This window comes from Sturnira hondurensis, unplaced genomic scaffold (assembly GCF_014824575.4).
Source record: "Sturnira hondurensis isolate 20B ecotype Veracruz unplaced genomic scaffold, ASM1482457v3 Scaffold0020903, whole genome shotgun sequence".
NCBI lineage: Eukaryota > Metazoa > Chordata > Mammalia > Chiroptera > Phyllostomidae > Sturnira > Sturnira hondurensis.
This window is the reverse complement of record NW_028093534.1, coordinates 3,099,247-3,150,629: the sequence shown is the minus strand read 5'-3', so window position 1 is coordinate 3,150,629 and position 51,383 is coordinate 3,099,247. Positions and strand designations below refer to the sequence as shown.

Here is a 51,383-nt window from a genome sequence, read left to right as displayed (position 1 = left end):
CTTTCTGCCTCTCGCTCACTCTTACTTTTGTCTGTACACAAAGTGTAATCCGACCTATCTGACCACTACCAAATATTCCTCTGCATTCTGGGAGAGCCCTGTCTTGGTATTGTGAGACCCGACTTCTCCTTTGTTCCCATCCCAAAATATTCCAGGGAAGACTCACAGCTCCATAATAACTTAGAAAGAAATAAAATGAGTGTGTCTCCTCATGTCTTTGTTCTTTTTTTTTTCGGCTAGATGTACTTTAATTTTTTTGTTTTTAAAATATTTTATTGATTATACCATTACAGTTGTTCTATTCTCCCCCCTTCATTCCCCTCCACCCACACATTCCCTCCCCCACCATTCTCCTCCCCTTAGTTTCTAACCACATGTCTCGAGTTCTTTAGATTCTATATTTCCCCAACTATTCTTGCCCTCCCCTCTATTTTCTACCTACCTTCTATGCTTTTTTCTCTACCTTCTCCCCGCTTCTCCTCCTCACACTCGCCTGTTGCTAACCCTCCATGTCTGCTTCATTTCTATGGTTCCACTCCTGATCTAGCTGTCCTCTTGGTTTGCTTTTGTTTTAGGTGTGGTTGTTAATAATTGTGAGTTTGCTGTCCTTTCACTGTTCATATTTTTCATCTTCTTTTTCTTAGATAAGTCCCTTTAACATTTCATATAATAAGGGCTTGGTGGTGATGAACTCCTTGAATTTGACCTTATCTGAGAAGCACTTTATCTGTCCTTCCAGTCTAAATGAGAGCTTTGCTGGATAAAGGAATCTTGGCTGTAGGTCTTTGGGTTTCATGACGTGGAATACTTCTTTCCAGCCCCTTCTTGCCTGTAAGATCTCTTTTGAGAAATCCACTGACAGTCTGATGGGTACTCCTTTGTAGGTGACTGTCCCCCTATCTCTTGCTGCTTCTATGATTCTCTCCTTCATTTTAATCTTGGCTAGTGTAATTATGATGTGTCTTGGTGTGTTCCTTCATGGGTACAACTTCTTTGCACTCTCTGAGTTTCCTGGATTTCCTGGAAGTCTATTACCTTTGCCAGACTGGGGACTTTCTCCTTTATTATTTGTTCAAATACGTTTTCCACTGGTGGCTGTTTCTTTCCCCCTTCTGGTACCCCTATAATCCGGATGTTGGAACGTTTAAAGATGTCCTGGAGGTTCCTAAGCCTCTCCTCATTGTTTTGAATTCTCATTTCTTCATTGCTTTCTGGTCAGATGTTTCCTTCTTCCTTCTGGTCCATTCCATTGATTTGAGTCCCAGTTTCCTTTCCATCACTATTGGTTTCCTGTGCATCTCCCTTCATTTCAATTAGTTTAGCCTTCATATGTTCCTCTAATTTATGACTATAATCAACCAGTTCTGTGAGCATCCTACTAAACAGTGTATTGAACTGTTCTTCTGAGAGGCCCGCAATGTCTTGGTTGCTTAGAGTTATCAGCTCTGGGACTTTGAGTTCTTCTTGCACCAACTTTTGGGCTGTTCATGCCTGTTACATAGCAGGATCGGAGCCCTAGGTGTTCACGAGAGCAGGGCAACTCAGTCGCTGGTTTGTGATACTGTATATAGGGGCCGGGTCAAAGAGGAGCAATGGTGTCCCGTCTACCGCCTCCTGCCCCCGCCGCCCCCGCCGCCGCCAAAGGTGCCGCAGCTGCCACTGTAACCGGGCCCACACATTTTGTACCACTACACGAGAGTGTGCCACCGCCATCAGTCCTCCACCACTGGGTTTGCCCTCTGGGGCCTACAGGGTACATCTCACTGTGCGCGAATGTGGGACCACGGTCAGTCTGCCCCAAACCATGACTGGGTCTGGGCTACTTGCACACTTAGGTCTGGGGATCTTTCCTGCCTGACCCTGCTCCAATGCTAGCTCCGCCCCTCTTACTGTCCCCGGTTGAACGGTTCCTTTTCGGACTTCCGTATAATTCAATTTTCTGTTCTTTGGCTGTGTGTTTCTCCTCCAAACCTTTGTTGTATTCAAACTTGGTTGTGGGAGAAGGCACAGTGTTTCCACCCATGCCTCCATCTTGGGGGAAGTCCTCATGTCTTTGTTCTTGACAACCAACATAAAGTAAAGCCTAGGAACTTCTTCTTAAAGGGCCTGTGCACATAATAAACCGAACTCACTCCCTCTGAGCTCCAGCACAGGAGCAGCAGATGGAAAGGCATCAAAGGCACACAGGGAGAAACTGAAGTGTCCAGCATCATGACAAGAGCTGTGGAGCAGCTTTCTCCCAGAAAGAAATGCTGGCAGAGGCCAACATTCCTTTTCTGAAAACTCCCACACTCCCTCACACCCACCCACAGAGCCACGAAGTAGGCAGGAAGGTGCCCTATCTGAGATTCCATCAGCCTGGTTCACACTGTTTACCTTACCCTGGTATATTAATGAGACTCTGCCCAACCCAACTCTCAGGCCCAGCCAAGCTGTTCCCATAAAGTTGCTTTTCTTGGCCCATGCTTCAGATTTTCCTCAATTCTCTCACATGAACAGCATCTGGCCTCAGCATGCCCTATGCCTATTGCTAAGTGGCCCCAGGCCCACCATTAATAGCAGCCGGCCTTGGTTCATATCATGGACTCACTTGGACATCTCCAAACACACCACAGGTAGCAGCCAACTGCAGATCACTTTGTAGCTTATGCCAGGTGGCCCCAGTCAGAACACAGATGGTGGCTGACCTTTGGCTGCACCTCTCAGGAGACCCCAGAGCCTGCACACCCAGTGGACAACTACAGTCCAGAGTGGAACATTACTACAGAACCACCTCCATAAGTAACACACAAGGGGCAGACCCAGTAGGCACACTCAAGGGCTGAATCAGCGAGTGGATCTCTGTACAGCTGATCCTCCACAGTGGTCAGAGATTGGTGTCAGTGGTCACAGCCAATTCTTGTAGCTGGCTGGCCTGGGTAAATCCCTCCCATTGACCTGCCAATGTCAATTAAAGCTTAACTACAAGAGGAAGGTATATCTACACAGTGGGTAAGCCTTCACCCACTGGACCCTATGGGGTGATGGGGTAGATTATACCACTGGGCCCTATAGGACATTTACTACATTAGGCTATTCTATCAAGGCATGGCATCATAGCAGCTCTATGTAATACATAGAAACAAATACAGGGAAGTGGCCAAAATCAGGAGTCACGGACACCTGGCCCAAATGAAAAAACACATCAAAACTCCAGAAAAAGACCTAAACAAAATGGAGACAAGTAATCTACTAGAGGCAAGGTTCAAAACACTGATTATAAGGATGCTCAATGAACATAGGGGAAGAGTAGGTGAAATTAGAACTTCAACAGCATAAAACAGGGCATGCAAACCACAAAAGAAGCACCGGGCAGAAACGCAGGATACACTAACTGATAGAAAGGACAATTTAGAGGGAATCAAGAGTAGAGTACATAAAGTTGAAAACCAAATCAGTGATTTAGAATATAAGGAGGCAAAAAACACCCAATTAGAACAACAACAAGAAGAAAATGAGGATAGTGTAAGGAGCCTCTGGGACTACTTCAAGTAGACCAACATTTGCATCATGAGAGTGCCCAAAGGAGATGAGAGGGAACAAGAAACTAGAAACCTATTTGAAAAAATAATAACAGAAAACTTGCCTACCTTGGTGAAGGAAACAGACATCCAAGTCCAGGAAGTGCAGAGAGTCTCAAACAAGATGAAACAAAAAGAGGCCCACACCAAGACACAACATAATGAAAGCAAAGGTAAAAGACAAAGAGAGAATCTTAAAAGCAGCAAGAGAAAACACCATGAGTTACCTACAAGGGAGCTCCCATAAGACTGTCAGCTGATTTCTCAAAAGAAACTTTGCAAGCTAGAAGGGACTGGCAAGAAATATTCAAGATGATGAAAGGCAAGGACCTACAGCCAAGATTACTATACCCAGCAAAGCTGTCATTAGAGTCAAAGGACAGATCCAAAAGCTCCCCAGACAAGAAAAATTAAGAACATTATCATCACTAAGCCAGTATTACATGAAATGTTAAAGGGTCTCCTTTAAGATGAAAATATGAGCAATAATATTGCAATACATATATATCTATCAATAATGGAATCTTAAAAAAAACACAAAATAAATGAACAAGCTGAACAGAAACAGAGTCACAGATACAGAGAATGTTTGACAGTTGGCAGATGGAGGTGGCATCAAGGTGATGGGAGAAAAAGGTAAAGGGATTAAGAAGTAGAAATTGAGACTTCCGGTCAATGGAGGCATAGGTAGTTACAGTTGGCCTCCTCACACAACCAATAGAAGGACCACACCAAATTTAAAAACAATAGATAACCAGGACCGCCAGAAAATCGAACTGTATGAAAGGCTGACAGCTAAGGAGTTAAAGAAGAAACATTCATCCAGACTTGTAGCAGGGGCGGAGACAGGCATCCGGGAGATGGAGAGGACTGGCACCAAGACAGCAGCTGGCAGACCAGGCACCGCAGTGGTTGGTGAAGTGGTAGTCCCACATTTGCATGCAGAGAAACTGGTAGAAACAACTGGGGAGTGAGACAAACCACATGACCCAGGGTTCCAGCATGGGAAATAAAGCCTCAAAACCTCTCACTAAAAAAATTTGTGGGGGGTTGAGGTAGCAAGAGAAACCCCCAGCCTCACAGGACAGTTCATTGCAGAGAACCACAGAACCCTACAACATACACAAAACCACCCACCCTGCAATCAGCAGTAGAAGAGCCCAATGTGCTTTTGGATAGTGGAGGAAGTGATTGAAAGCCGGTGGAGAGCTGAGCAAGTGGCATTGATCCCTCTCGAACCCCTCCCCCACTACAGCACTATAGCCAAACAACCTGTGTGCCCCACCCTGGCGAATACTTAAGGCTCCGCCTCTTACTATGTAACAGGCATGCCAAGACAAAAAAATATGGCCCAAAAAAAAACAGATCAAAGCTCCAGAAAAAAATACAACTAAGCAATGAAGAGATAGTCAACCTATCAGATGCACATTTCAAAACACTGGTAATCAGAATGCTCACAGAAATGATTGAGTATGGTCTCAAAATAGAGAAAAAATTGAAGGCTATGAAAAGTGAATTAAAGGAAAATGTACAGGGAACCAACAGTAAAGGGAAGGAAACCAGGAGTCAAATCAATGTTTTGGAGCAGAGGGAAGAAATAAACATTCAACTGGAACCGGATGATAAAACTAGAATTCAAAAAAATGAGGAAAGGCTGAGGAATGTCCAGGACAACTTTAAATGTTTCAACATCCAAATCATAGAGGTGCTAGAAAGAGAAGAGGAAGAGAAAAAAAAATGAAACTTACTTGAAAGAATAAAGAAGGAGAACTTCCCAAATCTGGAAAAGCAAATAGATTTGTAAGAAATCCAGTAAGCAAAGACAGTCCCAAAGAAGTTGGACCCAAGGAAGTACACATCAAGGCACATCATAATTACATTACCCAAGATTAGCGAAGGAGAGAGTCTTAAAAGCAGCAAGAGAAAAGGAGACAGTTACCTACAAAGGAGTTCCCATAAGACCATCAGCTGATTTTCCAAAAGAAACCTTGCAGGCAAGCAGGGGTTGGAAAGAAGTATTTGAATTCATGAAAAGCAAGGACCTACATCCAAGGTTGCTCTATCCAACAAAGCTATCATTTAGAATGGAAGGGCAGATAAAGTGCTTCCCAGATAAGGTCAAGTTAAAGGAGTTCATCATCACCAAGCCCTTATTATATGAAATGTTAAAGGGACTTATCTAAGAAAAAGAAGATCAAAACTATGAATGGTAAAATGACAACAAACTCACAACTATCAACAACTGAACCTAAAAAAACAAAAACAAAAACGAACTAAGGGAACAAGTAGAACAGGAACAGAATCACAGAAATGGAGATCACATAGAAGGTTATTATGGGGAAGTGGAGGGAGAGAATAGGGGAAAAGGTACAGGGAATAAAAAAATATAAAGGGTAGGTACAAAATAGACAGGGGGAGGCTAAGATTAGTATGTGAAATGGAAAAGCCAAAGAACTTATATGTATGACCCATGGACATGAACTAAGGTGGGGAAATATGGTTGGAAGGGGGGGTACAGGTCAGACAGGAATAAAAGGGAGGAAAAAATGGGACAACTGTAATAGCATAATCAATAAAATACATTTTTAAAAAAAGAATTACAAATTGGCTATTACAGAAATAATCATGAGGATGCAAAGTACAGCATAGGGAATATAGTAGTCAAAGAATATACATGCATGGCCCATGGATATGGACAACTGGGTGGTGATTGCCTGAAGTAATGAGGGATCTGGTTGGAGAGGGGCAAAGGGGGGAAAATTGGGACAACTTAAACAGCATAAACAATAAAATATAATTTCAGTAATAATAGGTGCAGAAAGTAAATTAAAAAATAATAAAGTAAAGCCTAGTATATGACAAATCCTCAATAACTATTTGTTAACAAATTAAGGAATGAATGATGAGTCTGTCTGAAGAGTCCTTTTTCTTAGATGATCCTAGAAAATGGGACATGTTTAGAAATACCCTTTCCTAACATGTAACTCTTGAAAGCAAAGCCCCTATCTAATAGCTTTTGTATCCTCAGTGTCTAGAATAGTCCTGTCACTTAATTGGTTTTTAATTAGTGTTAGATGAGTGAAAAGAATGAATGAATGAGAGAGGAGGGGGAGTGAGAGAAAAAGCTTATTAAAAGGAACATTTTTAATTTAATCTAGTTAAATTTCTGTATTCACAACAATACAAATGTCAGAGGAAAGAGGCAGGAAAGAAAAACTGGGGTAGAAAGAGAGAAATAGAATCCATGTTTTAGGACACTGTCCAGAGCCCTCACGCAGAGCTCTGTAGACAGTGCACGCTGTGCTGGGCCCTGCCCTGAGCCTCCCCACAGCCCACCTCAGCCTGGACCTCTGCAGCTCCCTGCCTGGTTCAAGACACTTCAGGTTCATAGGAATGAGAAGGAGTTGGAGAGAGCAGAACCTCAGCCACCATCGCACCTCCCATTCAGCTCCCAAGAAACTTAGGAAGAAAACAATAGCAGCTAGTCTCACAGAGAGTGAGCAGGATCACAGCTATGGTTGGGGGGCAGTTAGTGGGTAGAAGGATGGAGCAAAAAGGAAAAAGGACTCATGGACATGGACAACAGTGTGATGACTGTCAGGGGAACCAGGTAATAGTAGTGAAAAAAAGACAATAAAAAATTAAAATAAAATAAACAATGGCAGCTTCCTTCTGTTTCTACCCAAAGGCCAAGACCTCCACATCAGTCAAAACTCCCTACTTGCCAGCTCTCTGGCTTATCTCTGTCCTTGATCCTCCGACCCTCAGGCTATAGCCCTCTGCACAAATTTGTTTTCAGTTTCTTTCCGCAAAGGCCTCTGAAGATTATGGCCTGGTAAAAGGTACACCCACAGGTGAAATTTCCTGATCCTCTCTATAGGATGAAGGCCAGGGCTATCAGGCTGAGCCCCAAACAGTCTCAACTGCATTTCTGCTCTGGCCACTTAAGGTAGCTGATCCTTTTTATTTTCCAGAGAATATGGCTCCCTGGGCGTATAACCAAGGCAGGATAATAAGTTAAGAAGTAGATGTGTGAGCTCAATGTGGGGAATGGATATCCAATCCTGACCATATACCCATACACAAGGGTTACTCCTAAAACACTGAAGACTTGGGGGAAAGCTTTTTGTCCTATAATTAAGAGGAGAATAGCATGCAATACCCCTGGGAGATGCATCATATTATGTTTAAATTCACACTAAAATTATATAATGAATACAAGTTATTTCCTGAGGGATGGTCTCTCTACCCTTTGACTGGCCCTATAGGTCCCTAGACAGGCCAGGGGCCTCATTTGGGAGCTGCTGGTCTCTGAGACCAGAGGAGTAAGGTCAGATTGCCTAAAGCCCCAGCAGGTGTACTGGGTGGGAGCAGCATAATTAGCTATATTAGATATTTTAGGAAAACAGGAAGAAGACAGAAATTAGAAGATAACTCAGCTAATTCAGAAATGTGGTAAATTAAATTGGAGCTTTTGAGTACTGGATTCTCAAAGCAGGAAGAGATCTCAAAAAAAAACCCCATCCAGACTAAAACATTCATTTGAAGAAGATAAAAACATTAATTTTAAGAAGAGAAAATTGAGGTACAGAGAATGGAGATGACCTACCCAGATTTGACCCATCAATGAGTATCAGAAACCGACGTTAAGAATTGATCCAGAGAGATCTGATCAGATCACTGGGAAGAGGTAGGGAGGGGCCATAGGTGGAGGCAATCATAAACTGTCTAGGATGGGATTGTTTGAGAAGCTGAATGCCTCCAGAGTGCATAGAATTATGGGCTAGATTTTAAATAAAAGAAGGGCTCTCAGTCTCCTGGATGGGTTAGCTCTGGGGCTCTCTCTCAGGCTGTATTTCTCAAGGAGGCCTGTATGATCATGCTGCAACTGCCTGCGTTTCCCAACAGATGGCATTTTGGATGGATTTTGGATGAGAATAAAGTCTGCATGCAGCCTTGGGGTGCGCTGGCTTGACAGAGGGTGGCAGGGTTATTCTTTGGGTGTTCCATAGGGGACAACCTCTGAGGCCCGCCATTCTTCCAAAATTGTGTAGTTTTTGTATCTTCTATTGTTTTAGTTTGTAAACTAACCTTATAGAAATAAGATAATTAAAACTAACAGGGGAAAATGATAGGAGACCTAAGGTGTTAGAGTTTAGACTTAATTGCTAGGTTTAAGTGACTAATGCATGTGGAAAGCTGTTATTCCACAATTGTGAAGCCTTTGAATAAAGACTTCTTTCCTTTATCACCAAAACTTTGCCTCTGAAATTTTGCCTAGAGGGTGGCAGCAGGCAGCAGGACCCTGATTGCTGTTCAGTAACAGACTCAAATCTCCAGATTTTCCTTCTTTCACATTCCTCATAATCATTGAAATAAAGTTCTGTGAAAATCTTCCTTCAAAACAAGTGAAGCAGCAAGGAGGAGTAACAGAGCAGGGCCCAAACAAGAAGGCCGCAGGTGTCCAGATTCTTCCATTACTAAGCTGACTGTAAGGGTCTTCTGTTCTTATCTCTGGTCTTCTTTCTTTCTTTCTTTCTTTTTTTTTTTTTAAGGGGAAGACTTATTTATTTATTTATTTATTTATTTTACATTTAAGATTTTATGTATTTATTTATCTTTAGAGGGGAAGGAGATGGAGAGACATCAATGTATGGTTGCCTTTCATTCAATGTATGGTTGCCTTTCATGGGTCCCCTGCTGGGAGTTGGCCTGCAGGGAACCTGCCTGCAACCCAGGCATGTGCCCTGACTGGGAATCGAACCGCGATCCTCTGGTTCGCAGGCCCGCGCTCATTCCACTGAGCTACGCCAGCCAGGGCTCTGGTCTTATTTCTTATCTCCAGAAAGAGTTTTTCTCACAGCTCTTTGTGAAGAATATTTCCTTATCTCACAGATAAAGAAATCCCTCAAACCCTCAAGTCAGCCATTTGAGATTCCTGGAGGCCCTACCCTTGCTGTCTTTTCCCACCCCACATCTCCACCTGTCCAAACCCCACCCACCACTCAAAGCCAACTCAAATGCCGCTCCCATCATGAATCCTTCTTTGACCCCTTGTCCCACACATGCCCAAATATAATTGCCCCTCCTCCTGTGAGTACTCAGGGCATGTTTCTAACCTCTCCCACGATGTTTATAATACTATTCCTTGTATGTAAGTATTTACTAATGTTTATCTCCTCTCTCTTACTAGTCCTTTTACCCAATTTTGGATCCCCTCTATAGTTTCTTGAATATGCTAGGTGATCCATAAAAGTTCATTGAATGAATTGGTGCAGAGAATAAATCCATCTGTCTGTTATAAGTTCAACCTATTTCTTCTTCAGTAGAGATGGAAGGTGGCTATGACCTATGGCTTCGGTGTCTACCCACTCACCCTATTTCCTCCCTCTCCCTCCAGGAAGAAAATACAGCCAGTTACTCAAAATCAGGCCCTTTATTTAGGACAGAGGTAGAATCCATTGTTGTAGTGAAAATGCCATCAGGGGCACTGAGCATGGGACAAAAGTTCAGTGCACCAGTCAATGGTGTTACTACCACAGGGCCCAGGCCTCAAAGGCAAAATAGCTTCAAGAGAGTAGAAAGGCGCAGACTGAGGTGTCTATGGGGAAGTGAAGTTCCAGGGGCACATAAAGGGCCAAAGCAACAAGGACAGCCAGCAGGCACTCACAACTCCTCGCAGAGCCACTGTTCCAGCTTGTCAGAGCAGAGTGGTTTGTGGGCCAACCTGATCATGAAAAAGAGACAGGGCAAGTTGGCTGACTGGATCTTAGCTCAAATTTTCATTTAACTTTATCCCCAGGGGGCTGAGGTGGAACAGTATGGATGAAAATTACAGAAAGACATTCCTAGACTGATGAGCCACTAGTGGAGTAGGGTCCATTTTTAAAACTAAAAAAAAAAAAAAAATTGTAGGGCTAGAAAAGGTGTACAGTGGTACTAATGGTTCACTTTAAAGTCTAGGACCATACAAGTAGAATCAGATGTCTAGTCTAGGTGAAAAGAAGCTGAGTCTCAGCCTTATTAGGACAATTGCCAAACAGGAGTGAAGTGAGGGAGGCTTAAAACTTGGAAACCTGAGTCTGCTCGATGAGTGTTGATTTGGAGACTATGTTCTAGATTAAATGACCAGAAGATAGAGAGGAGGGGAGTGAGGCTGGATCTAAAGCGATGAGAAGAAGGAAGGGAAAGAAAATGTAGAAAATGGGATGAGAATTCACCAGTAGTCAATTCCTTCACTATCCAGGATCTTCTTGGCACACATCATGTCATCAGTAAGGTCATCATCCAAAAACTCTGGAAGGGAACAAAATGAGAGAGCTAAGTATTACCCAGAAATGTAATGACTTTTCCTCTTTCCAGGATCTAGTAGGTCTGGTCCTTCTCTGAACTGTTGCCTTCCTCTACAAGAAAGCGAACACAGTAATGCCTCCTCCCCCTAGGTGAAGGGCATCGCTGGAGGAATTATCAACTTCATCAACAGACTTACTCTGAAAATGCAGGGTATCAGACTTCAAGACTCCCAGACAGCTCAGATTATCTACCCATGAACTTCAGGGGACTGTTTAGGGATTTGGTGATCATAATAAACTCTAGTAGCCTCTTACTCAGTGCTCTCAATTCAAGTCCCACAGTTAATGTGGAGTCCAAGGCAATGAATCCAGAGATTACCCCAGGGGTGGGTTTTAGAAAAACAGAGAAAGAGGGTACAAAAGGCTACTCACTCTCACAAGAGATGTTACAGATGTTCCTTGACTGATGTATATGTTTGTCCCTGCACCAAAGTTTATTATTGATCTGGAACAGTCCATATTCTGTTCTGCCATTGTTATGGAGTATGGTCTGTGTGTCATAAGCAGTCATATGAAATATGGTGCAGATCCCTGGAGAAGGAGGAGAAAGGTGTCACAGAGACAGTCTGGTGCAGCATAAATGAGCACCTGTGTTCCTAGAAAGCAAAAGGCTCTCCAGAAAATCCCCAAATATGGCAAAGCACAGAGTATTTTGATGAGATAAAAAAAGTTCCAAAAAGATATGACATTGGAAAAAAAGATAGAATAATAAATGTATTAAAAGAGTAAAGAGATTTCCTATCAAGATGGAAGCATAGGTAAACACACCTTGCCTCCACACACAGCTATAGGAAAAAATACAACCAGGCTACAAAACAAATTTCATCCAGAATTGTCAGAAAATCGAGCTGTGTGGAAGTCTGAAAATCAAGGATTTAAAGAAGCCACATTCATCCAGATAGGAAGGAGGGATGGAGACATGAAAAGGCATGGAGATGGAATGGGCAGTCCCACATCCACACACGGTAGATAAAAAATGGAAGGGACACCTCGGAATTGAGAGATCCAAGCCCCAGTCCAGACCACTCAACCCAGGATCCAGGTGCCAGGCAGATAAGTCCCCATAACTTCTGGTTGTAAAAACCCGTAGGGATTGGGGTGGCAGAAGAAACTGTGTCCTCTTAAAGGGCCCACAATGAACTTAGGACACATGCAGACCCACTCTCTCTGATATCCAGCACCAGAGCAACAGCTGGAGGGGTACCAGTGGCATATGGGGAGAAAGTGAAGTGTGAGTGGGGAGACAGCTTCCTCCTGGGCAAAACTCCAGAGGCCAGGCAGCAGCATTGTCCCTTCTGCGAGCCCTTCCCCACACAGAGCAACAGAGTGGTGACACAGGTTGCCCCACCCTGGCGATTACCTAAGGCTCTGCTATAAAACTTAACAGATATGCTAAGGCAGGGAGTCAAAGCAGCTCTACTAATACACAGAAACAAACACAGAGAAGTTGCCAAAATGAAGAAATAAAGAAATATGGCCCATATGAAAGAACAGAACAAAACTCCAAATAAAAGAACTAAATGAAATGAAGAGAAGCAACTTCCTGCATCCTATCAGATGCACAGTTCAAAGCACTGGTCATCAGGAGGCTCTGGGATCTCATTGGGTACTTTATCGGCATAAAAAACCCAGGCAGAAATGAAGGTTACATTAAGTGAAATGAAGAAAAATCTACAGGGAACCAACAGTGGAGAGGATGAACCAGAGAATCAAATCAACAATTTGGAACACAAGGAAGGAAAAATCGTTCAATCAGAACAGCAGGACGAAAAAAATTTCAAAAAAATGAGGATAAGGTTAAGAATATCTGGGACAAATTTAAATGTACCTACACCCCACTCATAGGGGTGTCAGAAGGAGAAGCAGAACAGCAAGAAATTGAAAACTTATTTGAAAAAAAAAATGAAAAAATTTTTCCCTAATTTGGTGAAGGAAATAGATGTACAAATTCAGGAAGCACAGAGAGTCCCAAACAAGATGGACCCAAAGAGGAACACACCAAGACATATAATAATTAAAATACCAAAGGTTAAAGACAAGAGAAAATCTTAAAAGCATCAAGAGAAAAGCAGAGAGTTACCTACAGAGGGGTTCCCATAAGACTGTCAGCTGATTTCTCAAAAGAAACTCTGCAGGCTAGAAGATACTGGCAAGAAGTGCTCAAAGTAATGAAAAGCAAGGACCTACAATCTAGATTATTCTATCCAGCAAAGCTAGCATTGAGAATTGAGAAGCAAATAAAGTGCTTCCCAGACAAGGTAAAACTAAAGGAGTTCATCACCAAGCCATTATTATAGGAAATGCTAAAGGGAATTATATAGGAAAAAAAGAAGATCAAAACAATGAACATTAAAATGGCAGTAAATTCACAACTATCAATAATTTAATCCAAATAACAAACTAAGCAAATGAGCAGAACAGGAACAGAATCATAGATATGAAAATCATTAGGAGGGTTATCAATTGGGAGGGATAACAGGAAAAATAGGGGTAAATTTGCAGGGATTAAGAAGCACAAATTGATGGGAAGCACTGAGGGTGGTGGGCTGGGATAGGACTAGAAGACAGAAAACTGTCCTTGAACAACAATTAAATTTAAAAAAAATTTTAAAGAAGCACAAATTGGTAGGTACAAAATAGACAGGGGGATGGTAAGAACAGTATAGATAATGGGGTAGCCAAAGAACCTATATGCATGACCCATGGACAGGAATTGTAGAGGGGATTGCTGGAGGGAATGGGGTACCAGGTAGAGGGGGGCAAAGGGAAAATAACTGGGACAACTACAATAGCATAATCAATAAAATATATTGAAAAAAGTAAACAGATAAACAGAGAAAGTAAGAGGATTATTAGATAATCCAATGAAAGTGGAGACAAAAGCAGGAGGAAAAGGAGGGTGCAGGAGAGAAGCAGATGGAGAATGGGATGAAGCAGCAAGGCAGCAGAAAACTCACATTCAGGTAAAGTGATGCCTCCATAGCCATCCATGTCTTTCAGCACCTGGGACAGCTCACATTTTGTAAATTGCTTGGCCTGTAGGGCAGGGAATAGAGTGCTCACCAGGAACAGAGACACGAAAAACATCATGTCGGCTTCACCTAAAAATCTGAAATGGGGGCACCACACAGCTTCACCTTCTTTTATCTGTGAAGAATGCCACAGGAGCCCTGGCACCAAGCCCTACTTCTGGGAAAAGGATGAAGAGAAACTGGCCATGCCACACAGAAGCACAGAGCCTGCCAACTTCCTTCCCTAATTTCACCCCACTCTTCCTTCCCCTTTCCTAATCTCTAGTCCATACAGGTATTATTTGTTCTCCATCCAGAGAGCGTTCCAAGCATGGTCCTGTTTCCTATTTGGCTTTATTTATACCTTTGTTTCTTATTAGGCTGGTTCTAGGAAGGAGGATGTTATGGCAGTAGACTGCTTGCTTATAACTTGGTTGTATCTCTTCCCTTCCCTGTAAGCAATAAAAAGCTGTATTCATGTCAGAAATCATGGCTAAATGAAGAAAAGAAAAGAAATGTGCCTCAAACAATAAGAACCATTATTTTCGTAGAAATGTTTGTAAAATACTGTAACTGAGATCATCAGAAAAAAAAGATAGATGTCCAATGGGAACAGTTACAAGCATTCAGAGAAAGATGCAGATTCTTGGAAAAAGACCAAACAAGAACAGCAATGATCACAGCATGGGAAGAGGGAGTGTGTGGAAAGACAGGCACACAGCTAATGGAGAAAAGCTCCTGCTAAAATCTCCCTTTCCATAGAGGCTTAGTTAGGGTGCTCTGCTCGCAGGCTGAGATGTGAATCTAGGCAGTGAAGAGGCATTTACAACACACTGGATTTTTCAGAAATATACTAGGAAGTTATGTTCATTGTCTCAGATGTTATGGTAAAAATCAAGGTTTCTCAAACCACTACCTTTTTTGGAGGGCTGCTAGAGATTAAGAAATCAGAAGCATCTGCTTCAAAACACATTTGGCAATAGCCAGCCAAAACTATAGTTTGTACATACCGTTTATAGATATAGTCAAGGGCAACCACTTGGAAGAACACCCTAAGGGCTAAAATAATATTGATCATTAGCCCTGGTTGGTGTAGCTCAGTGGATTGAGTGCTGGCCTGCGAACCACATGATCGAGGTTCGATTCCCAGTCAGGGCACATGCCTGGGTTGCAGGCCAGTTCCCAGCAGGGGACTCATAAGAGGCAACCATACATTGATATTTCTCTCCTTCTCTCCTTCCCTTCCCCTCTAAATATAAATAAATAAAATCTTTATAAAAATATTGATCATTACTTCTTATAGTTAATATCCTCCCCTTGTTCTACTTCCTCCCATAATTCAGGTAAATTATCACTAGATGAATAAAGCTAGATCTTGAACTTGAAACCCAAATGTCAGACAAATTCATAACTAAATTATAGAGTTATTTAAAGGAAATAAAATTTGAAGAGGGGGTGTTCTGTATTGGCAGTTTCCATTTTAGTTGCGTATACAAACATCCTTGCACAATTGACTTAGTACAATTGATTCACATCCTATAACCACACCAAAGGACTCTTAATTTGTATAGAATTATTTTAAATTGTTGCATGGCATTACTACTCCTATAACTGCTTTTATGCTTATATAAACCATAGATTTACTTTTGAGTTGAGAATAGTATTGGGGGGGAGGCTGGAATGAGAGTAAAAGACAGAAAATTGTACTTGAACAACAATTAAAATAAATAAATCTTTTTAAAAAAGAGAATAGTATCAATAAAAAATGAAAATACACAAATTTCAATCAAAACACACAAATTATTTTGGCCTGACAGCTGTGGTTCAGTTGCTTGGGCATTGCCCCACAAAGTGAAAGGTCACAGGCTCAACTCCTCATCAGGGCATGTGCCTGTGTTGCAGGTTCAGTCCCCAGTTGGGAAGCATGGAGAGGCAACCCATCAATGTATCTCTCACACATTGATGTTTCTCTCCCTTTCTTTCTCCCTTCTCCTCTCTCTAAAAATAAATAAAAAAAATATTTTTAAAAACAACACACAAATTATTTTACAATATACTAAAATGAACTTTACATTTTAATATTAGTGAAAACAAATTGATATGCGTGAAATTACTAAAAGGCAATAAAATTATATGCAAATCTTACTAGATTTTTCATTCTCAATTTATAAAATGTCTATTTTTATTTCTCAAATCCTCACCCTTCTCCTTCACCCTCTCCTTCTCCTCCTTTTCTTCTTTTATTTAGAGAAAGAAACATCAATGTGAGAGAACCGACTGGTTGTCTCCTGTAGGTACCCAGACTGTGGATCCTACAGACCCTAATCAGGGATAAAAAACACAGCCTAGGTATGTGCTCAGGCTGGAAATAAAATCCACAACCCTTTGGTTATAGGATGGCGCTCCAACCAACTGAGCCACAGCAGCCAGGGCCTCTTCAGTCAATCTTGATACTTATAGCAGTAAGTTGATACGAGGATACAAGAAGCAGTTCTATGAAGGTGAATATTTCCCCAGGCAGGATTTTTGCATTCAAGGAAGCAAATTATTTAAAATTATCTCAGTGACTTCCTGGAGAACCACTTCCTGGATGAAGAGGCAAAACTCATCAAGAAGGTGAGTGACCATCTGGCTACCTTCTGCAAGCTGGCAGGCCCCCAGGCTGGGTTAGGAGAGTGTTTCTTTGAAAGGTTCACCCTCAAGCACAACTAGGAGCCTTTGGAGACCAGAGAATTTTGAGAGGCCCCTCTGCCTCCCTGTGGTGTCTGGCTTCTGTCTGAGCCTCTCCCTGAAACCACTAAGCATCTTTTTAACCACCCTGGAGCCCTGTCCCCTGCTTGGGACCCAATAGAATCAACAGAGCATTTTGCAGAAAACAAACAAACAATAAACACCTTGAATGAAAAATGCTTCAAGGTGCAGAATAATACACATACTACTAGGCCATTTGTTTGAAACTTAAAACCACACATAACAGGACATCCTGCCTCCAAGATGGAGGCAAGTAGATATACTTTGCCTCCTCACACAACCAAAAGAAGTACATCAACAATTTTAAAAGCAAAAAATAAACAACTGCCAGAAAACAAAACTGTATGGAAGTCTGACAACTGAGGAGTTAAAGAAGAAACATTCATTCAGGCTAGTAGGAGAGGCAGAGAAGGGCAGGTGGGCTGGAGAGGACGTGCGGCAAGGTGGTGGCTAGAGGATCGGGTAGGAAAGGTAGCTGCTGGCTGACCAGGCAGTCTCACATCTGCATGCGGATAAACTGAGAGGAACAACTGGGGAGCGAGACAGACCACTCAACCCAGAGTTCCAGCATGGGAAACTAAAGCCTTGAAACCTCTGCTACAATAACCTATAGAGGTTGCAGCAGCAAGAGAAACTCCCAACTTCACAGGAGAGCCCATTGGAGAGACCCACAGGGTCCTAGAATGTAACCCATCCACACACAAAGCCACCCACCCAGATATCAGCACTAGAATGATCCAATTTGCTCATGGGTAGGTAGCAGGGGAAGTGACTGAAAACCAGATGAGAGCTGACAAGCAGCATTGTTCTCTCTTCAACCCCTCCCACACACATAGCACCACTATATTTAGCCCCTTATTAAATAGTAGATGCAGAGAGATGAAAAATGTGACCCAAATGACAGAACAGATGAAAGCTCCAAAAATAGAACTAAGCAATGAAGAGATACCCAAACTATCAGATGCATAGTTCAAAACACTGGTGATCAAGATACTCACAGAAATGATTGAGTATGGTCACAAAATACAGGAAAAAGTGAAGGCTATAAAAAGTGAATTAACAGAAAATATACAGGAACCAACAGTGAAGGGAAGGAAACCAGGACTCAAATCAATGTTTTGGAGCAGAAGGAAGAAACAAACATTCAACTGAAACAGAATGAAAAAAACTAGAATTCAAAAAAATGAGGAGGCTGAGGTACACCCAGAACAACTTTAAATGTTCCAACATCCAAATCATAGAGGTGTCAGAAGGAGAAGAGAATGAACAAGAAACTGAAAACTTATCTGAATAAATAAGGAAGGAGAACTTCCCCAATCTAGCAAAATAAACAGACTTGTAGGAAGTTCAGGAAGCTCAGAGAGTCCCAAAGAAGTTGGACCCAATGAAGCACACAGCAAGGTACATCATAATTACATTACCCATGATTAAAGAGAAGGAGAGAATCTTAAAAACAGCAAGAGAAAAGGAGACAGTTACCTACAAAGGAGTTCCCATAGACCATCAGCTGATTCCTCAAAAGAAACCTTATAGGCAAGAAAGGGCTGGAAAGAAGTATTTGAAGCCATTATCTGGAGGGCAATGATCTACATTTAAGATTACTCTATCCAGAAAATCTATCATTAGAATGGAAGGGTAAATAAAGTGCTTCCCAGATAAGGTTAAGTTAAAGGAGTTCATCATCACCAAGCCCTGATTATATGAAATATTAAACGGACTTACCTAAGAAAATGAAGATCAAAACTATGAACAGTAAACTGACAACAAACTCACAACTATCAACAACTGAACCTGAAAATATAACAAAAACAAACTGGAACAGAAACAGAATCAAAGAAATGGAGATCACATGAAGGGTTATCAGTGGGGAGGGGAAGGGGTAAGAATCGGGGGAAAGGTACAGGGAACAAGAAGCACAATTGCTAGGTACAAAATAGACAGGGGAGGTTAAGAGTAATATAAGAAATGTAAAAGCCAAAGAACTTATATGTACCACCCATGGACATGAACTAAGGTAGGGGAATGCAGATGGGGAGGTGTGTGCAGGGCAGAGGGAATAAAGCAGGGGACTGAGGCAACTGTAATAGCATAATCAATAAAATATATTTAAGCCCTGGCTGATGTAGCTCAGTGAACTGAGTGCGGGCCTGTGAAGCAAAGGGTCGCTGGTTTGATTCCCAGTCAGGCCACATGCCTGGGTTACAGGCCAGGTCCCCAGTAGGGGACACATGAGAGGCAATCACACATTGATGTTTCTCTCCCTCTCTTTCTCCTTCCTGTCCCCTCTCTCTAAAAATAAATAAATATTATATATATAATATTAAAAAGGACAATATATATATATTTTTTTAAAGGACAATAGAAGAGAACAACCAAACTAAGAGCTGGGAGGTTAAAGATAAAATTGACAAACCATTAGCTACAAAAGAGAGAGAAAACTAAAATAAATAAAATTATAAATGAAAAAGATATTAAATTGATACCACAAAAATAAAGGGTTGTGAGAAGCTACTATGAATAATTATACAGAGCAATTGGACAACCTAGAAGAAACAGATAAATTTCTAGAAACACATAACTGCCAAATCTGAGTGGTGAAAAAAGAAAATCTGAACACACCAATAACAGGCAAAAAAATTGCATCATTAACCAAAAACCTCCCAAGAAAGAAAAGCCCAGGACCAGATGTATTTAAGGAAAATTCTACCAATCATTCAAAGAAGAGTGCATGCCAGTTCTTTGCAAACTCTTCCTAAACTGAAAAGGAAGGAACCCTCCCAAACTCTTTTTATAAGGCCAGCATTACCCTGAGAGCAGAGCCAGATAAGAATACTACAAGGAAAGAAAACTATAGGCCAATACGCCTAATAGATATAGATGTAAAAATGTTCAACAAAGCACTAGTAAAACAGACAGTACATTAAAACGATCATACATCATGATCAAGTGGAAATTAATTATCCCTGGGATAAAAGGATGGTTCAAGCAACTAAAAGCCATCTACTTATAAATACGAATTGTGTGATTTCTCTTTTTGGTCATGTATCTTCACCCTCCCAGAGTCATTTCAGATCTTCCTAAAATTTCTTTTGCATTGGATGAATTTATTTCACTTTCTCCCCAAAAGCTCCAAATTATCAGGAATCATAGAGATTTTGATGTATTTTTCATTTAGCTCCAGACCCTACATTTAAGAATATTGGTAACCTAGACTGGAAATAAGCAAAAGATGAAGAAACTTTAGTCAAACAAGCAATGGTGGCTAGAAATCAATACTTAGGGTGGGAGCATGGTGGTAATCTTTAGGGACATGGAGAAGGACATTGGAAGTACTCTGGGTAGTGACCAAAAGAGTGATCTCTAGACTCAGCCAGCCAATCTGTTGAGGATCTAAATAGAATAAAAGGCTGAGATGTTGGTCTTTCCTGGCCTTCAGACTCCATCTGAGACTGGAAATTACACCATCAGCTCTCCTAGTTCCTCCATAATCTTATGAACAAATTACTGATAATAAGTGAATACACACATATAATTTTAATAATATATACACATATATAAGTGAATACAGATGTTAAAGAGCATTCAAGTATATTTGGGTGTTTAAATCTAATGACTTCTTTCAGGTATAGCGATATAATGAACTTAATCTGTAGTGGTCTTCTGTTCAGCCAATGGTTTACTGACTGCAGATGCCAAGAGCCTCAATCCCTCCAAACTCAGTGATGGCCATCATGGGTCTCCCACCAGATGAAGTGGGAAAATACCTTTATCTAAACACAGATAAAGAGCTTAAGTTCAGCAGAGCATACAAGGACAACCCCCTCTGGGGACATTCCAACAAAGAACAAGCCTTGAAAATCACACCTCTTTCTCCTACCAACTCCCTTCTTTTGCCACCTCCCACTTTTCCAAATCTAGGATTGCTCCCCCCACCCACACATTATTCCTGGTACCATTCTTGGTTACATCCCCTTCCCTGAAATTCACACTGGCAGTTTGGGGAATTAGCCTTGGCCAGCCAAGTCCTTCTTCCTGGCACAGATGCCAACATGACTGCCCACGCAGAGACACTTTGTGCCCAAGGAGTATAAGAGACAACAGCGTCCTGGACATACCAGTCTGTGGGTTCCACTAGCTGCAAAAAATGAGGTCAGTTCTGATCATCTCCCTCCTCAGCTGCTTCTTTGCAGCTTACAATGCCAAAATCTTCTCCAAGTGTGAGCTGGCCCGCAAGCTGAAGGCCCATGGAATGGATGGCTTCCATGGCTACACCCTGGCGAACTGTGAGTATGAACTACTCCTCTGTCCTTTCTGTCCCTGCCCAAAAAGTCTCTCTTCCCCAACCCAGCAAGCTCTCCCCAACTCAGCTTTCTCCCACTCCCCTGCCTGTTCTTCTTGTCTCCTTCCCTTCTGCCTTATAATTCCTACCTTGTTTTCCTTCTCTCTCTTTCCACCTATTACCTTACCTATAATAGATTTTTTCTTTTGCTTCTTCCCCAAATCATCTTCCCACCAATGGCCTGGAATTCTTCCTTGGACATACCCAGGGACTAAACGACGTACTTCTGGTTTTACTGCCATCACCTTGGCTTTCGTCTGCGTTCTTTCTAGTCCAGGTCTCTGGAGCACAAGAGGTGCTTCCCCCTACCCTCTCCGCTGCTCTTTTGTCTGCCAAAGACTAACCCACATCTGCTAAGTTTGTCTAAGGTTGTTCTACTACTGTCACAAGGGAGTTAGATGGGGGTCGTGACAACAAAAGGTGAGGCAGTGACAAGGGTGCAAGAACTGAGAGCCATCCATCCCATTGGTAGGCACAAGTGAAACTATTTTAGCTTCTCTGAATACCTTAATTGTTCTCCATGCCAAACCTTCTCTTTTATATTGCCCCCAAGGATAGTTTTTTCTGAAATTCCTTCCTGGGATTCTCCCACCACTCCACCTCTTTCCTTGCACATACCTTGGAGTATAGAGCAAAACTGCATATCCATGGCAAAAACTGGATGTTTGGCTGAAAGGTGAGACTAGAAAGGTTACAGTGAGGAACAGACTGGTTGATGATTGGCATTCCAAATGCACACATTTCACACGAGCTAATTATTGCTTAAGCCTGAGAATATGCCTGGATTATAAATGACCTCTAACACTGAGGATCTCGTGGTGTTTGCATTTCAGTCTTGATGGGCTTTCATTTCTGGTAGTTCTAATACAGCACAAATTGAACCTCATTATGGAGCATGCTCCCTTTTTTATCCACACTTTTTGCTCTCTTGGACACAGGGGTCTGCGTGGCTGAGCATGAGAGCAACTTCAACACCCGGGCCTTTAATAGAAAAAATGCCAATGGCAGTAGTGACTATGGGATCTTCCAGCTGAACAACAAGTTGTGGTGCAAAGACAACAAGTATCCCTCAGCAAATGCCTGCAACAAAATGTGCAGCAGTAAGAACTCTATCCCCTCTGGGGCCCAGGTGGAGTGGGGGCAGGTGGAGCAGGTGCCACACTGAACGCACCACTCCCTAACACCTGCCCGTTGGCCTGTGCTGCGTGGGCTGACTATACAGAAGAAAAGGGCCCTAAGCAGTTGTCACACTAAAACAAGTTTCCACAGAGATCCTCCCACCAAGAAGGAGAGAGGGAAGTACACTGACCCATGACTAAGCCTCACTGTCATGGGTCCCCATCTCTCCAGACATGTTATCCTGTTCCTCACACAGACACCACTGCATCACCATTCGACAAACTCATGCATGCTACTCAGGACACACTAAGCAGTCACCTGAAACGAAGGCTCTCCCCAGCCCTTCGAGTGCTGGACGCCTTTTGGAGGGAAGAGGGCTCAAGGACAGATTCTTGGCAAAAACACAAAACCCAGCAAATGAAAGGCAAACCCACTGAAGGGCTCCAGAGACAAAGGGTTTCTGAATCTCAAGGCTGTTTCCTCTGGAAACTCCTCTCCAGAAATGATTATTAAAACAGGAAAAGGGATTTTTTTCCCTCCCCACTCATCCACTTTTCCTTTCAGAATTTCTGGATGACAACATCAGTGATGACATTGCCTGTGCCAAGAGAGTTGTGCGAGACCCTAATGGGATGTCTGCTTGGTAAGGAGAACGTGGTAGGCAGAGACCAGCCACTCTGCCAGAGATGGGCCCAGACTGTCTGGGATGCTCATGGAAGCAGCATCTGCGCTGTAGGATTTTGCCAGGACTCTGTAAGGAGACTGTCCTCCTGGTGTGAGATGAGGCAGAATACTATTGTGACATTTTCACCCCAGGCATGACCGCAGCACCCACCCACGTGTCTTGGGTGGGCAAGCCTCCCCTATTGGGGACTCTCCCACAGCATGAATGGACCCCAACCCACAGGCCCTGCATTCCATCTCAACCCAGCCTTTACAGACTTCTGACCGTGCCTCTGATCTGTGTTTTCTCTCTCCTTAGGATGGCCTGGGCAAATCACTGCAAAAACAATGATTTGTCCAAATACCTGGCCAGCTGTGACCTGTGAGACTGTCCTTGAACATGGTTCCTGAAGAAGGTGGCCCAGAAGGCGGGGCAATTCTTTAAGGTCTTTGAAAGCTCTGAATGTTCCCCCATCTCCGCCTCCAATAAAAATTACTCAAATCCAGCTGTCTCAAGGAGCATGTTTAAGGGCTGGGGTCGATAGAGACTTGCTGCAGAACATAGACAGCTGGAAGTCCTGTTCTCTCCAAGCCTACCACTGGTTTCCTGTATCTCCTCTGGAAAGACACTTTAAAGAGAATCCTTTCTTGAGAACTTCTTATGGGTTACCCAGTCTAAGCAAAAATTGACAGCTAAATATAGCATTCTAGATACCAACTCTTATGAAACTAATTTAGTATCAGTGCCTAATATTATTTTCCATCACCATAAAAGAAAATTCAAGATAAAACAGAAGAAAAATGTGGAAGAGATTTGGTTTAGACATGGGGAAGAATTGGCAGAATATCAGGATGATTGTGTTGCCTACAATGACTAAGCTGCCCAACAGAGCCCCCAAGATACGGTACTCTCACAAAGCAGTCCAAGATGGGTAGAGACGCCCCCTTGCCCCACATATCCAGAAACCCAGATTTGTTTCACCTTGCACCTCCACCGTCCTCTACAGCAGTGCTACTCAATGTGTGGTCCATGGGCCAGCAGCATCAGCATCACTTGGGAGCAGGTTATATTCCTCTCTGTAGGCTCTAGGGCAGTCTGTTTCCTACCCATTCAGGTGTTGGCAAAATTCAGTCTCCCACAGTATAGGACCAAGGTCTGATTCTTTGCAGAGGGCCCTATTTACCAACTAGAAACCTCTCCTTCGTCCCCATACATAGTTCCCCCCACATCTCAGAACCACCATCAAATCCTTCTCACAGTTTTTCTGATCACAGCTGAGAAGGGTTCTCCACTTTAAAGGGCTCAGGATTAGATTGGGCCCTGGAATAATTCAGGATACTTTACCCATCCAAAGCCCTTAACCGCAATCATGTCTATACAGTTCCTTTTGCCAAGTAAGGTAACATTCACAGGACCCAGGGATTAGTATACGCACATCTTGGGAGACACCCATTCTGTTTACCACAGGTGCTACAGAATGGGACTACATTGCCCAGCTGTAACTGGGCACATGCAGCAACGGTGTGATTACCAAAAGCACAGGACTCTTCAGGAATGAGTTAGGATCGCACCGCCAAGTAAGCTCCCAAGACCTACCAACATGACAACCAAAGATGAAGGGAATTTAGAACATTTAGTGAAGGGAGGTGACTGTAAGTCGTGGCCCCAAGATAAACTGCAGCAATGGAAGTTGTAACTCATTTTCCCTCTAAGAGGCCCCTTAGGAATTGTGAACATGCACGGAAATTAATGTCTGGCACAAGGTAGAATGTAGTGGGCATTGGAGTATGCCACCCAAATCTCAAGGGTACATACAGCAAGCAGTAGCTTCAAGCTCCATCCCCTTTCTACATACAAGGTTTTCAGTCATGGTAGCAGCCTGAAGCCACACTTTCCTCAAGTGGCAACAGTGACTGAAAACATAAGTACTAGGCCATTTCTTCTAAAAGGAACACTTCTAGGGACTCCAGTAAGCAGACTTTCTCAGATACGATGCAGCCTGAGGTTTTTTACCAAATTATGTTTTCCTTGTGCCCAACAAAAGCCAAGACCTTGGAGGACTGGCGGCTACACGTGGCCTTCTCAAAACTCACCACTGCTACTGGGTTTTCAACAGTAACCATCAAAACATCTGGGCGGCTGCCCTGACCAGGTGGCTTAGTTGGATGGAGACTCACCCTGTACACCAAAAGGCCGTGGGTCTGGTCCCCAGTTGGGCCACATTTGGGAGGCAACAGATCCACATTCCTCTCACAGTATTTCGTTTTCCCTTCCTCTAGAAATTCATGAACATATGCTCAGATGAAGTTTTTTTTTAATTTAAAAAATTTTATTTCTGGGGTGCTAATTTCCTGGCCTCCACTTCCCCTCCCCTATCCCAGAAGTGTTCATGGGCCTGTTCACAAAACAGTCATGAGTAATGGGTCGCTGCTAGTGGTTTGTAGATCACTCACAGTTGCACAAGTCATGTTTCTCCAGTGTATAAAATATTGAAAGTACTAAACAGGTAAGCAGTAGAAATCACAAACAAAGAGTATATTGCAAGACCTATGCAAGATCCCAGGAATTCACCCCGTGGGCCTTCTAAGTTACTTTCAACCATTCTGTGAATGTACGTATTTAAACTAAAGCCAAAGTGATGGTGTGTAAATGAGCCATTTTCAACTGGCATGTTGTAAGAATTCTCAAAATGTCCAATACCTATTTAGTCAGGGGCAATGACCTTGCCCTTAGATTGTTAAAAAAATGGCAACAGCCAACAAACACAATAGCCTAGGATCAATGACTCAAAATTATACTTTTTTTTGGACTAGCAAGATTGTATTTCCTACAATACTGCAGAATTTGTCATTAATGTGTCGTGATGAAAAAGGTTGAAAATCATTGGTTTAACTATATATAAACTTCTGTATCTCAGGTTGGCTCTTTTTGGAGGTAATCTTTTGGCCTCCTTGTTATAATGCATCATGACAGACAGCTTCTGGCACAGGTAACTTAACCGTGACTGAATTTAACCCCACCCCTTGATTCATCAACCTTCTTGACAACCTACACCTATCTCTGTGATGCAGCATCAGACTCAACTTCTCTGGGAGTTTTATTTCTTTTAAAGGTTTTATTTATTTTTAGAGAGAGGAAGGGAGGGGGGATAGAGAGGGAAACACCGATGTGTGGTTGCTTCTCACATGACCCCTACCAGGGACCTGGCCCACAACCCAGGCATGCATCCCAACTGGGAATCGAACTTACAACCCTTTCGTTCGCAGGCTGGTGCTCAATCCACTGAGCCACACCAGCCAGGGCTGGGAGTTTTATTTTTGTTTATGTACATACATTCCCAGCCCTAGAGAATTTTTTAATGATAATCAGACATGGCAAGACGAACATGGGAGTGGGAGCAGGAGTAGGGAGCACCGAGGAGAGGCAGGCTTTAATAAGGTCCCACCCCTTTCCATTTACTTCTAACAAGTCTTTATCTTACCCTGCAAACTGAACCCCAAGTTAGTTACTGAAAATGTATTTACTTCTTGAGATCAAAATATATCTTGCCCCATTTTCTTTCCCATCAGAAACAGCTCCCTAAGGACCCCCCAAATACAAACCAAACATTCAATTGATTACTTTATATTTTCATATTTTAATATTTAATAGAAACTATATACATTAACTTCTTATGGTATTTTACATGAGATAGTCAACACAGAAATGTACATAGGTTAGAAGCAAAATGGACAGTTAAGGAGAGCCCAGTCCTATGAGCTATTTTCCGTGGGGGGAGGGGGATCAGATTACCCAATTAAGTTCGAGGTGAGAAAAGGCTAAACACAGGCTGTTAGATAGCAACAACCAGACATCAGGCCCATCAACATCCCAAGAGTACACAGCTCCCACCTAAACACCGATGGGGTTTATTCCAAGACTGGGAAAATCCCCTCACAAAGATGGCTTTCCCTGTAGACAGAGTCCCAAATATTCACTCAATCCCAGCAGCTCGGACAGGGTTCTCCTGTCTCAGACACCCACAACTTCTAGACACTACTGGTCCCTTCCCCCAAAACATGGTGATGTTTGACTATAGCACGAAATAGCCCAGAAGAAAAACAGTCTGGGTTGTCCTTCAGAGAGAGAGCTGGTCAGAAATACTTATTTAAAGAATGGGAAATTCAAATCCTCCAAAGTCAAATGGTTCCCAAAACAAACTATCAGCTGACAGAAGTGTGCTCTGGCTTCCCATTGGCAGTAGCCACTCCACTTTGAGGCAATGGTGCAGAGGCTTGCTCACAACTTCGAGATCCCTGCAATCTGCACCCGTCTCCAGCCATCTGCATGTGGCCCTGTTAAAAGAAAGTCACTTTGGTTACAACTGCATTTGTCATGGTCTGAGCATGAATCTGACTTAATAATGTCCATGTATTGGAGCGAAAAGAACAAGAGTAGAAATAAAATAACTCTGGGCAGTTGTTCTTCCCCACACTTAACTGTCCCTAACTCTTAAAGTCAGAAGCCATTACTTGAAGCATTCCTAAGGCTCTCCCAGTGGGAGGGAGAGCTGTGGGTTGTCTCTTCCCAATGAAAACAGCCATTCTGTGCTCATTTTCTAGAACCACCAACGGATCACAGGAAGACAGTCCTCTGGGCCTCTGCTTGAAACCAGCAGTTATAGTGTAACTGCTGGTCTTCAGTCAGGGCCATTCAAATCCCTCCCATGGCTCAGAGAAAGAAACCAAATCACATTACCTACCCTTACCCTATGATGAAAATAATTCCGGTGCTAACCTCTCCCTTAAAACGAACAATTTACCTAGATTTCTTTGTCTAGTAACTAAATAAATTTGTGTCCTGCTCCCCAAGATATGAGAAGCAGGGTTTCTCTCTGGTGATCTGCCATCTGGGGCACCTTCACAGTCTCTGTGCGTGACAACCGCACTCACTGCCTGGAGTACACACTGCTGGCTGCGTGACTACATGAGGGAGGCCTGGCTGGGCTTGTTCTTCACTTGCCAAAATATCCATGGGAACTTCAGCAGTGTCTTTGATGGAATGATCTTCAAGGGTTAATGAAGGATCAAAAAGCAAGGGCGAAGGAGGACACTGCATACTGTCACCCACAACATCCAAGTCCTAGGAAAAGAAAGAGGAAAGCCTATCAGCAATACCAAAGGCACCAATCAGCTAAAGTTGGCATGTGTGTCAGCAAACCACAAAGCAGTTTCCCCATCTTCCCTTACCCCTTGCCTACCCTAAATAACTTCCTTAATGTCCAGAAAACTAGGTAAGACCCAAAAGCACTAAGCCTTTTTTCTTGCTGCCACATATAAAGCACAGACCACCATAGTAGCTTTTAAAAGCATTTTTTTAAAAGAGCATTTTTTTAATCAGCAAAACTGCAAATTAAAGTGAACTATTGACTTAAATATTAGACAATATGAGATTTCTTGATTAAACTCTTACAAGCCACAAAGCAAGCCAGTAAGCAAAAGTGGGAAAGGGAGAGAAAAAAGAAATGAAGGACAAAAAAACTCAAGTCCCTATTAATGGCTACAAAATAGTGTTTTGGTTAAGTCCCTATACCCACAGAGCAAGTTCCCGATTCTTAAACTTAACATTGTCCAATTACTGCTTAAAAAAAAAAAAAAAAAAACAAACCATGATATTCTATAGGCTGTTTCCTCTATCTGAATTGGTCATTCCCACTGGGGCCCTGAATGGCCAGCAGACAACAGGAAGACGCTGCTCTTGGCTCCTGTTTGAAACCAGCAGCTACGATAAACCACTGGTCTTGATTCAGGGCCTAAAGCAATGCAAAGGCTCAGACGACATGTAGGAGACTTTCATGGCACCACTTTCTAAGAGGCTTCTCTGAAACTCTCTTGCCTAAAAGTGAAAATTACCCAAGGGCTTATACCCCCCCCAGGTACAATCCGTTTTATAGAGGCTCTGCTCCCAGTAATCTAACTTCACAAGAGGCTCCCCCAGCTTACTTAGTTTATGCTTTAAAGTAAGTCTTAGAATTTCAAATCCTTTCCCTTTCTTTGGTGCGAATCACCAGAAGCAGATGCGAATCACCAGATGCGAATCACCAGAAGCAGGAATCGCATCTTCAAAATAATTAAGGTTTAAAAAAAAAAAGAATGTAAGTAAAGAATATTGGACTTAAATCTGTTCAATTTAAGCAGAAACACAGGGAAAGGGATACAGTCAGCTACGTAACTACCTAACATTCATCTCAGGTGTGTACTGTTCAGAAACTTCTGTAATAACCACAGAAACCAATGTTTTCACATGGCAAGACAGTTAACTATTTCCTTCAATTTTTTACTACACACAATCATGACAGAAGTAACTTGGAATTTAAAAGAACCTATTTAAGTGGTGAGGCAAAAGGTTTTGAAATCTCAAGATGACAATGGCCTGGAAATGTTTTCAAAGACAGATACTGGAAAGGCTTTTCTCACATATTCAGTGTTGTCTATTACAAGAATTAAAATTGGGGAAAAGATCCTAAAATAAAAGAGGAAAACACAATCAGCAGAAATGCTTACCATAACAGGAATGTTAAGAGACACAAACATCAAAACATTTTAAGAGAATCCATTTTTCTTCCACTCTCAAAACCTCCTTCACACACAAATAAAGCAAAAGCTCAAAGTAACAGGGTTAAGTCAGTAAGTTGTTACTTGCCAAACATCCTTGAATCAAAGCATAGAAAACAGATGAATGTAATATCCAGAAGGAAAGGTTGAATTTTTACCCATATTAATAGCTCATAATTGGCCCTCCCATGAAAAAAGTTATTAACAAGTTATAGAAATGATATCTAAGAACACACACAACAAAATTGCTTGGTGAAATTCATATAATTAAGAAATTGTTTCTTCCCACCAAAATTTTATACTAATATATAAAGAATCTGTGGGAAGAAAAAAATCCTTTTCTAAAACTGAATTTTGCCTCAACATTTTCTTGAGAACTTTTTTTTAAAGATTTTATTTATTTATCTTTAGAAGGGAAGGGAAGTGGAGAGGGAGAGAAATATCAATGTATGGTTGCCTCTTGTGCGTCCCCTGCTGGGAACTGGCCTGCAACCCAGGCATGTGCCCTGACTGGGAATCGAACCACAATCCTTTGATTCGCAGGTCCGCGCTCAATCCACTGAGCTACACCAGCCAGGGCTCTTGAGAACTTTTACCTTCGAAGATTTAAGAATAAAACTACTTTTTAATAAGCTTTGTGGTTTATCAAAAGTACATTAACACGAAGATTACCGATTACAAATAGCTCATTGATTATCACTTTTACCTCTAACCAAGGTTCACCTTAAAAACCCATTGGATTTTCAAAAGTAAGGTTTTTTTCCTCAACATTCTTTTAGAAATAAATCCATGCCCAAAATAAATATTAAAAAGCTTGACAACATATATTTTTAAGTATTTTTTAAAATTAGGAGTACTAAAATGTCAGGTTTTGCCTATAGTCACAACTTACAATCACTAACATTTTGTGTAAATATTCTCCAAAAAGCAAATGATACAATCTTCAAACATTGGAACAGTCGTATTTTCTTAACTCTAGATTATCAAAGGTCTGAGAAAGAAAACATCACTTAAAACATGGGGAAAAAAGGTGAAAAGAGGGTTAGGGTCCAAATGGTCCAAAAGAAATGGCTCTGGGAATGACCAGATGACATAAACACTAATAATCTAGTAGATCTATATAAAACACATGCTAGTTCTACAGATGTACATTAATATTTGAAGATAATTTGGTGATGTACTGGTTATTTTTTAGACCCTATAAAGCTTCTTGTGTTACTAAATTTTAAAAATAAAGGTGCCCCTCTGGGTTTCCTTCACATGTAAAACAAAGGAAGTGGACTAGACTATGTCTCCCTCAATTGAGGTGACCTGTTCACTCACTCTCTACAACATAATCTCAGTGGAAGTTTGGAAAACACTTGAGTATATAACCTCTTTTTCTAGTTCTTACATTCTATGAATCTGTGTGAAAGAAACTTTGTAAACAGTTACTATAATCAGGATTATAAAAATTTTGTTATCAATGAATACAAATCACAAGTTTATTATACTTGTACACTGCATATAACCCCCAAAAGGGAGGGGAAAATCATAAAAAAATTACCATCAGTTTATTCTTAATGCCGTTTTTCAGTTATTACCCTAACCTAGTTTTTAGTATCTCTTGAGGCCACCCTATATACTAACCTTGCCTCTATCCTTGGCAAACAATCTTGCAACCTATATGGAATTTTCCATTTAGATGTGTCCCTTTAAACATATTATATAAGATACCTTTATTATGAAATGCAAAAGACTCATCTTCAGAATAATGAAGACCTTTATCTAGAAGATTAAGCAAAGTGCCAAGACAAAGATGCAATGTCAATTGATCCTTAGTCAAGTAGTAAGGTAGTGCCAACTAGGGAAACAAAATCTGAGCTGGTTTATGGGCTGGTGCCAATGGAAGAACAAGCTGAGAAAAGCAGAGTAGTGCACATACTTAGAAGGCTATAAAAGTAAATACTCAGGGAGATAAATGCTGTTCTAGTCCACTCACAACAGAATATGTAATAACATCAAAACAAAATAAGTAACCAGGGCTGGTGTTGCTCAGTGGAATGAGTACAGGTCTGCGAACCAAAGGGCTGCCAGTTCGATTCCCAGTCAGGGCACATGCCTGGGTTGCGGGCAAGGTCTCCAACAGGGGGTATGCATGAGACAACTGCACACTGATGTTTCTCTCCCTCTCTCCCTCCTTTTCTCTCCTCTAAAATAAATAAAATCTTAGAAAAACAAAAACAGTAACCAGAGGTAAGTTTAGAGTAATTTATTGGGACACACATTAATCTGAAAATGAAACCGCTTACTATACAGCCAAAACACAAGTTCACACTGTCGAGAGTAGAGATGTCAGAATGTGTTGGTTTTATTAGTAAGATTCTGGTGAACCACTCACCTTGTGGATGGGTACTGAATTTCTTGGCTATACCAAATCCAACCATAATCTTGACTTTCCAACTTCCTTTAGTTTACAGTTTCCCTTATCATTTTCTCAGAAAAACTTCTGCCAATTTAAACTGTCTCTAAATGAACAGGCTAACATACACATACAACCATATACATATCATTTCAAAAACTTTATCAACCCTCCTAACCACAAAAGACTAACCTATTCTTACCATTAATAAATAAGGCCTTGCCTCAAGGGCCAACCAGAGCAGAGCTTCTCTAACTTACATCACTGAACTCCAGAGGTAAACTCTCAGTGGGCTGAAGCTCAGCAGCACTCAAGTACAGATCCATGGGGCCGGCTTCCAGATCGTCTGGCACAGACAGTACCTGCTCGGGCTTATACATCTGAGGAGGCAACTGGAAATGCAGTGGGCAGCAGGGATCCTCAGAGAGGCTTACAGGAACTGGTTTGTTGCAGGGTACCTCTTCAGACCCCTGGCAGCATTTGAAGAGAACCTGATTCATGTCCTGACAAATATCTGTAGAAAAATGGTCAAGGGAAATAAAATAGATCTATGGGAGGTATAAAATAGAAGAGGTGTCTGCCATAAAAACTCAAGGTCTGGACTACACAAAATAACAGGTTACACTGCATAGTCATTAAACTGGAGACATTAATCTTGTTCTCTTTATAAGGTCAAACAAAAACATTTGAAAATATAGTGCGAAGCAAAGAACAACAATCCTAGGAATCTACACTTACTCAGAAGAAACATGTCAAGAAAAATGCAAATAGCTTACAGAGTCCTCTACAAACGCCTTCCAAGAGTCAAGAGATATACAAAGTTGTCTGTGCTCCATTAAGCAGACTGGCAAAAAGTTTGCAAAATCTCTTTGAACCTTGCTTAAAGCAGTAGAGGACTGGGGAAAATGAAAGCTCTACTAATAGTGACTGAAAGGAAGTAAAAATGTATTTCTATACCTTTTTGGGGGGAGGGAGGGGTGTTAGTGCGGGGGAGTCTCCTGTTACTATTCCACAGAGAAAGGGAAGAAGGTAACTTTGCTTATGAAAGCCCATGGAAAGAAAGTACTCCAGGAATGCTCCAGCTCTAACATGACAGCCTAAGGCTAGAAGCAGAACAGGGCTGTTATTTCCAAGTTGACAAGAAGCTCTGAAAGATGAATCAAAACTGAAATCATGATTAGATAAAATAACAAAACTCCATTTCAAGTTACTCTACAAAACACATTTTACTGAAGTGTTATCATTTCTAAAACTCCTGACTGCACAGTTATTTTCCTATTATTTCAAATTTAGGCTTATTTTTAAGTAAGAAAGCACAATTGCCTATAAACTGATTGTATCCAGGATTATTGAATGTCACCTGGAATTGAAAAATAAATTTTTAAAAATAAAATTATCCAGTCAAGATGGAGACGTAGGTAGAAACCCTTTGCTTCTTCACACAACCAAGAGGAAGATAACGACCAATCTAAAAACAATAAACAACCAGAAACGCCAGAAAATCAAACTGCATGGAACTCCAACAACAAAAGAATTAAAGAAAACATTCACCCAGACCTGTTGGAAGGAGACAGGCAGCCCAGTGGGGGAGAAGACCCTTGGAAAGGCAGAGGACAGTGCAGGCCTGCGGGCAAGACTGACTGCAAGGTCCTCCGGCACGGCAGTGGACTGAATGGGAAACTACGACTCACAAGCTAACTATAAACTACAGTGGGTGGTTGCCATGGTGGGAGAAAATCCCAGTCTCACAGGAACTTTGGTGGAAAGTGGGGCTAGAGCTGAGCAAGTGAGCACCTTTGTTCCCTCTCTGGCCCCTCCCCCACAGGCAGTGGCACAAGGCAGCAAGGAGGGTTGCCCCGCCCTGGAGAACACCGAAGGCCCCCCCCCCATAATATAACAGGGCATCAAAACAAAGAAATATGGACTTCTGGCCAAGACGGAGGAATAGGTAGACACACTATACCTCCTCATACAACCAAAATAAGGACAACAATTTAGAAACAGAGTAACAACCAGAACTGACAGAGAATTGAACTGTATGTAAGATGGGACAGCCAAGGAGCTGAAACAGACACATTCACCCAGATCACTAGGTGGGGCGGAGTCAGGCGACTGTGTGGAGAGGGGTCACAGTACAAGAAGCGGTGACACCAGGCATGCAAGGCACCCTGGGTGCACAAGACGGCAGCGGGCAGACCTTGGGTGCACAGGCAGAGGTTGGAAGACTCCCAGTGTGGGGTGGCAGTGGGCAGACCCAGCGAGGGGGTGTGTGAAGCGAGGTACTACAGGCAAGGCTGGCTGACTGGGAGGTTCCACATTCACATTCATATAACTGGGGAGCGAGAGAGACCACGTAATCCAGGGTCCCAGGGCCAGGAAATAACGCCTCAAAACACTGATTGAAAACACCTGTGGGGGTTGATGCACAGAAAGAAACAGCCAACCTCACTGTAAAGTTCGCCGGAGAAACCCACAGGGTCCTAGAACGCACACAAGCCCACCCACCTGGGAACCAGCACCAGAAGGACGCAGTTTGCTTGGAGGAAGTGGCGGAAGGAACTCAGGTCCAACAGAGAGCAAAGTAAGTGCCACTGTTCCCCCTCTGACCCCGCCCCACATATAGCACCACAACCCTGCTACTGAGTTGCCCCACCCTGGTGAGCATCTAAGGCTCAGCCATTCAATATGTAACAGGCGTGACAAGATTAAAAAATGGCCGAAACAGAACAGATCAAAGCTCCAGAAATAACACAACTAAGCCACCAAGAGATAGCCAACTTATCAGATGCAGTTCAAAGCACTGGTGATCAGGATGCTCACAGAATTGAATTTAGTCACAAATTAGATGAACAAATGAAGGCTAAAGTGAGTGAAATGAAGGGAAATGCACAGGGAACCAATAGTGATGGAAGTAAAACTGAGACTCATATCAATAGAGTAGACCAGAAGGAAGAAAGAAACAAAATTCAAACAGAAAAGAAACAAGAATTCAAAAAAAAATGAGGAGAGGCTTAGGAACCTCCAGGACCTCTTGAAACGTTCCAACATCCGAATTATAGGAGTATCAGAAGGGGAAGAGGAAGAGCAACAAGTGGAAAACCTTTTTGAACAAATAATAAAGGAGAACTTCCCCAATCTGGCAAAGACTTTCAGGAAGACCAGGAAGCTCAGAGAATCCGAAAGAAGTTGGACCCAAGAAGGAACACACCAAGGCACATCATAATTACACTGCCCAAGATTAAAGTGAAGGAGAGAATTCTAGAAACAGCAAGAGATAAGGAGACAGTCACCTACAAAGGACTTCCCATCAGACTGTCAGCTGATTTCTCAAAAGAGATCTTACATGCAAGAAGGAGCTGGAAAGAAGTACTCCAGCTCCTTGGAATGAAATCCAAGACCTACAGCCAAGATTGCTCTATCCAACAAAGCTTTCATTTAGAATGGAAGGGCAGATAACAGTGCTTCTCAGATAAGGTTAAGTTAAAGGAATTCATCATCACCAAACCCCTATTATATGGAATATTAAAGGGACTTATCTAAGAAAAAGATAAAAAACATGTACAGTAAAATGATAGCACACTCAATTATTAACAACCATACCTAAGACAAGAAGAAAAACAAACTAAGCAAACAACTACAACAGGAACAGAACCACAGAAATGGAAATCACATGGAGGGTTAGCAACAGGGGAGTGGGAAGAGGAGAGGGGGAAAAGGTACAGAGAATAAGTAGCATAGATGGTAGGTAGAAAATAGACAGGGGGGAGGGCAAGAATAGTATGGGAAATGTAAAAGCTAAAGAACTCAAGACACATGGACATGAACTAAAGTGGAAGAATGTGGGTAGGAGGGGATGTGCAGGGTGAAAGAGAATGAAGGGAGGAAATGGGACAACTGTAATAGCATAATCAATAAAATATATTTTAAAAAGAAAAGTCAAAGAAATATGACCCAAATGAAAGAACAGATCAAAACTCCAGAAAGAGCTAAACGACAAGGAGATAGCCAATCTACCTGACGCAGAATTCAAAACACTGGCAATTAAGATGCTCACAGGATTGAGCTTGGTTAAAAAATGAAGGAACCAATGAAGGCTACCCAAACTGAAATAAAGGTAAATATCCAGGAAACTAACAGTGATGGGAAGGAAACCAGGACTCAAATCAATAATTTGGAACAAAAGGAAGACATAAACATCCAACAGGAACAGAATGAAGAAACAGAAATTCAAAAAAAAAATAAGGAGAGGCCCAGGAACCTGTGGGACAACTTTAAACATTCCGATATCTGAATCATAGGGATGTCAGAAGAAAGAACAAGAAGTTGAAAACTTATTTGAACAAATAATGAAGGAAAATTTCCCTAATCTGGCAAAGAAAATAGACTTCCAGGAAGCCCAGAGAGTCCCAAAGAGGAACACACCAATGCACATCATCATTAAGTTACCCAAGATTAAAGATAAGGAGAGAATCTTAAAAGCAGCAATTAGGAAAGCAGAGTGTTACTTACAAAGGAGTTCCCATAAGACTATCGACTATCAGCTGATTTCTCAAAAGAAACCTTACAGGCAAGAAGGGGCTGGAAAGGAGTATTTGAAGCCACGAAAGGCAAGGACCTACAGCCAGGATTGCTATACCCAGCAAAGCTTTCATTTAGAATGGAAGGGCAGATAAAGTGCTTCCCAGAAAAGATCAAGTTAAAGGAGTTCATCATCACCAAGCCCTTATTATATGAAATGTTAAAGGGACTTATCTAAGAAACTGAAGATCAAAAACTACGAACAGTAAAATGACAACAAACTCACAATTATCAACTGGAAAAAAAAAACAATGAAAACAAAAACTAAGCAAACAATAGAACAGAAACAGTATCAGAGAAATGGACAACCCATGAAGGGTTTTCAGTGGGAAAGGGCAGAATGGGAGGAAGGTACATAGAATAAGAAGCATAATTGGTAGGTATAAAATAGATGGGGAGAGGTTAAAAATGGTACAGGAAACAGGGAATTCAAAGAACTTGTATGTACAACCGATAGACATGAACTAAGGGAGGGGAATGCTGGAAGGCTGGGGGGCTGCAGGGCCGAGGGGGGATAAAGGGGGGGGGAAACTGGAACAACCGTAATAGCATAATCAATAAAATATACTTAAAATATAAAAAATGAAATAAACTACAATAATAAGGTAATTTTTAAAAACCAAAAAAAATCTAACGAACACATTTTAATTTTAAACCAAATAAAAATTCTTGAATAAAGCCACTTTTTTCAATCCATTATTTTAAGACAGTGCTTCACAACGTTGGCACAACTAATGACAATGGCTGCCCCATGAACTGTAGGGTGTTCAGCAGCATTCTGACATCTACCCACTAGATGTCAGTAGCATCCCTATTCAAGTTATGAGAAGCAAAAATGTCTGCACATTGCTAAAAGGGACAAAATGAGCCCCAGTTGAGAATCTCCTAAAGAAAGAATAAATAATACAAAATAAGTATTTGTTGAATGAAGTGATCGAATGAACTTATGAATCCAATGGGAATAGTTTCTATGTGCTTAAAAAGCCCAATCTTAAATTACTAATACTTTAAAATGTTAATCCATTAACATTAAACGTTTTAATGAAACTTTTTTCATGGAACTTAGAGGACTATCACAAGTCACTTATTTAATAGCACATTTCCTGGAAAACCTTCCCCTCATCCTCTCCACCCCCTTTCCTTTCAGATGGGGACAACAGAGGAGAGAAGGGAGTGGCTGACCTACACCTAGTCTGTGTCCTTCACTTGCAGTCCAGTGCCGTCTCCATTAGACCACAGTAAAGAGTTAACAGGTCACCACTGGCAGTTGCATCTTCCTCTGGGATAAGGACTTAAGGAAGGGTAAGTGACTTAAGCAACTATGGAGTGGAAAAGAGCATAAAAGAAAAAATATTTCCCTCCTCTTTTCAAACATTTCATTTTCAACTCTGCTTTTAAAAATACTAATATTCTAATAAACTGTGTGAGCACAGTACTGTAAGAAGTCTAAAATACTCCTTAATACCTGTAACTTGGGCTTTTTCTTTTGTATTATAAAAGTAATTCAAACCACTGAAGAAAACCTAAGGAGTACAAAGCAGAGGGGAAAAGGGAATTCATAAACCCAGCTTCCAAAAATACTAACATTTCCATTATACTCCCTCCCACTGATTTAGTTCCATGTAGTTAAAACATACTTTGCAGAATTCCATATTTTTGTTATTATCAAACGTTTCCCATGTCACTCATAAATTTTGTTCAATGTTTAATATCATGTTCCATGTTATGCTATATCATAACTTTCTTCTCCATCTCTAAATTTTTTTTAATTTTAGATTTTTATTTATCTATCTTTAGAGGGGAAGGGAAGGGAAAGAGACAGGAAGAGAAATATCAATGTATGGTTGCCTCTCGTGAGTCCCCTGCTGGAAACTGGCCTGCAACCCAGGCATGTGCCCTGACTGGGAATCGAACCGCGATTGTGTGATTTGTAGGCTCGCACTCAATCCATTGAGCTACACCAGCCAGGGCTCATCTCTAAAAATTTTTTTTTTTAATTTTATTTATTTACTTATCTTTAGAGGGGAAGGAGAGAGGGAGAGAAACATCAATGTATGGTTGCCTTTCATGCATCCCCTGCTGGGAGTTGGCCTGCAGGGAACCCGCCTGCAACCCAGGCATGTGCCCTGACTGGGAATCAAACCGCGATCCTCTGGTTCGCAGGCCCGCGCTCAATCCACTGAGCTACACCAGCCAGGGCTCTAAAAATTTTTAAGACAGCCTCCAACTAGAGAAATTTTATGTAATACTGATCTGCATTTAATTATCTCCTTAAAATAAATTCTCAGAGGTGTTGTTTTCATATCAAAGAATATGAATATTGTCAAAGTGCTTTATTATAAAAAGCCTATAGTTTATATTCCTGCTGAAAGCATTTACAGGGCCCATTTCACCATACTGTTACCAACTTCTATAATGGACTCTTATTAAACATCATATGTAAGTATCAAATTTATAGATTAAAACACTTGTTTTATTTCCTATTTCACTGATTTAAAATAATGATAAGCGGGGTAGGGCTGAGGGGGTGGGCTGGGATGGGAGTAAAAGACAGAAAACTGTACTTGAACAACAATTAAAATAAAATAATTAAAAATGAAAAATAAAAATGAAATGATAAGCACTATTCAACTATCAGCTATTTCTATTTTTAAATCTGTCCAAAAATAGCCTTTTCCCAATTACATTTTGGGCATTCAATTTGAGTTTTTAATTACTTTGCAAAAGCATTTTATATAAGGACAATAATCCCTTAAGGAGAAATTTGTTGCAATAACAAATTTATAGTATATTTGATAAAAATAGAAAAAAATAAGTTTCCCTTTCAAAAGACCAAGGGAAAGGTTCTCCTCTTTCTATTGAAAAAAAAAATACATGCTTTTTACTTTCCAAATGTTTTATCCCTTGCCAGGTAAATCAAACCAGCAAGACTTATGCCTTTCATATAATAAAGACCATACTGAACAAAAGCTTTTAGAGTGAAAAGTAATTTCCTCAAACAATGTCCACAATAAAGATATACTTTCACCCCACGATAAACAGCTCAAAATTATTTGTAGCCTGATAACAGGTGCAGTCCCACAGCACCATCAAAAGATTCTATGATGGTTCAAAGGCAAATTATTGGTAATTAAAGGTAATCATCCCATTTTTGTAAATAGAAAATTTCCAATTTAAATGAAGTCTCAAAATACAAGTTAGGGCTCTGACCATGTAAAAGGGTAATGGTAATACTCAAAGGAGGCTCACAGTTCAGAATTATCCTACTGTTATTCATAGAAAACTCACAGTAATTTTTTTTGTAGTAATTGAACCTAACAGGGTTACAATTCTAACAAACGGGTTAAATCAGGGACCTCTGTATTTTGGCATCCCAGTATTAACTGCCTACGAATAAATACTAGCCCACATCTATTATCAATGACCCAGATATTTCTTTCTAATGAATTGACCATTACATTTCCTAAGCTCTGAAATGGCCAACAGACCATAGAAAGATATTGCTTTAGGCTCCTGCTTGAAACCAGCGGCTTCAGCAAACTGCTGGCCTTGATTCAGGGCCAAAGGAAAACAAAGTCCTTAAATTTCGTGAACTACTTGTTTCCCACTAGCCTTCAGTCTAGCTAGCAAATTGAACAGAGTAAAAAGATACGGGTAAGGCAGTGTCTGGTCATTGGAAGAGACTGATTAGAACAACGAACATCATCCACAAAGGCCAAGCACCTCTGACTTGAACGAGTGGTATGGGCCTAAAATGAAAAAAAACAAAAAAACAGGTAAGTTAAAAAAAAAACAAGCAATTTAAAAAAAAAGCAAAAACAAAAAGCCCACACACCAACCCACATAAGAACATACAGCCAATTAATTCACCAATACTATGTAAAAGGAAAAAAAATTTTAATCAAAAATTTAAAATTGACAAATGAATCAATCTTAATTTGATTTTTACTTCTCCTTATTATGAAAATGTGATATAGACTAATGGTTTTAAACTAGTTTATCTTTTAGCAGAACCCTTTCCAAATTTTAATCTTATGTGGAATCTCAAAAACATAAAAATAAGATGACCCTTATTAAATCAGAGACCAAGGGCCTAAGAAACAAATTTAACAGTGATCATGAATTCCTCTTCCTATCAAACCTTATTTTGCCACATTCATTGCTCCTATTATTCTAACTGTCTTTCTGCCTTCTAAAACAAAGTTCCCAAGGAACTTGGGCTTAACCTGTGCCTATTTCTGAACTAATTAATTTCTGAACCAAAGAACTGAGAACTCTATGACAACCCCTCAATTTGCAGATGAGAACAGAGACCCAGAGAGATTACCAGTGCAGGCATAGAACTGGTCAGGAATGAAGTGAGACTAGAACCCACGTCTCTGGACTTCCAGATAGTGTTCTTTTCTATACACCCCCACCCAGGAAGTCAGAGCCAAGACTATCCAACAGTGCTTGGACGATTACCCTAACTTTATAAATAAAGCAAATGTATACACCTTAGTCATGTATACACAAATTACCTGTTGGGCGGCACCATCTGTGGCCAGCATTCTACGTTCCTTCAGCTGCCTATGTAGTAAGGCTTCCACTCCATAGCGCTGACGATACCTCCGAAGACATTTGAGACGCTTTAAGTTCTCTCGTTCTTTGGCCAAAAGTCCCTCTGGGCCAGTCAGGAGACTACTACCTGGAGAGACACAACAGTCAAGATGTTATCTGCCAAGCAACCAATTAAGGAATCATCTCCAAAATAACAAGAAGTAAACAGAAAAAATCTTGGGCCTTAAGATAGGCAGTTTCATCAAAAGCAAGCTCTCCTCCACTATAGATACCAACACAGAGATATAACTCTAACTACTACCCACATGCAGGGACACATCAGACCTATAGCAGGTTGTTGGACCTAGCATACGACTTACCTAGAGCTTCGTGCTCCACTTTGCGATTATGTAAGTACCGTCGCTTCTTTTCTTTCAGCAGATGCTGAAGTCGTTTAAATTGATCAATGTATAAAGACTGTAGGCGAATTAGTTTCTCACGCATGATCAGGGCCACTTCTTCAGCTGTGTAGACACCAGCATGTCTGGAATAAACAGATAATTCAGCAAAGCATAAGAAAACACAATAACAAAACCCAAGCTTAAAAGAGAGAAAAGGGTAACTATTAGACATTATTTAATAAGCAATCAACTGCTGAGGCAATCACCCTATTAAAAGCAATCTTTTCACACATTTTACCAAATTGTTATTTTAAAAAATCTCCAAGAATGAATATTAATTAATCTATGATCTCACAATATGAGGACGGGAAGATGTTTCATTATTTTTCCCAGTTATTTGCATTATGTTAAAAAGAAGTAAAGATATAGTACACTCAAAATTTTTACTAATCTACATCATATTTCATCTAATACAGAAAAATCACTTAACTGTCAGGACAATCTAAAAGTGTTCAATTTATTGTAGAATGTATCTTAACATATTTTAATTAAAGTACAAAAGATTAAAAGATTATACCATCTAATTTAAAAATACACCCCTACTAAAAAAAAATACATCCCTATGTTGGAGCTTCCCTATGTGGGCCCTCAAACACCAGCCACAATGGCTTGGCTAGGCACTGTCCTCAGCTCATTTTCTTGATAACATTCTCAAAATACAGTACCCTGGATTAAGTCATTATCAAAACTCTTAGATGATCTACATCAACTCTATTAAATTTCGCTGTCAATTATAAGTTAATAGATCTTTTTTAAAAAAGCTATTCCAGTGACTAATGAGGTTATAAAGAAACTCAATACCAAATTCAAAAGATTTTCAGTTCTGTCTTTTGTGATCATTATACAACAGGAAAAGCAAGCCAGCTACACCTTAACCTGGTGTTTTCATATTTTTTAAATTTTTCTCTAAGAAACATTTTTTAAAGATTTTATTTATTTATCTTTAGAGGGGAAGGGAAGGAGATAGGGAGAGAAATATCAATGTATGGTTGCCTCTCCTGAGTCCCCTGCTGGGAACTGGCCTGCAACCCAGGCATGTGCCCTGACTGGGAATCGAACTGCGATCGTGTGGTTCGCAGGCCAGCACTCAATCCACTGAGCTACACCAGCCAGGGCTGGTGTTTTCATATTTTAACCCAGAAAATTTGTTTCTGTTATTTAAAAAATAATACACACAAATTACACACTTAAGTCTAAAAATTATGCTTTCTTTAAAAATTAGCTGTTAAGTCACTGAAACACATAGGTAAATAAAATTATTGTTTAAAATTGAACGCATAAGCTCTGCCACAATTTTTTCTAAATAGGAAATAATACGTGTGTATAAGTATTGTATAACTATAAAGTACTATAGTTACTATAGTATAGTAAGTACTATAGTATAAGTATTGTATAACTATAAAGCACTGAAGTAAAAATAAGCGAACAGAAATTTAGAACAGAAACATGAATAAAACCAGCAAATTACAGAAGTGACAAAACCTAAGATTATCAGAAAATATGAAAAGGTCTTAAAACTAATGTCTAAATCAGGTGACTAGGTTAGGTCTTCAAGAAAATGAGGTATGCCTACATTAATATGTCTGCCACCCTAAAATACAGAGGCCTTAACCTAAGTGTCAAGTTTATTAAAATGAAATTAATTTCATTGTACCCTATCCAAAGAGAATTTAGCCAATGGTTTGAGAACTAGAATTTATAAATGGAAAGACACTACAATTAGAATTCACTACAAATCAAATAGGGAGATGAGGGGTGAGCAACCCGACTAATACGAATTCCTGGTACATGTGACAAATGTATCATGTATTTAAATATGGATGTTTTAGACAGCCACAGCTAGCTGTACTAAACCAAATCCCTTTATTCCAACAGGCACAAATATAAGTCAAGGTTTTCTGTTGTGTTTTTTTTTAAATCCTCACCTGAGGATATGTTTATTGATTTGACAGGGAAAAAGAAACATCAAGGTGAGAGAGAAACATCAATCAACTGCCTCCTGTACGTGCCCCAACAAGGGATTGAACCTGCAAACCTAGGTGTGTGCCCCAACCAGCAATCGAACCCGTAACATTTTAGTGTACTAAAATGTTAGTGTACTCCAACTAAGCCACCCAGCCAGGGCAATATAAGTCAAGGTTTTAATGTTAGAATTCATCTTCAAGAAATACGCTTCCAGTCAAGATGGAACTGGTAAATGTGATACTCAGAACCTCCCACAAGCACATCAAAATTACAACTAAACTACAGAACCACCATCATTCAGAACCACCTAAAATCTAGTTAACAATGTCTTGCAACTAAGGATATAAAAGAAGTCACACAGAGGCCCTCACCCGGTAGCTCAAGTTGGTCAGAGAATTATCCCAATATGCCAAGTCGCAGGTATGATCCTGGGTCAGAACTGTCCCAGAGGTTCCTATGCCTCTCCTCATCTTTTTTTGAATTCTTGTTTCGATCCTGGGTGAATGCCTAAATAAGTGGAACAACAAATCCAACAAATCGATGTTTCTCTCTCTCTCTTTAAAAATTAGTCCTGGCTGGTGTGGCTCAGTGGACTGAGTGCTGGCCTGAAAACCAAAGGGTCGCTGGTTCGATTCCCAGTCAAGGGCACATGCCTGGGTTGCAGGCCAGGTGCCCAGTAGGGGGTGTGCAAAAGGCAACTACACATTGATTTTTCTCTCCCTCTCTCCTTCCCTTCCCCTCTCTAAAAATAAGTAAATATATTGTTCTAAAAAATCAATCAATAGCCCTGGCTGGTACAGCTCAGTAAACTGAGCACAGGCTGCGAACCAAAGGGTTGCCAGTTCTTTTCCCACTCAGGGCACATGCCTCAGTTGCGGGCCAGGTCCCCAGTGGGGACCACGTGAGAGGCAACCACGCATTGATGTTTCTCTCCCTCTCTTTCTCCTTCCCTTCCCCTCTAAAAATAAATAAATAAAACTTTAAAAAAATTAAACATAAGAAAAAAAATCAATAAAAAAAATTTTAGGGGGGGTCTAAAAAATAAATAAATAAATAAATAAATAAAAATAAAAAAATAAAAAAAATTTAAAGACATCACATAGAGACTAGTAGAAGTGGGAGAGATGCTGAACAGGCTAGACTCAAACCCACATGCAGCAGTTAAAAATCAGGAGGGATACCTTGGTTTCAGAGGTCCCCCTAAGGAGTGAAGGCCCCAGCCGCCCACCACATCCCCCAGCTCCAGGTGATCCAGAGCAGGGAAGAGAAGTCCCCAAACCTTCTGGGACAGCAATACTTATAACAGACAAAACAGACTTAAAAAGGCTATAACAAAAAATGAAGAAGGACAGAGCAATTCCACTTTGGGTATTTATCTGAAGAAACCCAAAACACTAAATCATATGTACATAAAAGATTTTAGCTGAGTGGGTGGGCTAGGATGGGAGTAAAAGACAGAAAACTACCTGAACAATAATTAAAATTTTTTTAAAAAGACTATTAAAAAAGATTTTGTACACACACTAACACACACACATTTCCATATGTTCACTGCAGCACTGTTTTACAATAGCCAAGATATGAAACAACCAAAGTGTCCATCAACAGACGAATGGGTAATGTAATAGTGCATAACAATGAAATATGACTCAGCTATAAAAAACAAATCTTGCCATTTCCAACATGGATTGACATAAGAGGATACTGTGCTGAGTAAAGTCAAGTCACACAGAGAAAGAAAAATGCTGTATGATTTAATTTGTATGTGGTATCTAAAAATCAAAATAAACAAGCAGAACAGAAACAGATGCATAGAACGTTCTGATGACTGTCAGATGGGAACGGGGATGGGTGAAAAAGGTAAAGGAATGAAGTACAAATTGACACATGAACAAAACTAAGGGAGAGGGTGGAAGCAAGGGAGGGAGGTGGGCTTGGAGGCGGTGGGGAGAAAATACAGACAACTGTAATTAAACAATAAAATAATTTAAGTTTTAAAAAAGTACAAAGTGGTAGTTACTGAATAGTCACAGGGATGTAAAGTACAGCATTAGGAATAGAGTCAATAATACTGTGGTAACTATGTATGGTGTCAGATGGGTACTACATTTATCAGGGTGATCATTTTGTAAGCTATATATAAATGTCCAATCACTGGATTGTACTCCTAAAATTGAGACAATATTGGACATCAACTGTAATCAAAAACTAAAATTTTGTTTTAAAAAGGAGTCCCCTTATATTCCACTAAATAGTGTCTCTTATTGAAAGTCATTCTCCAAAATTTCTTTGTTTTGGTAACAATGAAGACGCAATAACCTGAAATGGCCTTTACCAAAACAAGTTCTGGTTGCTTGCAAAAGTGATATGATAAAACATTTTTTTCAAAAAGTGAAAGAAACCCTGGCACGTGTGGCGCTGTGGAGTGGGTTGAGTGCAGGCCTGCGAACCAGAGGATCACCAGTTCAATTCATAACCGGGGTACATGCCTGGTTGCAGGGCGGGTCCCTAGGACTAGTGAGAGGCAACCACACACTGCTGTTTCTCTCTCTTTCTTTCTCCCCCCCCCCCACTGCGCCCTTCTCTCTAGAATAAATAAAATCTTTTTAAAAAGTGGAAGAAATATTTAACAATTACTCCTAAGCTAAAACTTCACCAGTATTGGATGCTTCTGCAAATAAGCTTTTAAAGATCACCTTTTACAAACCAATTAAGTAAATGGTCACGTTGAAGGAAATCACACACAGTAACTCCAGTTATAATACATCTCTCATGACATCATCATAAATACAAATACCCTTTCTGAAACAAGCAAGTGAATATACATCCTGTAAATCGTTACTGATTCAAAAAGTGGCCTCAGTATGACCACACTGGCACCAAAGATGAACATTTTTGGTTAAAAAAAATTTCATTAAGCCCTTGTATTAAATATAACAAGGCAGTAATATGTAAACACCTAAGTACGAACATTTAACTCTTACATTCCTAAAGATGCAAACATTTTTTACAATACTCTAAGAGAATTAAAGAAAGTCTTGTATTTCATTGCTTAATAGCTGTACGTATTTAAGGTTTTATTTTTCCCCTTTGGATGTTCCCTTTAGGAGGAACTGACATCAAGTACCTAGTCATTTTAATATTTATACATCTCATAATAACTTAACTGGTATTTGGTTTATACAGCAGTCTACTGTAAGTTAGGTTAGTGTGAGTGTGGCCCCTGAAGACAAATCTTCCCTAGGTTACTGACAAAATCAAGTTTCCAGACTTTCCAAGCTGAGTGTGCACCAAGCCAGCAGTCACTTTGTGACCCCTCAAAGCAGGAAGTTTGGCATTTCTAGAGGCACAATGAACACATTTTTTTAAATACACTTGGAATAAAGTTACTACTGTGAGAGAATCTTGCCACAAATCAAACATTCCTTCTCAAACTACTTAGCTGACTGTTCACAAAAGTACTTCCTGAACTGCTGACTACAGATTACTCAAAAGACAGAGATGAAATTAGTCAGAAAATGTAACCCTAAATGACTTCTTTTAAACTTCTTTTAAACCTCCAAGGTAATGAAGAAAACTCTAAAAAACTGAAGATTCAATACAAGTTCATCTAGAAATTCACTACCTCTCCCACTATTGACACACTTTTACCTAAACTGTCAGTGAAGAGTGTTCAGAGACAGAAGTCAGAAAGGAAGGAAAAAAACCCCTGAACTAAACCCAAACAATGAGACAGAAATTGGAGTAGCAATGTTATGTTTCTGCAACTCCTAAGATGATCATGGGTTACGTGAAGAGAGGAACCTTAGGAAGAAGATATAATCAGGCTGATCACTCACTTCCTGGTTTCTAAATCACTTTGTCTTTCTTAGGCATGAAACCAAAGGAAACTCTTGGCACATCTTTTTATTTTTCTTAAAAAAAAAACCCAAAACATAAAATATAACTCTGTAAAAATGTAGTTATTCACATAAAATCACTTTATTATTCCTGGGGGTTAAGCCAAGAACGCATTCACACCGATTTTCTCTTCTCGCCCTGGCCGGGTGGCTCAGCTGGTTGGAGCATCAGTCATCCCATTCACTAAAAGAATGAAGGTTCAATTCCCAGTCAGGGCACATACCTAGGTTGTGGGTTCAGTCCCAGTGTGGGTACCTAGGGTAGGCAAGTGATCAATGTTTCTCTCTTAAAAAAAAAAAAAAAGTCCTCTTATCTAACTGATGTAAGCATTTTTCAACCCACCTCCCACTCCTATGTCCAAGAAATTTTCTATTTTTTCCCCTAACTTTCTCAGGTATAAAATCTGACATCCAAAATTTTCCCGAATTACAAGATTTCTAAAAAAATAATCCAATCCTGCCTTGAAGCAAGATGGTAAGAATTCATGATATTTTAATTTAGAGAAGCTGTTTCTGCTCACAAATAGCTATCTTCAAACCTCTTAGGTTATTAATCTTTTAGCAGTATGCAACACTACATTCCACATACTAACTACATAAAATACTTAGAAGCCTCATGTGGAATTACAACTTACTTTAAGGGATCTTCTTGATCACTGTCTATGCTATCAGCTTCACTGTCAGGGTCACCTCTCCATGTCTGATCCACAGTAATGGGTTCCTGCTCCCCATCACTCCAGCTGTCTTCATCTGAGGCAAGGAAGGGAGAGCAGCCATTAAGACTTCCCACCTCTGTAACTCCACCACACGAAACTAGATTACTTAACACATCAACCCAAATCTGAAAATTAAGTGAGTTCACCATGCCCTCAAAAGGACAGGAAGTCCAACTCAAAACTGTTTCCTGAAATTACCTTACCTAGCAAAGATAAGTATAAAAACAGCAATGAAGAAAATTGTCATAAACTCAGGAACATAAACCTAAGAAAACACTACTTCAGAATTGGTGAACAACACAGCAGTCCTGGAATCTCACCAAATTGATAATGAATTATTGTTATCAAATACCATATACATTCAAGGTACTGCGCTAAACCAAAATAAGGTTTTTGTTACCTTTCTTCCTCCTTTTTCATTCTAGAAGATCCTTACCCAGAATTCGGCTGGCTTCACTGCGACTGCTTTCTGGTGTCTGAGACCCCAGCTCTGTCTTAGCATATGAGCTCAGCTGGCACAAGAGAGTTTCACCCATAGGCCCTGGATTGTTCTTCTTCATTTGAGCATGAAGTGCCAGAGCATTTCTACGGGCATGTTCAGCACAGAAGGACACCCTATAGAGACAAAATATTAACATTATTTATACTCAGATTCTGTCTTGAGAAAGTTCAATGATTTTCACATTCAGTGATCTTTAGATCCCTTTCAGGAAATTAAAATGACCATTTTCTTTATTTATAAATACATAAAAGTCAAGTGAGGCAGAGTAATTTACTGGCCCAAGGTCAACTCAAGTATTTGGTTTTACTAAAGGGAAATGCTGGTAGCCTAATCTAATGTTCTACCCAGCAAACAAAAATTCCAACTATAAAAATGACCACACCTCACAACAAATCAAAGAGATCCACTTTCATCTTTCAAAACTGATTATGGAAGGAAACTCTATATTTTACTTCAATATCAATATAGAGCAGGTAACATACGATGTCACACAATTTTAAAATCAAAAGGATATACACAGAATTATCTAGCCAAGTTATGTTTCCGCATGGATCTTTGTACATAATAGAACCTATGAAGCCTCTCCCAGAAAAATGAACATTTTGCGTATTATTTTAAAAGGTTCAGAGATGGCCAAAAGAGCAAGGGACTCCAGGGTTAAGAAAAATCTACAATATCCCTTTATTTTAAAGACAACGGAACGATCCAAAGAGATGATCTAAGTGACCCAACTGTAAGTCATGTCCTTCCACTTTTCACCGTTTTAATTTCTTTTACTTCCCAAGGATATATTCATAACCCCAATTTTACACGCAGGTAAGCTAAAAACTCGGTAGCTACACCCAAGCGCACATACCCCTTTCCACTCTCTCTTTAAAATTATAAGTACAAACGACAAAAATATCTACACATACATACCCATCTTTCTTCTCCGGCTTTGGGGCAGCACAAGGGCATCTCTTCCCATTCTTCGTGGAAATATAACTACATTGCTTGAAGGGTGCATTCTTGTCTTCAAGGATATGCTTAATGCAAAACTCCTGCCCCTCCAGACGAGGTAGCGAGCATGGACGATGAGTGAATGAACAAGAGAGGGGCTCCTGAGACCTGGGTACTGGGGTGATCCTCCCCCTATTGGTCGGCAAGACGTGGATCCGGATCCTGTTCATATCAAAACCTGCAAGATAATACAAAAGATCAAAAAGCCCTCACCCGGGCGAAAAATGCATGCCTCCTCCACAATACCCAGGCAGACTGCGGGTAGTTTCTGAAGGACAGAGAGAAGTCCCTCTCCGTATACCCCCTTGGCCCAGGTCTCCCAGGCATTAGGGATTTTGCCTCACCTCCACTTACCCCTACAGGCCATCCGCCCACCCCGAACACCAACCACCACGCCGAAAATAGTATCGCAAGGACTCGCACTGAAGCAGCACGAGCAGGAAGCGTCAGCGCCAGCCCCACGCAACGGCAGCAACGCCGCAGAGCTGCGACTCGCCTCCGCCTCCCTGCACGCCGCCTTTGTCCCGGCCCGCCTCAGAGCTCACTGCTGAGCCTAGCCGTTCCTTAGCTGCCCGTGGCGCCATTTTGTACTTAGGCTCTGGGCATCAGAGAATCTGGATCCTACGAGCCCATAGAAGAGAGACCCCGATGCTGACTGAGGCAGAGTAGCAGGCCGCTGAGGGCAAAAGTGGTGGAAGCAGGAGCAGCCTCCCAGCAAAGACGAAAGCCAAGCACAGCTGCCTTCCTACCCGTGCCGCCTAGCTGCGCCACGCGGCTCACCCTTTCTGGCGCCGACAGCCGCTTCTAACTCCGCCACCCTCCTTTGCGGGCTCCCAACCGCCGATTGGCCACAGAGCCTGCGGGGTGGGCCACCATTGGCTGAGGTCAACTACCTATCAAGCCTGGGGGCGGGGCCCTGAGAAAATGTGCGGCTGGGATAGGTGAAATAACCTATCTGTCTGTCAGCGACTCCGCCCCGGACACAGAGAGGTGGCTCGAGCGCGGGGTGTTGGGTATTTCCTCTGCAGAGCGTGGCTGGTTTGTGGACTGCTGTTGCGTGCTCTGCGGACTTTGCGCGTAGCTTTCTCAGCACACCTACACCACCGGTTAAAAAAAAACAACCAGATGTTTAACAGTGTTTAACAACCTGAGTTTTAACAGTGTGGACATTACATATGTAAACATTTCTTTTCCAAACAATTTTAAGAGGTAAAGGCTATTAATCTCCATTTTACAGATAACTGAGGAAAAGAATGGGCTCACATGTAGTAAATGGGGGAAAGAGGCAAATTTGAACCCAGCCCTCATTCTTTATCCCTTTTTGCCTCTCATTGTAAAGAGCATTGTACTGACAATAATGGAATACAAGTTGTGGTTTATGCCCCGATTCTTTAAAAGTGTCTACCATATCATGCTAAATAATGTAAATGGCAGGCACATCCCAATTTTATCATCCTTTGAGAGTTTTTTTGCTGTTCAAAGAATCTTTTTCATCTTTTGTAGAAGTGAACCAACACTTTTTCCCCATAACCTTTCTGGCTCTTTTTTTGCACTGCAACCTTCTCAAGCACCCTTATCTGTGTTTTTATTTAAGAGACTTCTCCATGATCGATGAGGCGGTGAGCATAAAGAATTCACAACACTCAAGAACTAGAGTCAGTTTAGCCACAAAAAAATGATTGTAACAAGTAGGCAAGTGGTGGGACAGGTGAAGTGGTGTCTTCCAAAGATTGGAGTGGCCTTAGGCCTTTTCCTGAAATTTACTCATTTAACAAATTATTTACTGAGCACCTAGGTGCCAGACACTGGACATACAGAAAGAGAAAGAAAGATAACCCTGCTTTTTCTGGAGTAAACATTCTACAGTGGTTTGGGGTTGTGGACACAGTGCAAACATAATAGCAACTAAGATTTATATATATATAAAAGCAAAC

At 41.0% G+C, this 51,383-nt stretch overlaps 3 protein-coding genes and 3 non-coding genes across 8 annotated transcripts; 1 reads left to right on the top strand and 5 right to left on the bottom strand.

Moving 5' to 3' along the window:
* Window positions 1–10,077: 10,077 nt before the first annotated feature.
* LALBA (lactalbumin alpha) lies at window positions 10,078–14,997 on the bottom strand. The gene is made up of 4 exons (XM_037030908.1): window positions 13,870–14,997; window positions 11,285–11,443; window positions 10,781–10,856; window positions 10,078–10,287 (listed from the first exon to the last, which is right to left on the bottom strand). Exons 1-4 carry the CDS (start codon window positions 14,000–14,002, stop codon window positions 10,227–10,229), a joined length of 429 nt encoding a protein of 142 aa, XP_036886803.1. The 5' UTR covers window positions 14,003–14,997; the 3' UTR covers window positions 10,078–10,226.
* A 5,814-nt stretch (window positions 14,998–20,811) lies between these two features.
* LOC118976419 (lysozyme C, milk isozyme-like) lies at window positions 20,812–23,286 on the top strand. Its single transcript, XM_037030909.1, has 4 exons — window positions 20,812–20,957; window positions 21,952–22,113; window positions 22,697–22,775; window positions 23,115–23,286. Exons 1-4 carry the CDS (start codon window positions 20,819–20,821, stop codon window positions 23,179–23,181), a joined length of 447 nt encoding a protein of 148 aa, XP_036886804.1. The 5' UTR covers window positions 20,812–20,818; the 3' UTR covers window positions 23,182–23,286.
* A 3,131-nt stretch (window positions 23,287–26,417) lies between these two features.
* KANSL2 (KAT8 regulatory NSL complex subunit 2) lies at window positions 26,418–50,305 on the bottom strand. 3 transcript variants are annotated; one of them, XM_037030905.1, is made up of 10 exons: window positions 50,199–50,305; window positions 49,369–49,627; window positions 48,385–48,563; window positions 47,868–47,982; window positions 41,288–41,451; window positions 40,889–41,055; window positions 40,021–40,117; window positions 32,051–32,304; window positions 27,798–27,917; window positions 26,418–27,130 (listed from the first exon to the last, which is right to left on the bottom strand). In XM_037030905.1, exons 2-10 carry the CDS (start codon window positions 49,617–49,619, stop codon window positions 26,999–27,001), a joined length of 1,479 nt encoding a protein of 492 aa, XP_036886800.1. In that variant the 5' UTR covers window positions 49,620–49,627; window positions 50,199–50,305; the 3' UTR covers window positions 26,418–26,998. The 3 variants fall into 3 exon arrangements, with proteins under 3 accessions (XP_036886800.1, XP_036886801.1, XP_036886802.1); XM_037030906.1 differs by having other exon boundaries at window positions 32,153–32,304; XM_037030907.1 differs by having other exon boundaries at window positions 50,230–50,273.
* Window positions 27,351–27,488, bottom strand: LOC118976533 (small nucleolar RNA SNORA2/SNORA34 family). The gene has a single exon (XR_005064297.1). It is a non-coding gene; the product is annotated as a small nucleolar RNA SNORA2/SNORA34 family (small nucleolar RNA).
* LOC118976531 (small nucleolar RNA SNORA2/SNORA34 family) lies at window positions 28,457–28,590 on the bottom strand. The gene has a single exon (XR_005064295.1). It is a non-coding gene; the product is annotated as a small nucleolar RNA SNORA2/SNORA34 family (small nucleolar RNA).
* On the bottom strand, window positions 39,796–39,932 carry LOC118976530 (small nucleolar RNA SNORA2/SNORA34 family). Its single transcript, XR_005064294.1, has one exon. It is a non-coding gene; the product is annotated as a small nucleolar RNA SNORA2/SNORA34 family (small nucleolar RNA).
* Window positions 50,306–51,383: the final 1,078 nt, after the last annotated feature.

Coding starts and splice junctions, on each gene's coding strand:
- LALBA (XM_037030908.1), bottom strand. CDS start 14,002: ATGATGTTTTTCGTGTCTCTGTTCCTGGTGAGCACTCTATTCCCTGCC. Junction 11,444..13,869: donor AGGCATCACTTTACCTGAAT/GTGAGTTTTCTG, acceptor CTCCTTCTCCAG/GGATCTGCACCATATTTCAT. Junction 10,288..10,780: donor AGTGAAGGAATTGACTACTG/GTGAATTCTCAT, acceptor TTTCATGATCAG/GTTGGCCCACAAACCACTCT.
- KANSL2 (XM_037030905.1), bottom strand. CDS start 49,619: ATGAACAGGATCCGGATCCACGTCTTGCCGACCAATAGGGGGAGGATC. Junction 47,983..48,384: donor TGAAGCCAGCCGAATTCTGG/GTAAGGATCTTC, acceptor TCCTTGCCTCAG/ATGAAGACAGCTGGAGTGAT. Junction 27,918..32,050: donor TACCTCTGGAGTTCAGTGAT/GTAAGTTAGAGA, acceptor TTCTTTTCCTAG/GACTTGGATGTTGTGGGTGA.
- LOC118976419 (XM_037030909.1), top strand. CDS start 20,819: ATGAGGTCAGTTCTGATCATCTCCCTCCTCAGCTGCTTCTTTGCAGCT. Junction 20,958..21,951: donor TGGCTACACCCTGGCGAACT/GTGAGTATGAAC, acceptor TCTTGGACACAG/GGGTCTGCGTGGCTGAGCAT. Junction 22,776..23,114: donor CCTAATGGGATGTCTGCTTG/GTAAGGAGAACG, acceptor CTCTCTCCTTAG/GATGGCCTGGGCAAATCACT.